Source organism: Pinus tabuliformis, chromosome 3_2 (genome assembly GCF_031772625.1).
Source record: "Pinus tabuliformis cultivar Carrire ecotype Pingquan chromosome 3_2, CPIR1, whole genome shotgun sequence".
Classification (NCBI taxonomy): Eukaryota; Viridiplantae; Streptophyta; class Pinopsida; order Pinales; family Pinaceae; genus Pinus; species Pinus tabuliformis.
The window spans coordinates 484,394,831-484,466,919 of record NC_142302.1 but is presented as its reverse complement, the minus strand read 5'-3'; the positions used below and the strand labels follow the sequence as shown (position 1 = coordinate 484,466,919).

Below are 72,089 nucleotides of genomic sequence, written 5' to 3'. Positions count from 1 at the left end.
GGAATAAGTGTCCCATCGACCGTGGTTATTACTTTTAAATTTATTACATGGAATTTTCAATAGGACTATTTCAGAACCCTCCCCCTTGCGGGACACCATCCTTGATGTTCAATCACACATATACCTCAGCACCCTGCTGAAAGAAAACATACTGCTCATGGATCTTTATAACACAGCTCGATGTAGTATTTACAATGAAAGATCTTCTCAAGAGAAATACATCATGACAACATGACAACATACCGCACAGTGAAGATTTATAACACAGCTCATTACGGTATTTACAATTATCATCCTACTGAGTGCCAACTCATATAACATCATAACATCATGATAACATAACCACATGATATCATAATAACATGACACACATATCACATAGTGGAGCTTTATAACATAGCTCGTTACAGTATTTACATCCATACACCGGTGTACATATAGCAACATCATCAAAATATAGATATCAAAACATATGCCAAATCATAAACTAAAGCATATATCAAAACATATACTAAACACCATGTCTAATCATATATCAAAACATCATATATCATATATCAAACCATCATAAAGCAAATATCAACAACCATAAAGCAAATACCAAACCACCATAAAGAAACTATCAAACCAACATAAGAAAATACCAAACCACCATAAGAAAATATCAAATCACCATAAGCAAATATCAAACCACCATATCAAGTTGCTTTGCCTCAATTGTCAAACAAGGAAGGATACATGGCCCGCATCTGATCTGCCATCTCCCATGTAGCTTCACCAAGCCCAAAGTGCTTCCAATGCGCTTTAACTTGCTCGATTGCTTGGTTACGTAGTATGAGCACCTTTTTATACATTATACATTGAGGCTCCAACTGGAATTCTCCATCTGGTTCCACATACAATACAGACCATTCAATCACATGATCAGCATCTTTAACATACTTCTTAAGTAATGGGACATAGAAAACACCATGGACTTTCATTGTAAAATGTAGTGCAAGTTGATAGGCTACTAGCCTAATTCTCTCAATAATACTGAAGGGTCCACAAAACCGTGGTGCCAGCTTGGCACATGATCCAATCTGCAAGAATATCTTCTTCGATTTCATGCGCAAGTACATATGTTCTCCAACCTAGAACTCCTTGAACAACTGGTTCCTACCTGCATAACTCTTTTGCGTATCCTGTGTTGCCTTTTGTTGGGTGTGGAGCCTGATTATATTCTGTATTTAGAGGTCTTTGTTTTAGCCAAATGTATACCCAAGGAATATTGTACACCCCTCCACGTGGGGGGTTAGTCCCCCTCGGTTGAGGGGGTCTCGGGGCAGCACCCCCGAAGCTAAAAATAAATGTAAAATTTCCTTGTAAAATATTGTAATTTCATAGTCAATCTGGATCATTCATTAGGCAGGTTATTTGTTGGTAGAAGTTATATTTAATTTAGGGTATTTTTCCCTATAAGGAAACCCCTCACTATATATGAGGGAATTGTATTGCAGTTGTGTATATGTGTACTTTGAGCGAGGAAGAGAGAGGAGATAGTGTGAGAACGAAGAGGGAATTACAACGGATCTATAGTAGGTTGTATCTCTTCATTTTGCTAGATAATATAAAAGGAAGGACTGGTTGTTTCTCCGTGGACGTAGCCCAAATTGGGTGAACCACGTATATCTATGTCTCTCTTGTTTTATGTGTTTTATGTGTTTATGTTTCTGCAATATTTTGTGTTCCATTTTTTTTTAATATATAATTTTCTAAAAACTGGTATCAAAGTCGAAGGTCTATTTGGCTAATAAACTCGCAGGAGAGAAGGGTTCTTGGTTCGAGTGGGAGAAATGGTGGAAGATGGTAGGTTTAGGGTCGAAAAATATAACAGCCAAAACTACCAGCTATGGAAGATGCAGATGGAAGATTATTTGTATCAAAAAGGTTTGTACCTACCATTAAGAGAAAAGAAAAATAAGTCGAAGAGTATGACAGACACAGAATGGGATATTCTTAACATAAAGGCACTTGGAATAATACGACTATGCCTAGCAGTGTCGGTAACCTTTAATATTTCAAATGAAATGACAACAGAGGGTTTAATGTTGGCATTGGCCAAATTATATGAAAAACCCTCAGCCTCAAATAAGGTATTTCTTATGAAGCGTTTATTTAATATGAAGATGTCAAAAGGTGGATCTGTTCCTGATCATTTAAATGAATTTAATACGGTTACCAGTCTATTAAGTTCAGTAGAGGTAACTTTTGACGATGAAGTTAGGGCTCTGTTATGTCTGTTCTCATTTCCAAAAAGTTGAAATGGTTTAGTTATGGCCATTAGTAACTATGTCTCTGGAACTAGTGCTTTAAAGTTTGATGATGTTGTTGGTGCAATCCTTAGAGAGGAAATGCAACGGAAAAAATATGGTGAGACATAACGTAATGTTTGGCTACTGATCCAGGTGAATGTTGGTGGCCACTTGCCTATCCCACTTGGACCCCCACCATGTTTTTTTTAAGTTTTTCAATTTCCTAAATTGTAGCACAGTTTACTATTTTCAGCGGTTTTTCGAGTCCTAAACTTCTAGAGCCGTTTTGAGGTCCTAAACGACGTTTTTTGGAAAAATGGGAGGCAACATGGGTTGTGGTTCATCATTGGCCACTCAAAATTTGTATTCCTCAGATAGATATTTCTAATGAGGTATTGTGCGCGTCAAATGAAGATCGTATGCCAAAGTTACGACCCCGGGAAGTTGATGTACCAACTTACCCAAACGGGGCCCACAGTTTGGCACTTCATCTCCTAGGGTTAGGTTTTTGGATGTTTAGGTTTTTTCATTGTTTCTCAATAATAAATAGGTCTTTGAGCCTCATTGTAACTCAGTTGAGAGGCATGTAGCCGCCATATCTCTTCTCAGAGATAAGATACCATCGTCTGAACTAGTCTTACTTCCATTCTATTTGTAAGCATGTTTCAGTATTTCATATTAATGAAATGAGGTGTTATTTCTATTGCATCTATATATTTATGGTTATGTCTATAATTTGTAGCATTCATGTTTAAATCCGAATCAATAGTATCATATCGTTCTGTTCTTTCTCTATTTTTCTTTGCATGTCCCCAATGAGGTCGGGATATAAGGAATTAGGGCTTGAACTGGTTGAACCTTTGCAAGACCAACCTCGCAAATGTCAACGTCCTCCCATGGAGGATGAAAAAAATATGAGGGGGCATGAAATCCTATCAAAATATTGCTCGAAGAAGCCCTCGAGCAACAAAGGAACATGATGATGGACAACTTTGCCCAGATCCTTCAGTGGCTACCCATGGGCGATGCATCTACTTCCAGTAGCTACTTTGGAAGTGTCACACCCTTTAAGGTAGAATTTAACTTTGACATTCCCATATTTGAGGGTAAAATAGATGCGGATGTCGTAGATAAATGGTTAAATCTGATAGAAGAATATTTTTCTGTTCATGATTTTTCCAGCCGGGAAAAGATCACTTTTGCACTTCTCAAAGTCGCCCCCCACGTCAAGGACTAGTGGGAAACCTACTACGAGCAGAAGGATGAAAATAAGGCCTCACTATTTTCAGCCACACCCACTTGGAATTCATTTTGGGATGCCATTAAGGAGTAGTACTACCCTATCGGAAGCTATGAGGATAAATACATAAGTGGACCATGCTGCGGCAAGGAAGAGACCAAGACATGCCGGAGTTTACCAATATTTTTCATATCCTTCGCACAAAGTTGGGTATCAAGGATTCTGAGTGGAATTTGGTACTCAAATACCACAGCTGCCTACACCAATACATCTAGGACAAGATGGAGTTCCTGGACATCTCCTTGCTTGGCACGCTACCAAGATGGAGCAAAAGTTTAAACAAAAGAAGCAAGACTTTCGATCTGTGAATCTGAAGAAAAAATGACAAATCCAAGGTAGGGTGACCCAAGACAACCCATCGAAGCTGCAAAAAAATAACACCACCATGAAGTCAAAGGGCACAGGAAAGTGGTGTGAGTTCCATAAGAGCCCCACTCACAACACAAGTGAGTGTCATGCCAAGTAGTTGTTGGTGGCCGAGTTGAAGGCTTCAGAATCAGATGCATGTTCCGACCCTCAGTCAGAACCTGACAAGAGGAACGACAAAGGGAAACAAATTATTGATTGGGAGCCCATTGCCACTATTTCCACCGCCAAGATCCAGAAGAATGAACCCAAAGATCCAGAGGAGGGGAGGGTCTTTTCCACTCACAAAATGTGGGTGAAGGGTTCATCGCTACAATTCATTGTTGGCAGTGGTAGCCAAAAGAACCTCATTTCAACAGAGGTCGTGAAGCGGTTGAGCCTACCGACCATACCACGTCCACAGTCGTACAGTATCAGGTGGCTTCACCAAGGACGAGATCTTAGAGTTAGCCAGCAATATCACCTTCCTTACAGCATCAAGCCCTTCACAAATGAGGTATTGTGTGATGTTTCTCCTCTCGACGTTTGTGATGTATTACTAGGACAACTATACTTGTGGAAGCGACATGTTGTATATGAGTCTAGACCTCGCTCTGTGATTATTTATTTTGGGTAATACGTTATACAGGATACTAGAGGTAGCCCCACCTACCACCATCTCTTTCATATCTGCTAAGAAATGCAGTAAGATCATCTCCCATACTAGGAAATTCATTTTCTTTCTGATTTGCTCTCAAAGTAAGGGGAAGATCATAGCCACATCCATGGCCCCTAGGAATGGTTCCTCCATGCAATAGAAGCAAGTGGATACGGTCATGAAAGAATATAGGACATCTTCTCCTCACCCATAGGGGTACCATTGCACTGTCAGGGCAAGCATTCATTCGATCTGACTCCTGGAGAACCTCTACCCAATGGACCAATATACCGTTGCTCCATTATGGAAAATTCCAAGGGCAAGCAGCAACATGATCAACATCGAGTGTCACACAAGTTTCATGTGGGCGACAAAGTTTGGTTGCATTTGCAGAAAGAGAACCTTACCAGAGCCCATTAGAAGCTCAAACCACTCCGATATGGTCCTTACACCATTACCAAAGATGTCAGAGACAATGCTTTGAAGCACAAAATTCCCTCATTCCTTGGCTTCCACCATTGTTCAATGTGGAACACCTTCGACCATGCTTCCCACCATTACTGGACACCTCAAATATTGCAGAACAACTCACCAGGGATCAAGTTCAACAGAAGTTTCCCCATCTCATGGAGGCACTCAACACAATGGGGACCATTGCTTCCTAAGGGGGGAGGAATGATCTAGGTGGATGTTGGTGGCCACCCGCCTATCTCACTTGGACCCCCACCATTGTTTCTTTCAGTTTTTCAATTTCCTAAATTGTAGCACAGTTTACTATTTTCAGTAGTTTTTCGAGTCTTGAACTTCTGCAGTCATTTTGAGGCCCTAAATGACGTTTTTTGGGGAAAACAGGGGCCAACGTGGATTTAGGATCAATGTTGGACACTTGAAAGTTATGGCTCTCAGATAGATCTTTCTAATGAGGTATTGTGAGCATCAAACAAAGATCGTATGCAAAACTTACGACCTCGGGAAGTTGATGTACCAACTTACCCAAACGGGGCCCATAGTTTGGCACTTCATCTCATAGGGTTAGGTTTTTGGATGTTTAGGGTTTTACATTGTTTCTCAATAATAAATAGGCCTTTGAGCCACATTTTAACTCAGTTGAGAGGCATGTAGTGGCTACATCTCTTCTCAGAGATAAGCTACCATCGTCCGAGCTAGTCTTACTTCCATTTTGTTTATAAGCATATTTCAGTATTTCATATTAATGAAATGAAGTGTTATTTCTGTTGCATCTCTTTATTTATGGTTATTTCTGTAATTTTTTACGTTCCTTTTTAAATCCGGATCAACTGCAGAGACTAGGGGAAGAAAAATGGAAAGAGGAAAGAGCTCAGGATATCACAATAAGTTAAGGAAAGGCAAATCCAAGTCCAGATTGGGGATAGTGTGCTGGAAATCCGAGAAGAAAGGACACCTAAAGAAATACTCCAAGTCTTGGAAGGGAAAACAAGGAGACGTTCAGTAAGAAAACAATCATGAAGCGAATGTGACAAGTGATGTGTTGCAAGATTCTTTGATTCTTTATTTAGAAAATATTATTGATGCCTAGATGGTAGATTCATGGGCCTCATTCCATGCCACACCTAATAGGAAAATATTTCATGATTATGTTCAAGGAGATTTTGGACAGGTTCATTTGGGTGATGATAAACCTTGTAAAATCATTGGAATGGGTAAAGTTTTTATAAAACAACAGAATGGAAACCAATGGCTATTGAAGGAGATAAGGAATGTTCCAAATCTGAAGAAAAATCTAATTCCAACAGGGCAGTTGGGAGGTGAAGGTTGTGTAACTACTTTTACAGATAAAACTTGGAAGGCCACTAAAGGAGCCCTGGTAATAGCAAAAGGAGAAAAGGTTGGTACATTGTATTTACGCAATGGAATTTCTAATTCTTTTAATGATTTAACACATCATTATGGCATCATAGGCTCAGGCACATGAGTGAGAAGGGGATGCAGATTCTTCACTCAAGAAAATTGTTGCGAGGTTTGAAGCGTGTTGATTTGGAATTTTGTGAGAATTGTATTTATGGAAAATAGAAGAGAGTCAGATTCCTAAGAGTTAGGAAAGAAAATAAGAGCGAAAAATTAGAGCTTGTGCATACAGATGTATGGGGACTTGCTTAGGTGTCATCTCTTGGTGGCTCTCGTTATTATGTTACTTTTATTGATGATGCAACCAGAAAAAACTGGATTTATTGTATTCAAAATATATCTGATGTATTTGATACTTTCAAGAAATGGAAAGATTTGGTTGAAAATCAAACAGGAAAAAGGTTGAAGTGTATCAGATTAGACAATGGAGGTGAATATTGCAGCAAATAATTTGATAAGTACTGTTCAGAGCATGAAATTCACAGAGAGAAGACAGTTTAGAGAACACCGTAAGAAAACAGTGTGTTAGAAAGGATGAACAGGACAATCATGGAGCGTGCAAGGTCCATGAGATTGCGTGCAGAATTGCCTTTACAATTTTGGGCAGATGTTTTAGATATTATTTTTTATTTAATAAACAGAGGGCCTTCGAGTTCCTTGGATGGAGGTATTCCAGAGAAGGCATGGATAGGTAAAAAGGTAAACTACTCATTTTTAAAGACTTTTGGTTGTGAAGCCTTTGTCCACATTAATAAAGAAAATAGAACAAAGATTGAGGAAAAATCAAAGAAATGTACCTTTATTAGATATGGTGTTAATAATTTTGGTTATCGCTTATATGATTATGAAAAACACAAAATCATTAGGAGTAGAGATGTCATATTCAATGAAAAGGTTTTGTATAAGGATCAGATGTAGGAAAAAGAAAACAAAGAATACACAGTGCTTCATGAGATCATAAAAAGAAGAAAAAAGGTGCTTCGAAATCATAATGATCATCAACCAGAACCACAACAACAACAGACACCTTAAACACCTGAAAGTGGTGTTAGAAGATCTACCAAGATAAGTAGACCCACTGAACGATACTCTCCTTCATTATATTATGTATTGTTGATTGATTCTGGTGAACCAGAATGTTACGAAGAACCAGTGCAGGTAGAAACCAGGAATAAGTGGGTGCTATCCATGAAAGTAGAGATGGAATCCTTGGTACATAACCAGACTTGGGACTTATTTAGGTTTCCTGTAGGTAAAACATCATTGTAGAATAAATGGGTTTACAAGTTGAAGGAAGAATATGGAGGTAGAAAAATATATAAAGCTAGACTTGTGGTGAAGGGTTTTGCACACAAAAAAGGTATAGACTTTGATGAGATATTTTCTCCTATTTTTAAAATGACTTCGATCATAACTATTTTAAGTCTCGTAGCAACAAAATATTTTCATCTTGAGAAGTTAGATGTAAAGGCAGCCTTTCTCCATGGGGATTCGGAGGAAGAGATCTATATGCAGGAGCCACAAGGATATGAGGTCAAAGGGAAGGAGAAACTAGTGTGCAGGTTGAAGAAGAGCTTGTATGGCTTAAAACGGGCTCCAAGGGAGTGGTATCTAAAATTTGACAAGTTTATGCCTGAACAAGGTTATACTAGATGTCACTCTGATCATTGTGTTTATTTCAAAATGAAAAATGATCGCAGATATATTATATTATTATTGTATGTAAATGACATGCTTGTTGCATGATCTAACGTGCAGGAAATAAATGTGCTCAAAGGAAAATTGGAAAATTCATTTGCAATAAATGATTTGGGTGTTGCAAAACAAATCCTTGGTATCAGAATAACTAGAGACAGGAAAAATCACATATTAACATTGTCTTAGAGTGAGTACATACAAAAGGTGTTGGAAAGATTTAAAATGCAGAACGTAAAACCAATTATTACATCTTTGGCTATCCATTTCAAACTAAGTAAGGAGATGTGTCCCAAGACTCGGGAAGAGATAGATTATATGTCTAAAGTTATCTATGCATCAGCAATTGGAATCTTAATGTATGCAATGGTTTGCATAAGGCCTGATATTGCACATCTAGTGGGAGTTGTAAGCAAGTACATGAACAATCCAAGAAAAGAACGTTGGATGGAAATGAAGTGGATTCTCGAGTATTTTAGAGGTACCAAAGATCAAGCATTATGCTTTGGTGGTTCAAACATTTCTCTACAAGGATATGTTGATGCAAATATGGAAGGTGACAGAGATAACAGGAGGAGCACCATAGAGTATGTGTTTACTGTAGGTGGAACAACTCTCAATTGGGTTTCAAAATTTCATAGTGTTGTTGCACTCTCAACGACGAAAGCAAAGTATGTTGCTACTATAGAGGCTAGTAAAGAAATGATTTGGTTACAAATGTTTCTGAATGAAATAGGTAAGAAGTAGGAGTTGGGTAGGTTATATAGTGACATCCAAAGTGCCATTCATCTTGCAAATAACTCTGCATTTCATTCCAAGACTAAACATATACAGCTCAAGTACCATTTCATACGGTCAGTGTTGGAAGATGGACAGTTGAAGCTAGAAAAGATACACACTAGCCAAAATCCTGCAGATATGTTAACAAAATTTGTAACCAGGGATAAACTAAGATTCTCCTCGGTTTCAATTGGTCTACAAGTATGATGATGAAGATGAGAAACAATCAGGTCCAAAGTGGAGTCATTGTCCATCAAATGAAGCAGTGATGGAGTTGTTATCATCAGTCTCCAAGAGGGAGATTGTTGGGTGTGGAGCCTGGTTACCTTCTTTATTTAGAGGTATTAGTTTTAGCCAGATGTATACCCCAGGAAGACTGTACGCCCCTTCACGCAGGGGGATTAGTCCCCCCCCCCAACCGGCTGGGGGGGTTCGGGGGCAATGCCCCCGAAGCTAAAAATAGATGTAAAATTTCCTTGTAAAATATTGTAATTTCGTAGTCAATCTGGACTGTTCATTAGGTGGATGATCTAACAATAGAAGTTATGTTTAATTTAGGGTTTTTTTCCCTAGAAGGCAACCCCTCGCTATATATTGGGAATTTTATTGTGGCTATGTATATGCGTACTTTGAGCGAGGAAGAGAGAGGATATTGTGTGAGAGCGAAGAGGGAATTACAGCAAATCTGTTGTATGTTGTATCTCTTCATTTTGTTGGATAATATAAAAGGAAGGAATGGATGTTTCTCCATGGACATAGCCCAAATTTGGTGAACCACGTATATCTATGTCTCTCTTGTTTTATGTGTTTGTGTTTCTACAATATTTTATGTGTTCCATTTTTTTGTAATATATAATTTTCTAACACCTTTAGATTTTTCTTGATCACCTGCATTTCTTGTTCCATGTCTTCCAATATATATGGTCCAATCAATACCCTGCTAACCATATCACTCCAACTAACATGAGTGTTACAACTCCGCCCATACAATGCCTCAAAAGGACTCATCCTCAATGACTTGATAACCGTTTTTGTATGCAAACTCGACCAAATGGAGATACTCTTCCCATTTCCATTGTTGATGCATCACATATATCCTCAACATGTCCTCCAATATCCTTTTGACCCTCTTTGTCTACCCATCTGTCTGCGGATGATAAGTTGTGTTGAAGGCAAACTCTGTGCTCAAACCTGCAAATAACTCCTTCCAAAACTTAGAAGTGAACTCCGCATCCCTATCTGACACAATCTTCTTCAGGACACCATGTAGTCTAACCACATCTCTGATGAAAACATGTGCCACATCACTGGATTAGAACATAGACTTCACTGGAATGAAGTGTGAAACATTTTTCAACTTGTCCACAATGACCATGATGGAATCATGTTGCTTCACTGTCTTTGGCAACCTTGTGATGAATTCCATGGAAATGACCTCCCATTTCCATTCCAGAATCGTGATCAGCTATAGCAGTCCACCTGGATGCTTACACTCTATTGTCACTCACTGACAATCAAAACATCTAGCCACAAACTCTGCTACATCTCTCTTCAAGTTCGGCCAATAGTAAGATCTCTTCACTATTGTCAGTGTCTTCTGGTAACCTGGGTGACCTGAATACAGTTTCGCATGAAACTGCCTCAAGATCACCTTCTTGAGATCACTATCATTTGGCACATATATCCTGTCTTAGAACCTGACCAATCCATCTGTTGCAAGACAACATTCCAAGTCCTATGCACTTGCACATGTACCTATACCACTACCTGTACCATCACTTTTACTTGTACCTATAAATGTACCATGACATGTACCTGTATCATGACCTATACCTGTACCTGTACTATCACCCTGCTGCAATCTGTGCACAATCTCCATGTATCTAACATCCTATTGTCCGACCCCCAAGATTATGTCTTATAAATTTGTCCCATAAGAGCTCATAGTTGTTAAGCGATTCACATGTACCCACCTGCTAAGATCATCTACCACTTTGTTCTCTTTACCTTTGATGTATCTGATCTCAAATTCGAATTCGATGATTGTGGCCAACCACCAAGCCTGCCTACCATTCAAATTTGGTTGGTCAAATAGATACCGCAAACCACTGTGATCACTCATCAATGTGAACCTCCTACCCAGAAGATAGTGTCTCCACATCTTCAATGCATGTATAATTGCCTCCAACTCAAGATCATGCGTGGGATAGTTTTGTTTGTGCTCATTCAGTTTCCACAATTCATAGCATACTACCTATCCATCTTTCATAAGGACTACACCAAGTCCTCTCTTGCACGCATCTGTGCACAAACAAAATCTTTGTTTGGATCTGCAATCTTTAACACTGGTGCATGTGTTAACAACTGCTTGAGCTGCTCAAAACTAGCCTCACATTCCCCTATCAATTCAAACTTTTTACCTTTTATTTTCAAAGATGTGATAGGATAAGCAATCTGTGAAAATTTATTTATGAACCTCCTGTAGTAACATACCAAACCCATCAATGATCTCGCCTCATCCACATTCTTAGGAGCTACCCACTCCATGATGGCTCTTATCTTTTCTGGATCTACTGCAATGCCTTCCTTGAAGACAACATGCCCCAAGTAATGTACCTTCGTATAAAAGAAACTACATTTTCTAAGCTTAGCATATAAATGATTCTCTCTCAACAATTTCAACACTACTGTTAGATTTTTGGCATGCTCTTTTTTGTTTTTAGAATATACCAGTATATCATCAATGAACACAATAACGAACTTATCCAAATATGTACGCAATACATTATTCATCAAGAACATGAATGTAGTGGGAGCATTAGTTAAGTCAAATGGAAATACAACAAACTCATAATTCCCATACCTGGTCATGAATGCAGTCTTGTGAATGTCTTCTTCCTTGATGTGTACCTGGTGATATTCGGATCTCAAGTCAATCTTTGAGAACATTTTTTCTCCCTTCAGCTGATCAAACAAGTCATCAATCCTCGGAAAAGGGTACATGTTCTTGATAGTCACTTTGTTCAACTGCATGTAATCAATGCATAATCTAAGAGTACCATCTTTCTTCCTCACAAACAAGACCAGTGTGCCCCATGGTGATACACTTGGCCTAATGTATCCTTTTTCCAACATTTCCTTCAGTTGTAGATTCAGTTCTACCAACTCAGGTGTGCTCATCCTATAAGGTGCTTTCGATGTTGGAGCTGCCCCTGGCACTAACTCAATAGAAAATTCTACCTCCCTGTGAGGTGGAAAATTTGTAATTTTCTCAGGGAATACATCGTAAAACTACTGCAAGATTGGATACCTGTTCAACACATCTGCATCCTCAACCTCCTTACCCTTATCACAAGAAATGTGCACTATGAATAGCTTGCACCCTGTCCTGCGGCTACGCTTTGCTTGCATAGTTTTCATCATCCTAACTGATGTGGCCTTCTTCTTACCTTGTAAGACTCTTCGTTCTCCATTGTCATCAACACACTCAATAGCTTTGTCATAGCAGTCAACCTTGATTCTATGTAGATACAATCAATCCATGCCCAATAACATATTGTATGAACCCAACTGTAATGCATTTAAATGTGTTGTCATAGGCATACCATTTAAGTCAAATGTGAAATCTCTTACCCAATGATGCACTCACTTCTTTGTACCTATACCCAGTTGCACTAACCAAGACTCTACATGCAACTCCTTATTCAAACCACACTTATCCACCAAGTCAGGACAGACATAGCTATAATTAGATCCAGGGTCAATCAAAATAGAAATAACTTGATCACAAAGATTACCATCCATCTTGATGATAGATTCCTGATGCTCTGCTTGTTTGTTATCCAAGGCTGCATAGATACAGGGAATACTTTGACCAACGTCTCCAATAGTTTGTGCCTCCTGTGCACTGTATATCTGAGGTCTACCACCCTGATTCTACAGACAATCTCTTCTGCGATGATCTTTGCCACAAGTCCAACACTCTATAGGCTTCCATCCTCCATCCTTATTCTTTTATTTAGATCGATGTCCCTATTCTCTATCTAATGCATTGAACCTCTTAGGTGATGCAACATTCTCCTTGTTATTTGTACCCTGTGTCATTTCTCGCTTTTTATCCCATTTTCCTTTGTTCTTTACATTACCTCTCCAGCTTGACTTAGTCTCATTGTTGTGCCTTGATTGTTCATAGCAATTCTTCAGATTTCGAATGGCCTCCTCCAATGATCTAGGCTCATCGAATTCAATCCTATCTCTGAATGCAATCGGTTTTCCACTAATGAATCTCTAAATCTTAGCCTTCTCCTCCTTGAAGTATAGGCACATACCTCAACAGTTACAAGAACTTATTGGTGTATTCATCATCTGTCATGGATCACATCTTTAGTCCATAGAATTCTTTTGCCTTGTCATCAAAGTATCTCTCTCACAAATACTTTTTCTTGAATAGTCGCTCAAATTCACTCCAAGTCAGATCTTCCTCATTTATGTCCCTCACATTCTGTTAATCAAGGTTGTCATTGATTTCAATATGACATTATTGGTATGGAAAATATTCTTGTGATGCATAACATGATGATGTCCTCGCTCATGATGACAAGTCCCTCTTGTTTGATAAGGATGTCATTAATAAATATGTCAAGCTATTAATGATTCCATTATGATGTCAAGCCACTAAGAATATGTCTTGTCCTAGATGCTTGAACTAACCATGAAGACACCATAACCTCATGTATCCTTTCTCTTGATGAAGAAGCCCTAGAAAGCATGATGATGTTCTTACTCTTGAAGAAGAAGCCTAGAACCAGGATGATGTCCTTACCCTTGATATTGAAGGACTACACATGAATGACTTACTTGATAATATGAACTTGATGTTATGAATGATGGTTGGAGACCACTCTTGAAGTCCTAATAAAATTACCATAACCCTCATTCTAGTCCCATTGACCTTATACATGAAAAATCCAAATAACTCCAAGGACTATACTAAAAATTCCAAACAGTCATAAAGAAAATTATTTTTTTGACCTCTTAAAGACATCATTTTACAATGATTCCTTGACTATCTTGTAGAGGAATTCTTCCTCTTTCCAACGAGCTATTATTTGTCTTCTAACTCTTTCTAGATTGGGAGAAATTGAATTTTTAAGTTAAGAAAATTATTACTTCTAGTGAGCGTACTTGTGTAGGCTCATACCCCTTCACCCAATAGACGTGTCTATTCGTCATAAGTCAAAACCTGTATAAATATGATGTCCAACACTCCATTTTCATCATCAATTTGGTTCAAATTTCAGAGAACATTTTTGGGACCGAGGAAGAAGATAGATGCACAGTTTGAAGAGTGTTTTTATTTCTGTTTTGGATCAAGTAAAGAAGAAAAAACTTGCAGATATGTGGAAGGAATCAAACGAGGATACATAAAGCACTCATCTCAGCTCTGACCTGTGGTTTAGACCTATTCCTAGAATTTCGGACCTATGCCTAAAGTTTCAGACATGTTCCTAAAATTTTAGACTTGTGCCATCTAAATGATTGGACCTATGGCAGAGGATCTATGACATGTAAACCTTGAAACAGTGACAAATTCAGACTTGTTTGAAGTGACAAATCACCTTGTGCTTGTAAGAAGACTTATGGCAGCTTTTTAAGCATTGTTTGAAGCAAATTAGTGATAGGTCTGAAGGAGCCTTTTGGTTGTTTTTGGCATCATTTGAGGACATCGTTGGAGCAGAAACAAAAGTATCGAAGAGAAGATTTAAAGGAGTTCTTGATCCTTTAGTATGGTTGTTGAAGAAGACATTTTGGAGCAGCATAGTGACATATTTTGAAACAATCCTACAATCATTTTAGAGCGGCCTAACGACATCTTTTGGAGCATCCCACTAACATCTTTAGAGCAGAATAAAGACAATTTTTTGGAGCAATATAAAGACATTTGTTGAAGACATCTTACAGCAGTGTTGAATTCATATTATGGACCTATTTTAAAGGCATCGTGTGAAGAAATCATTGAAGAATTTTTGTGTTGACTTGAATACTGTGTTGGAGCAGATTTGTTGAAGATTTATTGCGCTGATATAGAGCAGGCATCTTTGTCTACATTTGGAACACTATTGGATATAGTCTTGAAATCATTATTGGAGTTAATTTGGAAGAAACTTGGAGCATTATTAAAGGGTGTTTTGGAAGCACTATCGAAGATATCCTTCGAGTCAATCTCTTGGACTTTTGAGCATTCTTAAATACTTGGAGACACCCTTGGAGACCTGATGCACTAGCAATCATGAAGTGACCTTGGAGAAATTGTTTGGGTATGATGAAGAGCAGTGGTGACACCTTCTAAGAGAACAAGGTTTTCATTAATGACTAGATGTGGAGACTAAAGTGAAGGCATTGTTGAAGATTGATAGGGCTCGGTGAAGAAGACATTGGGAGCCGTGAAGTACAACTAAAAACATCTTGATGAAGTAAATCAAGGTTTGGAGCCCAAGAGGTTGGAGCCTCGAAAATATAAGGTTGGTGCCTTGGAAGGTAGGGTTGGAGCCTTAGAGGATCAGAGTCCTCAAGAAACCAGGTCAGAGCCTGAACCAGATATAGGGTTGGAGCCCTTGAGTTTGATGCCTCAAAATTGACAAGGTTGGTGCCTTGGAAAGTCCAAGTCGGTGCTTGGCACATTACAAGTTGGAGCCTGGGGAATTGAAGATCAGTGTATTCATCTAGGGTTGGAGCCCTACATATATTGTACTTGATTTATTGTAAAGAAGAAATTAATAAAAGAATTTATTCTTATTTTTCATTTTGTATTCTAAATATAAGTGATCTAACTGGTAAAAGTAACAATTGAAAACGAATACTGATTCAGCCCCCCGCCTAGTATTTCCAACACATTCTTCACATCTTCCCACTAGATGTATGCTTTACCTTTAAGACTGAAAGTAGCCACTCTAGCTTTCATGTTCTCTTAGTACTCATGCAACCTAAAGAACTTCTTCATACCGAGTAACCAAGCCTCTCCATAATGTGATCTCTTTACCTCTCCATAGAAAGCAGGTGGCTTTGATTTTTTAAACTCGTTCGGCAAGTATCCCCTATCGCTCCTCCTATAAGGGTGATAACGGTGACGATTATAGTGCTTATCTAAATCATAACTATAATCATACCTATGTCTATCCCTTCTCCTCTCCAGATTGTCCAACAATATGCCATCTCGAATTATGTCATCTATATCTGATTGGTGACCTCCATGTGATCTACTTCCATATGTCCCATTCATTTTTTTCCCCTGCTCATGACTAATCCAAAGTGTCCCCTATCACTGCAAATCCAAAAATATTTGAAGTATGACTACATTTACCTCTGCTAGCTTTTCCTGTGATTGTATGATTCTGCCATTATCTACCTTACAACTCTTTATCTCTTCCTTTAAGCTTCTCAATGTCACTACCAAATCGGAAGAGTTCCCAACACCATATTGCTCTTCATATTCATAGGGAGAGTCTCTGTAGTCAACCATCTTGCTAGCCATTTCATGTTTCTTCCTGCAAGGTATATCATGTCAGCTAAACCAAAACACAATAAACCAACATACCTTAGTATAGCTCGAGGAGGATACCTTTTCTGCAAGATCAACATATCAGCATGATACATGCATAACATAATCATAAAAATATATAAAAATGGTACATAAGAAATAACCATACAATTGTCACTCTAGCTAGGGTCCAGTCATCAATGCATGACATTAACACAACACACACTACAACCTCATGCATGACAACATCCACTCCATCACGGTACACTTGACCACATGAAAACATGAAAATGCATAAGTATTACATAACCCTACATACCATGACCTTATGCATGACGACATAAACCGTACCATTTTATGTGGACCATGCACAACCACAATGTAGACAATACACCAGCCTACATGTGGATAGCACTCAAGCACAAGTACGAACCATTCCCACACATAACGCATATAATCAAGCATAAATGAACAACACTCATATGTAGCATCATGTAACCCAATACAAAAGAATGATACATATGACCAAACATACAAGAATGTAACCAAGCAACCACGTGATACATGTAAGCAATATATAACAACACATAACTAGTCATATACTGATAGTGATGCATCCCACAAAATCACATTAAGTTCCACATGACTACATCACCACAACAATGATCAACACCATGCAATTGTAACAACATATGGAATGCAAGTGAGATACATACATGCAACCGACTAGCACGCATGCCCAACACATAACCCATCCAGTCTGAGGGGTGAACCATGCTCTAATACCACTCTATAACACACTCCTCCCACATCTACCCAAGAAACCAGCTAACCGGGGTAAACATGCGACGAGAGGTCACTATGATATGATTCGACCTCCTAAGTCACATTAAGGAAGTGGAACCAACAAAAACACATCATATAGACATCCAATATCATCAATAGAACTCTCAGAGGACAAGTTAGCCACTCAGACAACTTGTCCCTAGATCCCACTGTTGTTTTAGGTCTCTTGGGCCATAGTCACTCTCATGCTATGGGTAGGGAAGTGACCAACAACCTAAAGTTTCTCTCACAGGCCTGCCTACCTGCGATTGTGGACCAGAATTGTCAGTGCTTTGCCAGCTACCCCGATATTTAAGCCACTTTTCCAAGCTCAAAGCCTAGGTCACTACCCAGAATTGATCCATCTCTTCAAATCAGTAAAATAACATGGAAATGACAATACCAAATAAACTACTTGTTCAAGACCTTGACTGAACCCCTACTAGTCATGATAGGAATTTCGTCAAACATATTGCAAATGTGTAATCTATAGGTGTAATTCACACTTCTGAGCATAGGTTTCTCATACTTAGCTCAGAATCGCTAAGAACCATTGATGCCGCAATGCATCAACTACCATTCCATCCATTAGGTCATAGAAACATTGATCATTCAATTATAAGTAAAAACATGATGAGAGCCACACATGGTTGTTGTCATAAAACACATAAATAACCAGCATAATAGCAGCAGAAAATACTCATGAAAGTACAGCCATATAGACCACATATAATCCATCAAAATGCTCATTGAAATACAAGGAGAAATAACCTTTCATTAATGATGCAAAATCCAAACTCAAGATGGGACTTCCACGTTCCACCCGACTGTAGAATGGCTGAGCCAAATCTCTCTTCATCCATTCACCCCTGTAGAAATTCCCACCGTAGATTAACCTGATAATGCAATATACTAAAGCAAAATACTTAATCTACTTCTACAATCAAACTTGCGGAAGCTTAATCGATTTGAGCAAGATCAAACAAAACACATATAACAGAGAATAAGAATCAATACACATGAAACACAGAAGAATACTTTAGGGAAAGTCTCGGTTAAAAACCCCACTATCTATATTATCATTAAAATGGAAATATCTCAGGATTACACAAAGATTTAGCTCTCACAGTTGTCTATCTCTCAATACAATCCCTCACTCTGCTCATAGACAGACTAGACAACTCATATGTCTTCTCCTCTGTCCTCCAAGCCTCCTATTTCCTTGTGTTGTTTTCCTTGGGTATTCCAGTTGTAACCTTGTGTGACACTGATCTCACACACTGCTCCAACACACTATAAAATACTTGCAACTGATAGTACATTGTCCCTGCCTTTAATATCAACTGGGCATTTGTCTGAACTGACATGCATGAGTTATTTATGAGAGAATATTCGGTTATCTGGAGTACACTAGTTTCATGCATGCATGCATTAACTGACTGAACTCACAATTAGTTCCTCATTTTGTTTGGAAGTAATTTAACTAGACTTAACTAAGTTAACTAAGCTAACTAATTACAACTCATCCTTACCTCCTTCATTAAGGGATAACTTCCTCAATCAAAGGGATAACTGTTGCATGACTTCACAAAGACTTCTAGCTTGAATTTCTCCAACTAATTAACTCAAGATGAATTAATTGATTATTTTTCAAACAGCTGGTAAGACTAAATTCGAATTTTAATTCAAGGAAAAATTAAATTTGGAATATTCTTGTTGCCACATTTCAACAACCCCCGTGCCATATTCCAAGCATGAATGTGGGATCTCATAGAACACGTCAATCAAAACTCATCCAAGGCTTCCAGAGGCCATCCACCTCAACCCATCAAATAGTGATTCCACCTCACAGTCAGACATCACAAAACCATCATTATATTGGTCTCCATCCAAGCCTTCCAGGGCTTCCAGAGCATTTGTCCAACCAAGGCTTCCAAAACTAGTAACTCAACCCACAACTTATACATGGCATCCAAAGCGTTTTTCCAACCAAGGCTTCCAAGACTAGTAACTGAACCCACAACTTATACAGGACTTCCAGAGAGTTTGTCCAACCAAGGCTTCCAGGACTAAAAACTCAACCCAAGTTGTTACATGGCTTCCAGATCTTTTGTTCAACCGGTGTTTCCAGGACTAATAGCTCAACCCAAGCTAAGGAAACATGAGAACCAACCAGAAACAAACAATGAAATCAAACCCACAATCACCATGGCTATCCAGGAAATGGCAAGGCTAGGAAATACACTATCGATCTAGGCAATCCTCCATGTCAATGAAAGATCACAACCAAGAAACCACATGCATGTGTCATGCATGCCAAAACTAGTGAAGAAATCATACATGCAACTCAGTACCTGCAAGAAAATATAATGTAGTTGCTGATCCTGATGCCTCCTTGCGCTTTCATGCCTTTCCTTTGCTTTCTTGCTCAAAGAATCCAAGTATGTCACACCCTCCAAGAGTGCTGCAAGAAAACTCTAAGTATACAAGAGTATGGGAGAGAGAATAATGAGAGAGAGTTCCAACACTGAACTGATAAAAGGTTACCAACTGACCCTCAGAAGCCTTTTTATGGATGAGGCCTATATTTTCTTCATTTTCCTTTATTTTCCTTTATTTTCCTTTGCTTTCCTCCTCACAAACAACATGTGACCTTTCACCTCCATTTTCTCCTAATTTCCATTATTTTCATAAATTGTTGGACACCTAATCCTAATGGGTTAGCGTGGAAGTTGAATGGACAAAGCAGTCCAAGAGACCTTGGGATCTGAATCCCAAGAGTCACAATATGTACTATAAATGTAAATCAGTTGTTAATAAAAATTGTACTGAATGATTTATCTTTCCATCTGTCTCGCTGTCCATGTGAGTTTAACATGGTATCAGAGCCGCTTGTTTTTCTGTGGCCTGTTATGTGCATGTCAGTCCTGCACCTCTGCCCATAATTCTGTGTCTGAGCTCCCGTGAATAGTGCTGGCCTTGTCTTCATTACCTGTAACGCTCCATTAATTGTGCCTGCTTGTTCTTCTGAATACAGAGCGTCATTACACACACCTGCGCCTCACTGTCTGACAATTTCACCAGCGCTGCATACGCTCTCTGCTCTCTATCCTGACATATCTGCTCCCTGGAATTTCACCAGCGCTGCATACGCTCTCTGCTCTCTATCCTGACATATCTGCTCCCTGGAATTTCACCAGCGCTGCATACGCTCTCTTCTCTCTCGCTTACGATTTGCTTCTCATTTGAATGCTAGATGTGCACCTGTTGAAGCTTTGGCTGCTATGGAAGACGCAGCAGAAGATGTGCCCAAACGAGCCAGCTGCAGTATTGGAGAAAGAACGAACATGTTTACATGTTAAAATACAATCGGCTCGGTGCTTGCTACGCTGAGCGTTGGCTTACGAGACTGTTGTATGGTGTGGTGTACTCGTCCGCGGCTACAGTAGCTTGATGTTTGCTACAATCTGAAGAGCCTGCTCCCTTTGGTAGTTTAGGGAATCTCCAACGCATCGATCTGCGGAGGTGCCAAAAGTTAAAGAGGCTCTCTGGGCACTGTGTGAAGAGCGCACCACTGACGCATCCATTTCCTGAAGACAAACTCCAAAGAATTTGGCTCCAGTTTGCTGCGGCTTGCACCCTCCTTTGTACTCTTCATCGTCGTGATGTTGAGTGTTTCTTAATGTTTGGGACAAATCGAGGTTGCAATCAGATTGTGCTAAATGCATTGTATATAGATTTAGTTTTTTATTGAGTATTTTTCATTCTAACGCAAGGGAGATAACGCATTGTGAAGTTGATTTCTATTCATTTAAAAGCAGTCCTCTCATCCTTCGGTGATTTAAGCAAGGGAGATAACGCATTGCGCTGTTGTTTTTTAAATGACGGTTCTGGTAATGTAATGTATGAAATTTCACTGCATGAAACAACCACTATAGAACATGGTTCAAATTGGGACGATGCCAGTGATTCGGCCTTCAATTTTTGTCTACCGGATCGCCTGTTGGATCTCTTTGTCTCATTGCTTGCACTATGCTTTCAAGAAGGCGGTTCGCTTCGTTCAAAATGATGTGGATAACAGGTTCTCTGATTGAAAACCCTATGTTGAAAAGCCTCTATAAAATATGTACTTGTAAATACTAGGTATTGATATTGGCTGTATGCTTTCTTTTGACAAGATGGTCATTGTTATAATGATGCGGAAATCATGCCGCCCTCCATCTGGGAATATTATAATGCAGAGTAGTCAGCTTACAACCTTCAAGAAAGATCCTTTTAACCTGCCGGTGGGGAGATCTATTCCCTGTAGCTATTGGAAATTTGAAAATTGAAATTGATCAAATTCTTCTAACCCCATACAAGGGTATGTGTATATTTGGGGAGCTTACGCAGGCCACCATTCTCTTGATTTCGCTGACAGAATCCAGGTGCTCTAAAGCCCAAATGGAGAGGTGTTCATAACCTAAGCATGATCTTTGCCTATCAATTGTTTTTCAGGACAGCCCCGTGTTTGAAGAAGACCATCATTTCCATCAAAAGATTGTGTACTTCTTTCTGTAGGCCTGATCTGCGACAAATCCTGATCAAATATTCATAGTTACTTGAATCTAAATTGGGATCAGTTCCACTCTACTGGATAAGGAATAAATGTGCTTCATCAAAACCTCTAGCTTCGAAGATACAGTCGAGAAGATAACCATAGCCGTTATCAATCATGCTCCGAAGCACTTCAACTGCCTCTGCGAATCGTTTTCGATAACAAAGATTGCTTAAAATGAGATTATAGGTGACTGAATCAGGAGGACAGCCTTTCATTTTCATCATTTCAAATACAAGCTTTACCTTATCCAGCTGGTCGTTCAGGCAGAAAAGTGTTATAAGTGGACGAAAAGTCACTGCTCTGGGAGCACAATCAGAACTTGACATCTTATCCAATATCCCTAAAGCTGCATTGGCGCGATTTTTTTCACAGAGAGCCGCAATAAGCATTTCATAAGCGTTTCGTCTGGGAGAAAGTTCTAACTTCTCAATGATTTGAGTGAGATTCTTCAGCATATCTGAATCATCATGCCAGACGGTCGCAAAGGAAAATGTTTTCGCAGAATAACTGCAAGGTGCAGATGACATCTCTGCCAAAATCATCTGCAGGGTTTCAAAATCCTTAGAGCGGCCAAGAAGATTCACAAGCTCGTCATAGGTTGAAGTGTTATGCTTGAACCCTGGTTGCAGTTTGAGTGAATAAATGCCCACACTTTTAAAACTTCAATCCTGTTGTTGTATTATTTTCTTTCCAGATCCATCTCTATTTCCACTCCACTCTTTGCTGCGCGATCTTATCCTTATCTCTAGTGACCCATTCGTGTATTGTTCGGTAGAGTGGTCTGGGTTAAACTTTGGCTGCCATGTGAAGAGTTTTGCTGTTGACAGAGAAAACCTATTGATTTTGTAAATTTGAAGGGAAGGAAGAAGCTTTTGTTCTGCTTGGGCTAATTTTTAGAGAGAGATTTGCTGAACTTTTGCATCTAGATATATTTTTTCTGTTTAGTAAAGATATCAAGAAATGACTCAAATTACTGAAATATTAGAGTTCTTAAAAACTCTCATACATTCCTCAGATCATGATACAGTGAAGATAAGCAAAGTTTCTCTGGTTGATATTAGAACCTGTCTGTATAATGTACAAGAAGATATTGAGTTTTTGCAGCTTGAGACAAAGCTACAGCAGGAAGAATTACAGCAGTGGAGTCATCATTCTGAACCTGTTTCTGTTCAGAAGATTGAAACAGATTCCCATAAACAGCAAAACAATAATGTTACAGTTCATTCAGATTTAATACCCCATAAAGCAGCAGTCGTACATGCAGATGCAGAAATTCAGTCTGCACTTCCCAAGCCCATCATCAGACCTTGGGAACAGCTTGTCCACAACAAGCACAGAACTGGTCTTGGATATGACAAGGACTTGTCCTTTCATATTCCAGACTACGCAAAGCCCATTCAGTTTCAGAGTGCTGGATTCATTGATGATAGTTCACCTGCTCCTCATGACAGCTCACCTCCAGCTGTTCCAGACTCTGCCCCTCTTCTACAGCAACAACAACAACAACAACAAAAAAAACAACAGATCGTGAAATGCCAACACTGTGATCGAGTTGGCCATCTGAAAGATCACTGTTTTGATCTTCATCCATGTGAGCACTGTCATAAAACCAGCCATTCTTCACACAGATGCTTCAGAAACAAACGTCCTGCAAGAACAAAGATTCATCTTGGATGGATCGCTTCTTGGCAATGGGCATCAACAGCCAAGAAGATATTCCAAACACATGTCAAAACTTGTTCCAGAGTATTGAACAGTCTTGCAGTTGAGTTTTCTCCATCTTCTCACCTTGTATCTGACAGGGGGGGAAATGATGGTCATCTACAAGCTTCAAAGTCACATCAAGCGAGCCTGAGCCACAACCTGCCACACCAGTTTCAGAGTTGCAGCCAGAGACAAAGATGCCTGAACATGCCTTCAGTTGGCAATCTGAGACACTTCCTCTAGCAGAGGACTCCAGCTTCTTGCCAGTTTTGGAAGAGTTCCAGGTATTACAGAGTTGTTGGTCATCCTTAAACCATCACAGATTGAGAACACTTCCTCTAGAAAAAGACACCAGCTTCTTTCCAGTTTTGGAAGAGTTCCAGGAATTGCATTAAGCATTCCAGCGTTGTTGGTCATCCTTAAACCATCACAGATTGAGAACACTTCCTCTAGCAGAAAACTTCAGTTTCTTGCCAGTTTTGGAAGAGTTCCGGGAACTGCACTAAGCGTTCCAGTGTTGGTGGTCATCCTTAAACCACCGCCCTTTATACCAACATTTCATAGAGCACATTCAGCCTAGTGCTGCCATGCATCTTTTGCACATTTTGTATTACAGCTCTCTTCTTGGACTCATACATAACCCTTCGGATTAAGGGGGGGAATGTTGGACACCTAATCCTAATGGGTTAGCGTGGAAGTTGAATGGACAAAGCAGTCCAAGAGACCTTGGGATCTGAATCCCAAGAGTCACAATATGTACTATAAATGTAAATCAGTTGTTAATAAAAATTGTACTGAATGATTTATCTTTCCATCTGTCTCGCTGTCCATGTGAGTTTAACATAAATAAATGTGCCAAAAATACATTTTTGCCTCTTTAATGCCTTTGCCAATTTCCTTAGCCATAAACAACCAAATGAACACCCACCAACATGTCTTGCCCACCATTAAGCTTGGAATAAGTGTCCCATTGACCGTGGTTATTGTTTTTAACTTTTATTATGTGGAAATTTCACCAGGGTTGGTACACCTAGAATACAAGAACTACCAACCAACCAAGTCTAAATAAGGCAAACAATTCAACAATACACAACCAGTTCTAATTATAGAAGAATCTTCTAGATATTTCTCCATTCTTCCAACATCAAGGACATTAGAAGAAACCATAGGATCATCAACCCAATTTGCTCGAATCGTTGTGAAGGGTCGAGAATTAGGATTTTCCTTTAGGACCAAATATGGAACTCCACTGGATGGATTTGGAGCTCGAGGCTAAGCTCTTAGGCCCACCATTGTATCCACACCTTTTATCATTAGAATCTCCATCAATCCATACTATTCTTTTGCAATATTCTATTTACTCTAATGCTTTTTTTTAATGTTTGGGTTGACAGCATGGCACACTCTTTATATGTCTATGTGCCCCGAAAATCTTGAGATGTGCACCCAGATTTTGGCAACAAGGTTTATGTTATTTTATAGTTTTTATTTTGCTGTAATAAGGATATGAGTGGTTAGGGTACTAAAGAAAACCAGAAAGGTAAAACATCAACTTTGCATCCTAAAAATCCAAGAAAGTATCAATGTACTATAATAATAATGTTGTCCCTTGTCATCACAATCTCGCAACACCAGTGCATCACACATGTTGTGGTGCATTGAAATAGCATTCTTTTTCTTCTATATCATATCAGTATATATCTTATTTGTCCATACAAAATGATAGTCGTTACATGTAAAAAAGGCACAAAAATGAAAATTGAATTAGTATTTTATATTTTGCGGAAAAACTTATCAAAATCCAGTTGTCAAAGCAGTGGTGGGGACAATCATCATTGGATGTTATCCACGAATGTAGGTTGGCTCATCATTTCTATTCAAGGAAAACTTGAATTACCTATTGGTGGTCCATAAAGGGACAACCTTTCACACCTTTCAGAAGTCTCTAAGTCTTGGACCGTTAACCTATTTCCTTACCTTTGAGGAAGATGAACTCTTAGCCAAGTAGAATAAATTTTAAAGCATGCTCCAAGCCCAACTATCATACATTAAGTACATAAAATATTGATTTTGAATTATAAATTGTAAATTTATGCTTAATATTGTTATAACGGTGGTGTTTTATTTGAATTTAAATAAACGTTTTTTCCTTAGATGATGTAAATATATTTGTTATAAAGTTGGTGTTTTATTTGAATTTAAATAAAAGATTTTTCCTTAAATGATGTAAATATATTTGTTAAGATGGTTTAGTTTAAGTGTTTAGAAAAAGAAACTAATAATATTTTCAGCTAGCTTTAAATTTTGTTTTTAATATGCATGATTCTTCATAAAATGACTCTTTATTTGAATTTAAATAAACATTTTTTCCTTAAATGATGTAAATATATTTGTTAGGATGGTTTAGTTTAAGTGTTTAGAAAAAGAAACTAATATTATTTTCACTTAGCGTTAAATTTTGTTTTTAATATGCATGATTCTTCATAAAATGACTCTCTTATTTGATTATTTATGAGTAATAAGATATGTCTCTTTATAGATCAAGTTAGATGATAACAACAACCCCTCTCCAAATCATGGCGGAGCTGTGTTGCTGAAACTCCCCGCTCTGCATCTACTGCGCGCGAGATCCTGCTGAGGTTCTGGTCTGCATTGCAAGCCGAGGTCGTCTTGCCTTGGTTGGGTCTTCCAAGGCTGTCTGATCTCATGGAGGCACTGGGTACTCCTCAGGGGCCTCCCATCTCTCCCCCTCCGCCCTCTGCCTCTAATGCATTCAAATCCTTGCTAGCTTCCTTGCCTAAGAAGAAGAAAGTGGAAGCTACAAAGTTCGTGAAGAAACTGGATGATATCCCTGAGATTTCTCTCCCGCCAGAAGGGCCAATCCAAGTTGCCCTGTCTCTTGCAGATTTTGCCCTCGTCGGCCAGTTCACAGGGCTCTAGCTCTCCCCAAAATCCACAGAGAACTGGGTCACCAAGAACTGGGCACCCTTGATAAAAGACAAGGTAACCTCTTACTTTCTCGGGAGAGGCTACTTTTTGTTTGAGTTCACTGCAAAAGAGGACAAGGATCTGATTTTCTGAAATAGACCTTACTTCATGGATCCTGAAGGACTGTATTTGAATAAATGGATGCCAAATTTCGATCCAGCAGTGGTTGTGCCCTCAGTGGTCCCAATGTGGGTGAGACTGCCTAACCTTCCAATGCACTGTTGGAATTGGGATTCTCTGAAGCACATAGGCAACACCCTAGGCAAATTTATAGACAGGACTAACAACAAAGATCAGTATGACTGCGCCAGAATTTGTGTGGAGGTAGATCTAGAGGTCGGGCCACCGGAAGCCATCAAAATAACAGTAGGTCCCTGGACTCATGTGCAGAAACTTGATTATGAGCAGCTACCTTCAAATGCCGGAAATGCCACGTATATGATCATTTTGCCATAGACTGTCCGTCTAACGGTGTGGAAGAAAAAGGGAAAGAAGAGGGCTGGAACCAGGTAAAACCCACCAAAATCTCTCATAAGAAGATTGCAAATGCAAATGCTAAAGCCCCGCAGACGGTTCCTGCTCAGAGACCAACCATGGAAGTTCAAGGGAACAAATTCGAGCTCCTAGGATCTGAAATCATGACCTCCCAAGAGGTAGAGATCCCAAAGGAAATTTCTCCCTCCAAATCTTCCCCCTCCATCAAAGGTGGAAGTGCAGCAAAGAGATCCAAAGGAAAGATCTTAGAAGAGGAGGAGGAAACCCAAGAATCTAAGGAATCAGAAGAAGAAGGAGAAATAGGTGACTCCAATCCTCTACCGGAAGATCCACAAGAGGACGCAAGTATGCAAGGGGAAAAAGAGAACAAGAAACCTACAAGGACAAGCTTCAGGGCAGCCAACCAACTCTAGAGAAGCTATTGGCAAAAACCTCGAAGACAACGAGGAACCAACATCAGGGCTCCAAGGGAGCCCATCACAACAAAAATAAATGATGAAGATAGTCTCCTGGAATTGTAGGGGTATGGGCACTAGAGCTAAGGAAGAAGCAATGAAAAGTTTAATGAGATTGGAAGCCCCGGATATCCTCCTCATCTAGGAGACCAAAATGGAGGATGCAGCTTTCCTCCAAGCAAGTAAAAAAAATTGGAATAAAAGTGGAGCGCAAGAAATTTTTGCCTATGTAGCCTCGAGAGGGCTTGGGTCACTCTGGAATTCTAATAAGTTCTCATTAATCTCTGAGACTTTGAATACTCATTGGATTTTCTTAAAAATGCAGCAGTTAGAAACCAAGGAGATCATTTGTCTATTCAATGTGTATTTTCCTAACAATGCAGGTGAGAAAACAAAATTGTTGGGACTCCATAAAAAGCCTAGCAGATCTAAAGAATCTGGAAAATATCATCATAGTCGGAGATCTCAATCTCATCCTTCTCTCGTCAGAAAAAAGAGGAGGTAGCATTGTAAGGGATCCGCCAAGAGAATGGGCGGAGGATCTCATGCAAGACTGGGACCTGCTAGACATCAAGCCTGTTACTGGTAAGTTTACTCGGTTAAATAAGAGAGCTGGTCCTAGACATATAGCAGCAAGACTTGATAGATTTTTTGTTCAAAGCTCCTTCCTGCTTCTTGGGCTAGAGGCTAAAATGCACATCCTACACAGCAGTGTATCGGATCACAAGCCCATAAGTCTTGTGCTGCTGGCTCCCAAGGACCTGGGTCCTATCCCTTTCAAATTCAGTTCTCTTTGGACTAAAGAGCCAAAATTCATGCAGAAGGTCAGAGACTGTTGGAAAGACCCAGACAAGGGTTCCCCATTTTTTGTTTGGGGGGGAAAAACTTAGATGAGTAAAAGCAATGTTGAAAAAATGGGCCAAGACCTTGCCCAATCCTACAGCTGAAAGGAAAAAAAGTCAAAAATCCCTAGAAATGTAGCATCTCCATCTAGAAGCAACTGAAATCACCAAAGAAGATCTGGACAAGGAGACGCGGCTTCAGCAGAAATTCTGGAGGCTCAAATCCAGGAGTCTTTGGCTCAAAGCATGTGATAGAAACTCCTCCTTTTTTCATAAGCAAGCCCAAGCCAGGAAATGTTGTAACTCCATCTCTGAAATCAAAGAACAAAGCTGCACATTAAAGGATTTTTCCAGCATCAAAAAGGCAGCTTCCGAACATTTCAAGAAGTTGTATAGTAAGGACGTGGAGGCTGGCCAAAGCTCTAAACTCCTAGATGTTGTTCCTCGTCTTATCACTACCAGAATGAATCAACTGCTTGAAACCAAAATCAACAAAAATGAAGTTAGCAACACCCTCTTTGCAATGGACCACGACAAAGCCCCGGGACCGGACGGCTTTACAACCAGATTTCTTCAGACTTGTTAGCAGATTGTGGAGGAGTTCTTTAAAATGATTCAAAAGTCTCAAGATTGCCAGAGAATTGGAGGTTGCACAAATTCAACATTTCTTGCCCTCATCCCCAAGGAAAAAGGAGCAAACTCATTCAATAGATTCCGTCCAATTTCCTTATGTAACATTGGATACAAAGTGATAACCAAGGTTATAGCGAATAGGCTAAGAAGCATTCTCCCTAAAATCATCTCAGAGAACCAAGGAGGATTCATTCATGGCAGACAGCTAGTGGACAACTTCATTATGGTCCAAGAGGCGATCCAATCCAGTCTACATCAAAAATAAAAAGGTATGGTCATCAAACTAGATCTAGAAAATGAATTTGATGGAGTAAGGCATAGATTCTTGATAGATGTTCTGCACAAGTTGGGTTTTGGTCAAAATATTATAAACTGGATCCGAGCTTGCATCTCGGAGCCCTGGATTGTTCCCTTGGTAAATGGTAGGGCTGTTGATTTCTTCAAAGCCTCTAGAGGGCTGAGGCAGGGGTGTCCCCTCTCACCCCTCCTCTTTGTGCTGCAGGTTTCTATCCTCAACTTTTATCCAGATAAGAAACAACAAGATCAAGAAATAGCTGGCCTGAGCATAGCAAGAGGGGTAAAAAACATCAACCACACCCTTTTCGCTGACGATACCTTGCTGCTAGGGGCTGCAACTTCACTTTCAGCTGCTAGATTTAAAGAAGTGTTGGAAGATTTCTGTGAAGCCTCGGGCAGCAAATTAAATAATGGAAAATGTCATATCTACAGCTGGAATACCCCTCCCTCTTCCGCAAACTCCATTGCCAGATGTCTAGGCTTTGCAGCCGCTTCAAATTGGACCTATTTCAAATATCTTGGCCTCCCCATCTTCCTCAAGAGGGCCTTGAGCAAAGACTGGACCCCTCAGATCGAGAAATTCAAATCAAAAATGCAGGCCTGGGGATCCTCCTGGCTCAATATTGCTAGAAAATCAATGCTTATCAAAGCAGTTCTCAATAACCTTCCTTTATTCCAATTCTCTGTCCTCTTGGCACCAGTGGGTATCCTCAAGAAGATGGAGGAGCTAATTAGAAAATTTTTCTGGAAAGGAGGCAAGAAAAATGAAAAGAAGATCCCTCTAGTTAACTGGGGAATAGTCACCAAGCCGCTTCAGGAGGGAGGGCTGAATTTCAAATATCTCTGTGCTCAAAACTTAGCCATGGGAGCAAAGCTGATTTGGAGAATCATAGCTCCCAATCCAGGTTGGGTGCATTTAGCTTTATGGAAAAAATACTTCAGAGGTCAGAGACTCCGATGCTTGGATCGGCCCAAATCCCATCTCAAAACCCCCTTCAATATGCTCAGTAACAAAGCAGCCTCGCTAGTAAATGCTCACGCCTTCTGGATACCTGGGAATGGTCAATACATCAACCTATGGGATGACTACATCATGAATAGGCCCCCGCTACCTGAATTGAACTCCATGATCGAACTGAGGAATTGGATGAAGGATGCCAATATCAAATCGTTGTGGGATATTTCAAGTTGGAGCGGTAACTGCTGGTCTGGTTGGAAACAGCTCCCGGTTCCACTCGCACTACATAATGACTACGCAGCTTTCTTTAACATTCTGCATGGGTTGGCTCCTATCCACGCTCGGAGGAAGGACGTCCGAGGCTGGGGTCAGCATCGGGAAGGTTTCACGGTTGCATTGGGCTACTCCAAGTGCGTGGAAAGACCCCACATTCCTCCTAACCCTGCTCCTTGGATGGGCACCTGGAATTTCCCCTCTATTCCAAAAATTGATCATTTCTATTGGCTGCTCTGCCACAGAAAAATCCTTACAGATGACAGGTTACAGAAGAGGGGCTTTCTCAGTCCTTCAAGATGCACGTTATGCAAAGAAAACCCGAAAACCGCCCCTCATATCATGATAAAGTGTAGATTCGCAGGCCTTAGAGCTTCTTGGAACCTGGAACTTTAACTTCATCTTCCCCTATTCTGTCCGGACCTGTTTGCTAGATGGCTAGCCAGATACCCAAGTCCAACTCCTGAAAATAAAATAATCATAGCAGCTTGGACTGCCCTTCCTAAATTCATCAGTTGGAAAATCTGGTTAGAGAGGAATAGAAGGATATTCAAAAATAAAGAACAGGATTTCAAACTCGTTGCAAATACAGTAAAATGCCAGTTCAACGAATGTCTGAGAGACAAAAGGGATGATACAAATCTATGCCAGCAAGATATCAAGTTGGGAGCTGCACTCAATCTCCAAGTCCAAAAATCGACCACCATACCTATCTTTCCCAAAGATTGGCAAATCAGAAAAAATGAAGAAGAATTTCAGTCCTGGATTTCCAAGCAAACACTTCCTTCTCTCTTCTTTGACGAGGCAGCCAAGGGAAATCCAGGAATTGTTAGCGCATAAACTCAAAACAAACTTCTATTCAAAGATATGCTTGGGGACTGGGTCACTCCTCAAGCATGCAAGTTGAAGCGATGGCCCTTCTTCAAGGGATCAAACTACTTAAAGAGTTGGGCCACAAGGAGGCAAATGTCTTTGGCGACTCGTAGGTCATTATCAAAACAATGGCGACATATTCTACTCCAGCATATCTACGTCTTGCAAGGACGATTACAAGGATCAAAGACATGACAAAGCCCCTGAATTTGAAATTCTTCCATGTATTGAGAGTAAACAACAAAGTGGCAGACATTGAGGCAAACAAGGCAGCCCAGTTATCTGCTAGGATTATTCTTGAATACAAAGAAACCTCATGGGATCCAATCCCCTAATCTTCCATGTTTTATTGCATTTTATTGAAGCGGTTTGTATGCATTCATAAGCTCGGGAAAGCAACAGCAATAGATCACATTATAAAATGTAAAAAGAGGAGATTCATAAGCATATGTGCTATGATCCTCTTGTTGGAGAGGCGCTCAGAAAGAAGCTCCACTGTCTGTAATCTGAATTGTGGCTTTTTGCCAAAAATCTAATGAAATTCCATAATCGATTCTGTTAAAAAAAAAATGAGATATGTCTCTTTATGATGTCATTGTAAATATGAGATCCGGGTCTTTCTACAGTCAAAGATATGTTAATATTATTTTTTATAATTTTGTGGAGTTCAAAGTGAAGGTTTGACTAGTGAATGAATATTCATATCAATTTGGAAAACATTTTATATATGCATGCATAGAATTTTCACATCACATTAAATATATGTAAATATTGTTTTTGAAAATTATGTAGAGTTTAAATGGATAGGCATATAATTGTGGGAAATATTTATTCTATGCATCATATAATATGACTTTTCATAGTACACTCAAGATATGTAAATATTGTTATTGAAAATTAATATAAAGGTGAAATATGGTTATGAGAAGCTCAAGAATGGCTACAAGTGCAGGAGAAGAAGAAAGGAGACTTAGGAAAATGAATCCTATATTTCCTAGGAACTCCTACTTTTTCATCATGTGCCTTATTTAAATTTCATGAACCACCATTTCTTAGAAGCCAACTATTGAATAAATGTGGTGGTTGGTGAGGAAGTCTACCTCACATGGTTATGGAGGCATGGCATTGGGTACAACCATCATGGGAAATGTAAGGATCCTCCATCCTCATGGAGATTAGTGCCTCCACCTCCATTGAGAATTTTTTCCTCTCCTCTGTGCTCATGGGAATCATTGTCATCTCACCATTCATACTCTCACTTAAATTATTATAATCCTCATGGTTAATGCAAATATGAAAACTTAAAAATGGCCAAATTGACTATGGGATAGTAATTCATGGACTTGGGAAAAGATATGTATGGATTTAGGTATAGATGTTGAGTTTTCTATTAACTTATATTTCCATTATTAATTGATGCCCATTGGTTATGTTACATTATAAAGTTTATTAAGAGTTAGTTTGTCCTCCACCATGGATGTCAAATCATGGGAATGATAATTATCATAATGAAAGGTAGTCACCCAATGAAGTAGTGGATTAATAATCAACACACTTGGCAATTGGTTCAATGTGAGGTTCATGCAAGTGGGTTCATGGTTTTATTCACGTTGGAATTTTTCCATATAGACATGGTTTGGTGACCTCTCTCTCAATTAATAGTCATAGCGCTCATTACAATCATATTGGTCTACTTCTCATGGTGAAGAATGGGGAGAGCATCTAGGAAGTTGGAAACTTTAAGGGATTTCTAATAAGAGAAAAATCATTTCTTTGGTATTAAACCTTATCCTAAATGGTTACAAGGATACAGTATTTATTCGTATCTTTCTTTCTACTATAGTTTTTCTATGATATGTCTCTCACTAGGTTGTTCTCATAGTCTTGGTTCCTGCATGGGTTAAGAGTATGAATTTCTTATTTTGTTAGTGTGTGTTAGCAGCCTTCTCTACTAAAGAAAACATTTCTTCCATTTCCCATCTACTTTTCATTTTGGGGGTGTATGGGTTTTAATCCTCTCTTTAGTATTTTACTTTGTTCCTATGATCTCTCAATACTTTACAGCTCCTTTGTGGTGGATATATACATTTAATGAGTACATATTATCCTATAAATATGTGACTCTATTCCTTATTACTCCCTCTCCTTCTATCTTGACCATGTCTCTCTTCCCTTATTCCTCAATGTTGAGAGTTATCCTCTTTGCAAGATATCAAGGCCAATGTGGCAATAGGAACCCTCCCTATCTAAAATCCCAATAGTTGGAAAAGCAGTCTACAATGACCTATATGGAAAATATTCCAACAATAAGCAAATACATAAAGTATAATGGGAAGCAAGGGTGGAGCTAAGATTTCTTTTGGATGTTGAAGTGGAGGAAGAGGTTGGCAGTTGGATAACTAAAACAAAGAATACTTGCACTAGAAAAACTAGATACATCCATACTATAGACATGTATTGGTAGATAAAAACAATAATGGGGTAAAGTACTAGTGTAAAGTTACAAAGCTCAATAGGAAATCTTACTCAGTATTGATGATGCGCAGATGTCGCTGAGGAAACACATTGAGAAGGTCTTAGTCCTCATTAAGAAGATAGATTATTTAGAATTCCCCAACTCTAAGGAGGATATAGAAGCACTTGATACTATGTATGTTTATACTACAACCATTTAAATCATTTCTCTTATTATTTTTGTCTTCAATACTAGAAGCAGCAATGTTACTATCTTAGGATATGATAAGACTTCGTTTCATGGTAGATTGCTAGAATTTTTTAGACTCTCTTATTTACATGTTTATATGACATTAGATGCATCATTTACTTGGCCAAAAGGAACCCTTTTGTGCTACTAGTGGGGTTCCCTCACTGGACTTTTCACAATCGAAGTGACCCAGGGTTTTTGAAGGTGTTGAATCCATATATGCATCGACATAACCCTATTTTTCTTCTACATTGTATTAGTATGTATCATATATCCTATACAAATGATGTCAGTTAACGGCATTCTACTGTTTGCAACTCAAGTATGCCTTGGAAGGAAGCTCGAATTTTATAGCCTGGAGGGATAGAATGGAGGTTGTGTTAGAGGATATGGCTTGAAGGAATTCATTGATCAAGAAATTCTTAAGCGATCAACGTTGGATGCACAGAATTTGGTCGAATGGAAGAAGTGTGTGGCGAAGGCGAGGCGGATAATCCTTGAGGGAGTTCGAGACCACATTGTCTCGAATCTCCATTGCAAAGAAACTTCGTATGCTATGTGGAAAGCATTGATGGACTTGTATCAAAACAGCAGTGACTGAAGGAAATTGGCACTCAAGGACAAACTTCATAAAATGAAAATGGCGAAAGGCGAGACTATTCCAAAATACTTGACCAAGCTCACTCAATGTCGTGATGAACTTGGAAGTGTTGGAATCACAGTTGTCAAAGGTGATATGGTGAGTCTTTCTCTTCTAGGACTCCCAAAAAGTTGGCATAGTTATCAGGACTCTACCAATGGTTGGGAGAAGCTTCTAGATTGGGAATGCTTGTGATCAGATTTGATGCAGGAGGAGATCAGGAGGAACACCCGGGATGGCTCTTCATCAAAGATTGGTGATGAAGAGAATTGTGCCTTAGAGATTAAGGCAAAGAAGGGGAAAGGCAAAGCTTCCCATTCCAAATCAAATTCTTATCATGGAGGTAAGAAGAAATACACGACGAAAGTTAAGTGCTTTCATTATCATGAGATGGGCCATTTTTCTACAAATTGTCCACTCAAGAAGTCCAAGAAGAAGTCCTCAGGAGGAGCGGCGGGTGAGGCTTTGGCCTCTCAATTCGAATTGGAATTTTCCCTCATTACATGCATGGTGTCATCAATGATGGGAAGTGTATGGTACTTAGATAGTGGAGCTTCGTTCCACATGAATGGAGACAAAGATTTATTCAGTGCCCTGGAGGAGAAAGATCTCCAGACGCACATCAAGATGGTTGAGGACGGGAAGTATAGTGTTATTGGATTGGGCACGATTACTTTTAAGAGGGAGCATGGGGCTCCACTCACCTTGAAGATTGTTATGTATGTGCTCGGGCTGAAGAAGAACTTGATATTTGTTTCCATGCTTGAGGATAGAGGCTATGGTTTGATCTTCTCGAAAGGAAAGGTGTTCCTTTGATACATAGCCATAGGTCAAGTAAAGAAGATAGGGTTCGAATGAAGAATCTCTATAAGTTGGAGGTAGAGGAGTGTGGTTCTTTGAGAAAAAAAGCAGAAAGGGTGCAGAGCCGAGACGTTAGCGAGTAGTGGCATAGGCAACTGGGTCACTTACATCATAGGGCTTTGAAGATATTGCAGCAGATCTCTACCAATCTTCCCAAAGGTATGCTTGAGCAAGTTGATACATGCAAGGGGTGTACTTTCGGAAAGTACACCAAGTCTTCCTTTCACGACAGAGATAGTCTAGCAATGGCTATTCTAGAGCGTGTCCATTCAGATGTGTGTGGACCATTCTCGACAGCATCCACAACCAAACATAGGTATTATGTTATATTTGTTGATGACTTTTCTCGAAAGTGTTGGATATTTTTCATGTAGAAAAAGGATCAAACTTTCAAAAAGTTTTGTGAGTTTAAAGCATTGGTGGAGAAAGAGTCAGGAAAGAAGGTTAAATCTCTATGTAGTGATAACGGTGGTGAGTATGTCTCAAACGGGTTTAAGAACTTATGTGCAGCGGAAGGGATTAAACGGGAGTTTACGACACCCCATAACCCTCAGTAGAATGGAGTGACTGAGAGGAAGAACAGAGCATAGTAGGGGCAGCGAAGGCGATGTTGCATGATCAAGGTCTCCCACTACACTTATGGGTTTAGGCATGCAACACAACGTTTTATGTTCAGAACTATAGCCCACATCGGATACTTGAGATGAAGACACCAAGGGAGGCTTATTCCGGTAAGAGGCCAGATGTTGGTCACTTCAGGATTTTTAGGCCATTGGTATATTTCCATGTGACCAAAGATGTACGGAAGAATCTTGATCCGACAACAAAGTTAGGGATATTTGTGGGGTACACTAATACACCTCACAACTATCTGGTGTACTTGTTAGCCAGCGGGATTACAGTGGTTCGCAAGGATGTCAAATTCGATGAAGAGAAGGTCATGTGAGTTTCCCTTGAGAGGGAGCTTGAGCTACATGCGGATGAGGAGCTTTTAGATCCTAAGGTTGAGGAGCCTCAAATTGATGTGGAGCAGCCACATGCAGAGGATCTGGGAGTGGAGACATCCACTCAGGCAGAGTCTTCTAGAGAGGGAAGAAAGTGCACCAGAGAGGCTAACAGATTGTTGGATGATGCACGAGAGAATGTGGGAACACCCACTTCTCAGTGCAGGTAGAGGAGGTCACCTAATAGGTACACTAGATACATGGCTCTTATGGGCGAATGTTTTGTGGCAGAGCCATCTTCCTTTAAGGAAGCAGTGCAACAACCGGTTTGGGTTGAGGCCATGGTGGAGGAGTATGATTCCATAGTTCATAACAGTGTTTGGGATGTGGTTCCGAGACCGGAAGATAATTCAGTGGTGAGATCCCGTTGGCCTTACAAAGTAAAGCAAGTTGCAGATGGTAGTGTGGAGAAGCATAACCCAAATTTGTGGCCTGTGGATTTTCACAGGTAGAGGGGATTGACTATGATAAGACCTTTGCTCTTGTTGCAAGGTACTTGTCAATCAGATCTATATTGGAACTATCAGCACAGATGGCTTGGAAGATACATCAGATGGATGTAAAGACAACCTTCCTTAATGGCGTGATTCAGGAAGAGGTGTGCATAGAGCGACTTGAAGGTTTTGAGACCTTTGACCATGAGTCACATGTGTGCCGACTCAAGAGAGCGTTGTATGGGTTGAAGCAAGCACCCCGTGCTTGGTACACCAGGATAGATAGCTATGTCACCGAGTTGGGCTTCACAAAGAGTGAAGCGGATGTGAAACTGTACCACATAGTGGTGGAAGGTAAATTGTTGATCATTGTACTAATTTATGTTAATTATCTCATACTAACAGATGATGATCAGCTAATCAAATCTTGTAAGGAGGACCTTGCAAGAGAGTTTGAGATGAAGGACATGGGGCTCATGCATTACTTTCTTTGCAGGGAGGTATGACAGGGAGATGGGGAGTTTTTTGTGTCTCAGGGAAAGTATGCCAATGAGATACTCAGGAGATTCCACATGGAAAGCAGCGAACCCATGGAGACTCCTTTAGAAGGTAATTGGAGGAAGGAGGATGCTACTTCAAGGGAAGTAGTGGAAGCTACTGTTTACAGGAAGATTGTGGGTTCACTCATGTACTTGGTGAACACATTACCGTATATGTTCTATGCAGTTAACCAGCTTAGTCAAGCGATGGTTAGACCTACCAATCTATATTGGAAGGCGACAAAGCATGTGTTGAGATACCTCAGGGGCACTGTTCAGGATGGATTATGGTACAAACAGACAGAGTGAGTGAAGCTTCAAGGTTTCACCGATGCATATTGGGCAGGGAGTCCATTCGACAGGAAGAGCACATTAGGAGGGATCTTCAGTATTGGATCAATGGTAGTTTCTTGGTACAACAGGAAATGGATATTAGTTACACTTTGTTTAGCAGAGGCAAAATACATGGTTGCGAGTCAGGGATCATGTGAGGCCATCTGGATGAGGAAGATATTGGTTGTTTTGTTTGTTCAGTGGATGGATCCAACTGTGATTTACTGCGATAATCAGAGTTGTATCAAACTCTCTGAAAATCCAGTTTTCATGATCAGTCCAAGCATATTGATATCTAATATCATCGTCTCAAAGATTATGTATTGAGGTGGATTATGTTGTTAGAGTACATTCCCATGGAGGAGCAAGATGCTAACATTTTGACAAAGGCATTATCAAGATGTAAATTCAAGTTTCACAGAGATAGGATTGGGGTAGTTGATAACTTCTTTCTTGTTGAGAGGGAGTGTTGAGAAAACAAGAAATTCTAGTTTAATTTTTCCTTGAATTAAACTGAGAATTAAAATCGAATTATATTCTCATAGCAACTTGTAAATAGTTAATTAAGTTTAATTAACTTAATTAGCTTAGAAATTTCAAGTTGGAAGTCTTTCTGAAGTCATGTATATGTTCTCCCTAAATTTTTGGGGTCCAATATGAGTTTAAATTGAGTTGGAAATTAAATCACTCAATTTACTAAGTTAAATCCAATTAAAAGAGTTCCAAACTGTTTTAGGAACTAATAGAGAGTTAGCAATCAGTTGGTGCACTAGTGCATCCACAAGTGTCACTCTAGCTAACTGAAGATTCCCTCATCAGAAACTCATGCATGTTGATTATGAAAAAGATCTAGTTGAGACTAGAGTGCAAGGATAGTGCACTATCAATTGTATTATTTACCAGAGTGTAAATATCATTCATGCATCAGAGAGTGATCATATGTTTGGATTGCACAATTTTGGAAGCGTGAATTCCCTTTAAATACGGGATATTAACCCTAGGAATTATGCAAGAGATTAAGGGCTTGGAGAGCTACGGAATAAGCTAAATATTTGGCTTGAGCTAGCTTGTGAGCTAAGAGAGTCGAGCATACTTGTTCGGAATTTTTCTAGTGAGAACAAGTTTTGTATGTTCACTCATATTTTTGATATATGCAACACAGATAGCGGGGTTTTGAACAGTGGCTTTTCCAAAATACATCTTGTGTTATGAGCCATTGATTTATCTTCTTCTTGTTCTTATTGTTTTCAATCGATCTATTGGCTTCCGCTGCTTGAAAGTAAAAGTAGATTTTTGTCCTCTGCTTTAGTACATTGCATGAGCTTGTGAATATATAGGATTTTTTACAGTTTTTACGATATCCTTTTGTTTAAGAAAGAGAAAAAAAAAAACCAAAAAAAAATCTAAGTCCTTGAGCCCAAATGAAACAACTTCTTTAGTATTATTAGTGAAGTAAAATCACTTTTATCAGTCACAAAGTTTGTGCATTGATATGAAAGAATAGTTGGTGCACCAATAGGAAATTGAAGTAGTTTGTGCATTGATATGAAATAATAGTTGGTGCACCAATAGGAAATTGAAGTCAAAAAACCAAAATTTAGTCCTTGAACCCAAATGAAATCAAGTTCTTACTATTGTTAGTGAACTTAATTCACTTGTATTGGACACAAAGAAAACTTTTTCATTATTATGAATGTAAATTTGGTGTATTGATAGGAAAGCAATTTTTTCGTCGATGGGAAAGTAGAAAAGGGTCACTAATGCATGATAGCACTCCAAAGTTTAAATGCTTTGACCAATGTGGACCCATTGGCAATCACTTTTCACTTTTGTCAAAATACAAAGTTGAAAAGGAAAGTAATGCAAAATTTTAAAATATCATGCTAATAATACTTATCACTATAGTTTTTTACTTTGTCTTTCACTATTTACAAAATTATAGTTTCTTGAATCATGACATTAATGGGAGTTCATAGATCAACTAATGTGTTAGGAATGATTGTATTATTTATTTGTCAATTGATGACCAGGTTGCAAAGGTCATAATATTTCGATGTGAGAACCCCCCAATCATTAAATATGATAGCTTGCCTAGAACATGAATAGTTTTGGGATCCTTCCTTCTTATACTAGGCCTTCATAAACAAAGTTCCCTTACCACTTTCAAATCGATGGGCACATTTCGATGGCTTGGAATAGTAGTATTTTGACACACACATTCTTGAGTTCCCCCAAGAATTCAAACTTAGGATGAGTAATAGGTTTCTCTTGGCTTAGTCTCTCTAGATAAGGTGGGTTTTTGGATTCAGGGCATTCATGATCATTCAAAGGTTCAGGGGATGGTTCTTGTTCTAGTTTTTCATTCTGGACATCCTCATTCAAATGTTCAATATTAATAGAAGGATGCTTTTGGGTTAATTTATGCATAGACCAAAGATGAATGTCCTGCCAGTCTAGGGAAGAGATAGAATATGTAGGGTAGATGGCAAGTCCAACAGCCTATGTTGGTTGAGTTTCCCTCCCATTATTAAGGTTAGGAATACTTTGTGAATTTAATTGTGGATGAGGAGGGGTTGATGTAGATGCTTTAATCTATGAAGGAGGTATATGTTGCAAGGGTGGCTATACAACAGCCTATTGAGGGCCTCCATAAGCAAGGTTTGTCCACCCTTGTTTCTAAAGTTGGTTTTGGGAGTAGGAGCCATCCATTTTTGGCTGGCATACACCATGGTTGGGAAGTATGATGTACATAAGGGTTAGTCCAATAAGAATTAGAACTTCAATATTGGCCTTGAATCATACCTTGGGGTTTATGGTTCCATGGACTTTTTTGGGCCACAAAACATAATTGTTTTGGTTATTTTGCTTCATGATAAATAACCTTCAAACCAGACAGAGATGCGTAGATGATTTTGGTGTGTTCTTTGTTGCATATGGCATAAACCTCAATTTGATCCAAGGAATGTTCCTTTGGTGGGTGTTTTCTTTTGCACTTCAAGCAAAAGATGGATAGGCCTAATTGTATTTATTCCCTCTTCTTCTTCATCTATATTGTGTCTAACTATGAGCTAAAGGAACTGAGTATATTAGTCTTGAAATATTTGAACATTTTCCCAATCTCTGTTCTTATCACCCTGCTACTAGCGACCTTTGCAATTCTTGTTTGTATGTCTCTATATACTTTACCAGTCTTCTAAGTGCCCCTGGAATATATTTAACATAATTTGGTGATGGAATTGTAAAAATATTGAGATACATCTACACCTCCTATCATATTCAGGAGTTCAATGCAATCATCTTGAGTAATTCTTCTAGTAATAAGGCATGTAGTGTCTCAGGAGCCATGCTTATTTGTCTTTCTCTATGAAGATTGTACTTGAACCTTTCGACATAGTCTTCAAGGCTCTCTTCGTCTTGGGTCATTCTAAAGACCTCTTCCCTTCTTTCCTTATCCTTACAATCATCTTGGTATTTTTCTAGGAATTCCTTCTTCATCTAGTCCCATGTGTGGATGCTACCTTTATCGAGGCTAATGAACCAATATAGTGTTGCATTCTTGAATGTGGCAAGGAATAATTTTAACTTTTGAGCATCTAACATTTAGTCGTAGCTTCAAAAAAGTACATCAAATTTGAAAAGGAAGGTACCAGGATCTTCCTTATAAACATTGTGGAAGTTGGGCAGAGTTGTGTTGGCATTATGATTCAAGTGTTGTCCTTGATGGCAACTCACTCAGAGGTTGGTACAGTTGCTCAGAGGTTGGTACAGGTGATGGCAACTTAATCAGAAGACAGATCTTAGTACAGCAGGCCAAGAAAGTTCATACACGCAGGTTCATTAAGCCCAAGTCGCGTGTACACGCAGGTTGGCTTCAGTAAAAGAGCGTGTATGTGAAAACGTACCTTTGGTCCATGGCGGTTAGTCCTTGGAAGTTGTGCCTATGGTTTTGGACCATGGCGTCTCGACGGACGTGTTGATCCCTAGTTTTGAAGTTGATGGTATTGTGTTACTATGGTTTTGGACCGTGGTATTGTAAAGGGCCTAAGGCTATATAAGGAGAAGATCATTAGGCAAATGTAGGTAAGCAAGGTGCAAGAGTGTGTGAGTGATGAAGATCTGAGGAAGTGTGAGATCCAAGTGCTGGTTATGGGTTGGTGATCTGAACCAAGGTTTCACTCATGTGGAGGATGATGAATGATGGAACGAGATCTCAAGGCTTGGAATGATTATCTTCATATGGTTTGCCTGTGGATAGATCAGATCTACTGACGCATGTTTATTATTATGATCTGGGTATGTTTTGATGTCTGATATAGCTGCAGAGTTATAAGTTAGAATTTGCAGATCTGTACGCGGGTTGGATTTGGTAAAAGAGCGTATACACGCAGGTTGGGTTCATCCAAGTAGCGTATACAATGTGAAGTATGATATTTGAAGATGAAGTTGGATCTGGTTGTTGTTATGTTGTCTGGTTGTTGTTGACAGGGTTACAGTGATTCAGAATTGGGTGTTTCAGTGATTGATGATGCAGGTTGTTCTACAATGGTGATTGTTTCATGGATCCAGTATGAAAATGTATGAAACGTGGTCCGGGAAGATCGTAGGCCGGCACCTACGTACTGGTAAACATATCAGCCAGTACAAGAGCCAAGGGGGTTGTAGCTCCCTTCCAGGAGCAGCTGGAAAACGAGTGAAGGTTGTAGCCTTCTGTAGGGTTGGCACCTACGTACTAGTAAATGGATCGGCTAGTACAAGAGCTATGAAGGTTGTAGCCTTCTGTAGGGTTAGCACCTACGTACTAGTAAATGGATCGGCTAGTACAAGAGCTATGAGGGTTGTAGCCCTCTGCAGGTTGCAGCCTGCGTGCTGGTAAATGACTGCACCAGTGCATTGTAAAAGAAGTTTCTTATTAAAGAAGAAAGAGACGAATTGCAGCAGGTGGTTTTCACCCACATTGGGTTTCCACCTTATATCTTTGTGTTCATGTGTGTGGCTCTTGTGTGATGTTCTGTTCTGTTATTCTGCACCTGTTTACTGTTAATATGCTTAATAATGATCTGATGTATTTACTGAAAACTAAGCTAACTGAATCATAAGATTTCTGGATATACGCTAGTTTCTTTAGACACAGTAGCGTGTACACGCGGGTTCACTTAACTGAAGTAGCGTATATGTTTCTGAGCATGAAATTAGAAAAAGTTTGATTGATCTGATAATACTGATTCACCCCCCCCCCCCCCCCCCCCCCCCCCTCTCAGTATTATTTCCAACAAGTTGAGTGAGGAATGTTTTCATCATTGTTTCTTCATGTGACTCAAGGATGGGGAATTCAAAGATGGTCACTTACTCCTTGACTTTGTGGGCCATCTCTAGTTGGGGCTTGTCTTCTTCCCCTAAAGATGTTGTGGGAGAGTCTAGAAAAGGTAGCTCCTGAAAGTGGAAATGCTTACTGGCTAAATCCTTAGCAAACAGAGATTTCATTGGTGCGGAGGATGAATCTTGTGTGACCTTGGGCTTCTAGCTAGATACTTCAGCCTTCTTTTTGGTAGGAGAGATTGTTGTGGGAATAAAGTAATTTGGTTGGTCATGACCCTTCCCATCTTGAGATTGTCCTACACAATTAGTTTCTAGGGGTTTTTGGTAAATCTACCTTGTTGATCTATAATTCTAGGAATGAAAGAATAAAAGTATATTCTATCTGAGGTAAGTAGCTATAAAAGGAAATTATCATATGAATATGTGGGAAAAAGGAACATTTTCTACTAAAACAAACAATCAAAGACAAAAAAACAAGCAATAAAATAATGACTATACTATTGACACTTGATGGCACTATTAATAGTTCCCTGACAATGCTGCAAAAAATGATAGAACTTTCAATTACCTTTCTAACTATTCAAAAAGACAACCAAAAGATTGTACATTCACTTGTTAATTTGAGGTTTGTATAGAACTTGGTCCATAATTAATGTTAATTTTAATGAATGAATTGTAGCAATAAACCTATGTTATAGAGTTGTAGCAGTATGAATTATCATAGTTGCCGTAATAAACCTACAATGCAAAGTTTGCAATTATATGAAATATCAAAGTTACAACAATTGAAATCTATGTTGCAACAATATGAATATCAGCGTTATAGCAATTGAACTTCATAGCAACAAAGGAAATACCATAGATACAGCAATTGAACTTCAAAGTTGCAACAACAATGTTACAGTAATTTAATTTTAACCACCCCTCCCAAATTTACCCAGTTTTGTCAACCTGCTAGGGTAAACATGAGACAGAGATCTACTATGACATGGCCCGACCTCCTAGATCCAATTAAGGAATTGGGGCCAGCAACTGACCATAGACTGATATCCTACAGGACACTCAGGGGCCCAAAGACCACCCCAGGTGGCCAATCCCTTAGATGAGGCTCAATTTCTCACACTTTAACCCCCAACCGCATGCATGACAAGGCCTCCATGTGGTTATAGGCCTCCAACTGCATGCATAAGCCTCTAAGAGTGTGATTATGGCCCAAAACTTCCAGTTCAGGGCATGCAGTCCTGGGATTAGTGCCACATTTTCAAGCCTTCCTCCATAACACTGCCCAAAATTTACTATGACTTTCCAAAGTCATGTTTAACATGGAAACAAAGTTAAACATTCAATCTCAACTCAAAAATTGATCTAGATTGACCAAAACATACTAGGCATTTCATCAAACACATGGAAAACTGTAAGCCACAGGTCATGAATGCACATCTGATCATAAAAGTCTAAGATTCATATGAGAATCATCAAGAAGGCCTTATTTCCTCTCCACATAGCTACAACAACACTTATTAGTCCATACATTCATCAACCGATCAATAGCTAAACAATTCATGACAAGATCCATAAAAGATACACATCATATGAACAACGTATAACCAGAAAATAACCAACATATAAACCATGACAAACTAGCCATAATATCACCAACATATTGTCAACATATATACATGACTTACAATAGAAAAATAGTTCTTATTAACATATGAAATTACCAACCAGGTCAAGGAATTCCACGTACCACCCGACCATAGATTGGGCTGAACCAAATCTCTCTTTCAGCCAATTACCCCCACGCCATATTCCAAGCATGAATGTGGCATGTCATGGAATAAACCAATCAAAACCAAACTAGGGTTTTCAGAGGCCAAACCACCTCAACCCTCAACCAATGATTCCACCTCACGGTCAAACATCACTAACACAAACCAGATCGGTCTCTACCCAACTTGTCCAGAGCTCCAGGAACTAAGAATTCAACCCACAACCTTCCAAGGATCTAGAGTGTTTGTCCAACCTGGCTCCAAGACTAGTAACTCAACCCACCAAGGACTCCAAAGCATTTGTCCAACCTAGGCTCCAAAACTAGTAACTCAACCCAAGTTGTTCCAAGGCTTCCAGAGTGTTTGTTCCAACCCACAACCATAATGAGTTATGAGCACCAATCCAAGAAAGGTCAAGGCAAGGCTAAAACCATTGTCAATCCAAGCAATTCTCCATGCTAATGACATAACATAACAAGATAATCACATGCATATACCATGCATCCATAAATCAACAAGTAAATCACACATGCAACATGTTACCTGCAAAGCAATCCAATTATAGCTATTGATCCACTTGTTCCCTTGCACTTTCCTTATTTTCTTTCCCTTATTTCACCAAATCCAATGTATACCAAAGTGATCCAAGAAAACTCCAAGTGTGCAAGAGAATGAGAGAATAGAAGAGGGCTCCATGCTAAAACTGACAAAAAGTTAACCAACAAAAGTTGTGAACTATACTCATAAGTCTTTTTATCATTGAGGCCTCTATTTTCTTCATTTTCCTTCATTTTTCTTTCAATTTCCATCTCATGCAACTTTGTGACCTTTCACCTTCCTTTTCTCCTATTTCCATTATTTTCATAAATAAAATGTCAATTAATGCTACTTTTTCTTTTTCAATGTCTTTGCCAATTTCGATAGCCATTAATTAATCATCAGTTATCTCCATCACTATGTTTTTCCCAACATTTAGTTTGGAATACGTGTCCTATGACGTTGGTATTATTTATTTACATAAAAAATCAACTAATCGTTGTTACAAAACTCCAGAGTTGTAGAAAAGGAAATATCAAAGTTATAACTAAGTACTAATTAGAAGAATTGTTGGAAATAAAAGAAGTATATAATAAAATACTATATTTACTCTAAAAGGTATATACAACACCTGGCTAAGGTGGGGGGCCTACCTCCTTAAAAGAGGCATTGGTTTACAATAAAATTAAGGTGCTAAATAACACATCATTGATTGAATCAAAATGAAAAGGAACTTTATATTTCAAGAAAATGAAAATACAGTAAAGAACTTAATTATAACTATGATCAACCGAATAGCTAGCTTGCTAACTACCCAACTTGAGGAGAGCATGGGTTTTTATACATGATGTTCTATATCTAAATTAATCAAAGCAATTGATGGGAATCCGTGAGAATCGTGTTGTTCCATCATGTTACATCAACTTTCCAAAAGATAGCAAAAATCAGACACATGTTGACCTAGTCAACGGTATGAGAAATGTTGGTGTCGACATGCGAGAAAATTCTTTCTTGCAACAAATAGATACCACAGGATCGGGGTCCCAATTAGACCCTTATTCGTTTGGTGTGGTGGTCACCAATATACAGGTTTGGTTGCCTGTACCTAAACTAATGGAAACCTAATTATTGTATCTCCTATTTATGATTAGTCCATTGTTTATAAAATATGAAATTAAAGAAAATGAAAATCTTGCTCAAGATAATACTTAGAGAAATGATTCCTTAAATAGTCCAAGTCTCGAGTATTTTGCTAGTATTGGCTTACTGACGCCCAAATTTGTGTTAAAAATATCATTCATCACATTTCATAGGGTGACCTAATCTAAATGTCCACACAAGGGATGGAGTTGCTATTATGAAGGATCTATTCATATATGCACACGTGGGAAGCTTCTTAGAAGCCACACATGTGGATGAGGTCGGCCATTTGCATATCTATTCATGCATCGGTTTGGTTTGTCCACATATGGAGGTCGTTACAGACATTCATTGCTACTAAGAGGGCATAGATGTGGATAGACATCTATCTTACTTTTTTTAGCATAGACAATGGCCACTCCCTCAATCAAAATAAGCACCCAACCAAGTACTTGATTGTATTTTTTAATATTGTTATACCACACATGTGGATGAGGTTGGTCATTTGCATATCTATTCATGCATCGGTTTGGTTTGTCCACATATGGAGGTCGTTACAGACATTCATTGCTACTAAGAGGGCATAGATGTGGATAGACATCTACCTTACTTTTTTTAGCATAGACAATGGCCACTCCCTCGCTCAAAATAAGCACCCAACCAAGTACTTGGTTGTATTTTTTAATATTGTTATATCTAACTCCACTATTATACTATTTGTTAACTTGTCTATTAAAGTGACTTAGATGAGAGACCCATTGTATTTGTTTTCCTCGATATTTTATGGCATCTTCAACAAAATTGTGGATTTCAACAAAAAAAAATATTACTTTTAGTGAGCAAATTGTTGAAAATATTATTTTGTAGGTATTTCTAGGAGGATGAGAGGAGCTACAAAAAAATATAATACTTTATTGTAGAGGGTAACAGAGTTGAATACTTTATATAGGTTTACTCCATTTGTAATTGGGATATTTGGTGTGAGAAAAAAAACCCAACCTTTATAAAATAAAGGTGATCTTTCTTTATGTCTAAGCTTTGTGCATTCTCCATTTGTAATTGGGATCTTACAAAGGTGATAGAATAAAGGTGATATGTCCTTTTGTCTAAGCTTTGTGCACTTACATGTATGGCTTTGTTATATGCAACATTTTGTTCTAGGCACACCATCAAAAACACTATTTTGTAGGTTGGATGGCAGCTTTATGCACCATTTTGAATTTTCGTAGTCTTCTCTACTAATAAGTAAGTCTAAAGATTTAGTTTCATTTCACATTCTTAACCATTACCCATCATTAAGCAATTACACAAAAGATATCAACAATATGACATTTATGAGATAGTTGGATTAATAACAGAACCAAACAATGAACACAAAAGTTTGCCCTGGGAAAACCCAACAACCTTTACCTTAGAGAAATTCTCCAGTTCAACAAAAGACACATGTAGATATCTTGTCATTAAAAATGTTTGGTCAAACCTGGTCCAAAACCTCCTAGTCTCATATCACTGCCCAATAACTTCAATATGGTTAGTCATGCTCATGCACTAATCAATTCAATCCTACAACTTAGTTATACTACAAAAGTTTGGTCCTACAACCCAAGATTTCAGTGATTAACTCATAACTTGGCCTTGCTATGTCTCAAAATTTCAACCTTATTTGCCTCAAAAATCCGTCCATCTTCAACAAAGATTCATCCTTTTTCCTCGTCAAAATAGTACCTCGAAACTCATCTTTCATCAGGGATGTGCCTTAGATTTTGTCTTTTCTTTTTACTTTAGGCTTTCCTTTCTCCTACCTCAGGAAGTCCAAATTTGCTTGAACCAAACAAATCCAAATTGTGCTCTTGGAGGAGGTTGAATGCTTCATATAAATAGCCTTTTCATTGGGCCGAATGGGTGCCTCATAAGGTCGAGGCCGATCCAAAATTTGCAACCAAATTAGGACTATAGGGCATGCCACCTATGACTACTTACAACCCCTAATCTTTTACAAAACACCATTTGAAGTTGCATGCATGACCTTATAGCCCAAGCAAATAGACATTAGCCTTCCCTTTCAACTACCACCCCAAAAGCACAAAAATTATTTTTTGTTTTTTTTTTTGTTACTCTCTCACTTTCCCTGCATATTACATGAATTGAGCTTAGTCATCCATAGATTGGATTCCAACTTGTTTAAAGTGAGAAAGGAAAAGATGCTAAAATGACAATAGGTAGCTTCCCCAACTTGTCTTGGGATCTCACACTTGTAATTAGAACTTTTACACTAAATGAGAACCCCAAAGGTAACCTAAACACAACCATATTATCAATTAAAAAACTTATTATACAAAAATTGAGGGAGCCCACCTTGTAAACATCCTATTGATCCCATCACCAATTTGTCCTTGGGGTTTCACACTTGTAAATAGAAATTTTACACTAAATGAGAACCCCAAAGGTAACCTAAACACAACCATATTATCGGTTAAAAGACTTACTATACAAAAATTGAGGGAGCCCACCTTGTAAACATTCTATTGATCCCATCTACTTTATTTATATTTAACAAAGAGATCAATCAAAACCAACATATTAACAAATGATCAATATACCACATAATATTGTTATTTTTCTATATATTTTGTTCTATTTGATTTATATCTAAGAGATCAATCAAAACCGACAACATATTAACAAAGGATCAATATACTACATAATATTGCTATTTTTCTATTTATTTTGTTTGATATTTCATTTTATAGCAATTTACCTCTTAATGCTTTCAAACAACTAATCAAACATCCTACAACATAATACATCATTTACCATCATGAACAAGTTAAATGATCCTCAACAAAACTCAAAATAAGTAGCTAAATCTCTTGAATTTTCTTTTTCCCCCTCTAGATCCATTAAAACTTGAACTACTCCAATGTTAACCATATCCATAACTCTTCACCTTATCTTTAACATTTTCCTGTTTTTATCCCCATAATCAAATATCCTACAACATAATACATCATTTACCATCATGAACAAGTTAAATGATCCTCAACAAAACTCGAAATAAGCAGCTAGCGCTCTTGAATTTTCTTTTTTTTCCCTCTAGATCCATTAAAACTTGAACTACTCCAATGTTAACCATATCCATAACCCTTCACCTTATTTTTAACATTTTCTTGTTTTTATCCCCATAATTATACCTTAAGCACAAAGAAAATTTCTATCACAATTCAACACATGCTTCCCATCCTTATGATGTAGAACATGCTTCCCTATCACAATTCAACACATGCTTCCCATCCTTATGATGTAGAGATTCTACTAAAAAATCAAATTCACAATAAAAACAAACGATAAAAATATAAATTATAAGTTGATTAATAAATCAATTTTGAATTGATTTATTAATCCATTCAAAACTTATGCAAATTTCTATTTCTAATTAAAAAAACATTTTCATCAAAGTTGCATTATGATTTTACAATATCATTATACTTCATAAATAGCGATTTTACAACATCATTATACTTCTTAAATAGCTCTCATCAAAGTGTTATCATTCTAAATAAAAATAGAGATTCTCCAAACAGAAATACAAAATATATCATTTTATCAATATTAACTTTGCAACTTCACTGCATTTTATAGCTCTCATCAAAGCATATCATTCACAATAAATAGGAGATTCTCCGAAAAGAAATATGAAAGATATCATTTTATCAATATATCAATATAAGCCAACTAGAATGAGTATTGTAAATTATATGTAAAAATCCTACTGACTACCTTGTGATTCACTCGATGTTGTAGATTTCACTTGATATAGTAGATTTGGTTAGACCCGCTTCATAATAATAGATCTGATTTTCAAAACGAGAGAAAGTAGCTAGAAGTTTCTCACCGATCTATATGATATTCTATTGTGTAAGATTCAACTCGTCAATCAGATTAAAAAAAATAAACGACTTCCATTTGCAGAAGATAAGCCAACTCACACAAGATCTCTGGTTAGCCAAAAAAATTAATGAAAGAACAGGGGTGTGAGACTTCACTGTAACCAATCTGCTTCCAATCGAATTTCGTCAGTAACATGAGAAAACCTCTGCGTTAATTATAACAGCTAACTATCACCACGCAAATAGAATTTTGATTATCGAATAAGAAAAATATATTAACCAAACCGTGGGTCACAAAAAGCGTGCATACTTTCGATTTAGCCCAGATATATAAAGGCAGTACTTTCCTGTTTAAACATTCACATAAATATTCGTTAGCCCAAAACAATGTCCAGAATATTATACATGGAATAGTTTAGCATGTCCTGCATCAGGGATAGAAAACCACATTATAGATTAACCAACCTCAGACACAAGAACACCTTGCCTAGAAACCTATTCTATTTCTGCTATTTTTGCCATGTGCCGTCCATAAACATTCAACTCTAATAATGTTCTATTACTGCAAGGCAAGTAATGCAGTACATAGCATCCCCTGCTAACGTGTTAATGAATAAGTGTAGTCAATGTGTTGTAAATATGCCACAGGGGTACACCCTGGCCTTAGTGGCCTACTTTCAGCGACCTGCAATGCCAACAATAAATGAAATAAGTCTACAACTTCAAATCAATTAATATTCCAATTGCCAACAATAAATGAAATAAGTCTACAACTTCAAATCAATTAATATTCCAATTAATGGGAAATAGAATAACTTACTTAATACTGGGTATTTCTTGGAGGCTGCATATTGCTATCTGCTGCTCGAGGGGATGGTGGAGGCGGCAAAGTACTATCTGCTGCTCGAGGGGGTGGTGGAGGCGGCAAAGTACTATCTGCTGCTCGAGGGGGGGGTGGTGGAGGGCGCTGGTAATTCTGCCTTGCTTGCTGCTGCATTTCTCTTCGCCTCTCGAAGTTCCTTGATCGGTCAAAGTTTCGTGGTCTATCATTGGACCGTCTTTCGTTGCATCGTGCATTGTTCCTTACCCAATCTTCATGGTACTTCGGATCATATGGAACCGCTTGTCCATTAATGAAAGGTTCCCCTGAAACAGAAGCTCAGGAAATCAGAACAAACCAAAAGTGGCACCAAAGACAATGGCACAAAATTCAAAGCTGAACCAACAATCCCAGAACAAAAACTCGACTTTTACAATAAAAAAGCTAACCCTAAATGACGGGGACAACGTTTTCAGCAAAATCTTTAACATGCACTCCGAAAAAAGAATTTGTGATCCACATTCAACTTCAGGGGCACTTGCATTCAATAATAAAAGAAAAGCCAAACTATCTTAAAAACAGTTTTTTAAAAAGAAATTAGAAGTACCAACTAAATCATTCAAACAGTGAAACAAAAATTTCCAAACACGTTTTGAGTAAAGAATATCAACATTCTACAAATATCGAAGAAAGCCCAAGGGAAAAAGGTAGTGTGTCTTCAATGTTAACGACAATAACGAGCTCTGTGGTCAAGCAGGTAGACAAATGTGCAATTCAATAACATAAGCTATTAAAAAATGAAAGTATTTTCCATTAATCAGTCCATTTCGTACAATACTTAATCTCGAATTAAATATGATTTAACTCTGATTTGGAAACCCATAAATAAAATTGCAGTTAAATCAGGAGCCAAAATCCAATGACTAGACATGATTTCAACTGGCTCCTCTGCAAGAAAGAGAAATGGATTCAAGTTGATGCAAGTTAATGTTGAGATGTTTAAAATGGCCACTCTAGTTCATTGTATAGAGGTTATGCTTAAAGAAAATAGCAGACTGAAGTTGAAGTGCAAAACCGTTAAATTCTTGGACAACATTTGTTACATCTATATGAAATGTAGCCTAATCAAAAATATCTCACAGGCTGTAAGTACCTGGTTCTGACAACATTGAGAGTGGCAATTGGAGAACAAGGTAGATAGATTACAGATGATAGAGAAGCATGGTTCAACTTCATTAGACATTTAGTGCTCTACACTGGTGCTACAGGTGTATGCCACTAACTGCAGAGTTCCAAAACTCCAAAGTGAGACTACTGTACAAGATCAATAAGGTGAGATAGTGATTTACATTTGGGCACCTTAGGGGAACTCCTGCAAAAAGCACGGAAAGAAAGGTTAGCAGGCAAAAGTCCAAAGTCTGGGATTTGCTTGCGTTCTTTTGCTTTTGGATCTTTTGCTAGATCTCTTTCGTATGTGTTAATTATTTGGGTATGTAAGTGTTCTTATCAGTGTTGTTGGAACCACACTGCAATCGGCTGATCCAACCAGTTTTGGCACCATGCTAGTCCAATTTGGCGTTTCAGACTGGTTAAGCTTTGGTTCTATACCAAATTAGCACGGTACAGCATGGCTAGGTACCACCGAAAATCAATTTAATTAAATTAAAAATAAATAAATAAATGGCAAGTAAAATACCTAACCTTAGGGCCCTACTAAAGCTATTTAAAAAGGTCACAATCCCCCACCCCTCTATTTCACTCACACAATTCATTTGAGATATTTGGAATTCTTAAGCTAAGTTTCATGAAAAGTTTTGGAGAGCTGTTTGCAAAACTGTTTCAAAGTTACTCAAGAGAATCCTTCCGAAAAATCATATTTCAAATTTTCTGTCAACGCTTTTCAAACCACTAAGTGTGGTTCATCATCAGGACTTGGATGAATGTACTGATCCAACCATATCCAACCATGTAATTATACACTGTGGAGATGCAAAGCTGGTTAAAGAGCTGAGTTGAAGAGTTTTCAATGGATTTTCTTGGGCAGTTTTGAAGCTGTTTCAGGGGACTATTTTCAAAATTCTCGGGTTGTTTTTGCACAGTTTTTGGAGCTGATTGAAGGGGTCATTTTCAGAATTTCATGGGCTGTTAGGAGTTACTTTCATATGCCTTACAAATTCGTAGAAGAGTGTGTGAAAGCTGCTCTTCTTCTTCTCTTTACAATTGCTGTTTTTTTCCTGATAATTAAGAACTCCTAAGGTTTTATTTGAATATTTTTGTTTGTTGGTGTAAAAATTGCCATGGCTCCTAAAGACGAGGGATCCAGCATGGGTTCATTACCATTTGGATGACAAGGGGATAAAGATATATGACTATGGTGAGAAAAAAATTAAAAGGGGGTATCCATAAGATGAAACAACAGTTAGCACATGCAGGAAGACAAGTAGAACCTTGCCTAAAAGTCTTTGTTGATCTAAAAGCAGAGATACAAGGTCATGTTGAATCCTTCCAAGGAGATAAAGCCAAGGCCAAGAAAAGTAATATTATAGAGAGAAATCAAATTGATGATGACTATAACAATGAACTTAAAAATCAAATGCCTAGTTTTGAAGGATCCTCCAATTTTCCTATTGAACATAGAGATGGACATGTTCTTTACCCTAGTTCATTCAATTTGAAGAGGCCACATAGAAGTGCTTGACTCTCTTTGTACCCAGCACCACTTCTAGTGCTTAGCCCACCCTTGACGCCAATTGAACAAGATGAAGGTGGCTGATTGAAAATGCATTACTAGATGGGGGCATGATGCAGACATGCCTTTCAATGATACTAATTCTGCATATTATCAACCTAAGTTAGACATTGTAGCTTTGTGTGGTCCAAAGCTTCAAAGGCCATCATTTTCATGATATCAAGGAGTCACTTAATACAAAATGAAGTCCAAAAAATAGATATATACTTGATCAAGTTCTCGTCAGGGACTCAAGAATTTCAAGCCCTAGGAGGCTTATGCCTGATTCCGAAAGTGGGAAAAAGGACAGAGATTCCTTGGGATTTCCCGGGTGTTGTGAAACTTTCAATCCCTGCTGGTTATACTAGTTCAGAAAAGGGTGTTGGGACTGTTACATGAAGTAATAAATAACAAAATAAATAAATAATTCAACTTAACTTCGGGACGAAGTTCCTTAAAGTGGGGAAGTATGTAATGTCCCTTAATAATAAATAATAAATAATATAATATTAAATAAATAATATAAATAAACAAGAAAAATAGTAATAGTAAATAAATAATAAATAATAATAAAATAAATTAATTACATGCTCTAAATAAATATAAATAAGAATAAACAGAAAAATAGTAAAAATCAGTAAAGCTATCAAAAAGTAAAAACAAGAGAAATAAAACAAGAAGCAGTAAAGTTGCATGTTGACACATGGAGTGTGTGCATATGGTTCCCCTTCCCATGTTTGCTTTATTTAATAGATGGGGAGGAAGATGAGAGGTATTCCATCATTCCATGATTCCATTATCCCTTCTCTGGGAGAATAGTGTTAGGAGACAAAGGATACCCTGGCAGTAGTACGTTGATTGAGGGCTCAGGGGTGGCTAGTTGTAGCAAGATTTTGTGCAATTGAGCCTACGGTTGGGTGGAGAGTCGTCCCCAAGACTTTGTTGCAGTTAGCAGAATTCAACCAGCATTCAACTAGCGTTCCACAAGTAAGTTGTCTCTACTCACATTTTTTTTGGAATTTAATGTTAACTAGTTGATAAATTGCGTGTTGATTATAAATCGCTTGATTAATCTAATTAATTACATCATGTTATTTCGGGGTTGTTACAAATCTATCAAGTGCCTATACATAATTGGATCCATTCACTTTGAATTTTACATTGTCACCTTCTTGAAATTAATGATCATGGGTGTGGTCATAGGTTTGCAATCCTCCATCCAAAACATCTTCAAGATTTGAACTACATACTTACCCTTCCCAAGGGAAAACTCCCCTAGTCTCTACCAAACGTCCAACCCCAATATATAATACATAAAGCCTATATTCTTCATCTCGAACTAAACTACCATGTCTACTTTGTACTATGTAATCAACTTCTCATCACCTATCAAAAACAAGTCATGTAAGCAACACCAAAATAAGTAGATCAACCAAAACAAATATATAATATAATTTATAATCTTGTTTGCTTTTGGTGAGACCCATACGCTATATATACCCATCAATCCTAGAATACCATGCCCCTAATCCCCGCTTCAGTCCATATAAGTCTTTTTTAACCCTACACACGGAACTCATTCCCATTTACCTCAAATCCCTAAGCTTGCTCTATGTACACTTCTTCCTCAATGATCCCATTAAGTAAAGTTGTCTTCACATCCATTTGATGTATGCTCCATCCCATATATGAAACCAAAGACACTCCTCATAGACCACTCCCTATCTTTCGGTAAACCCTCTTGCTACAAACCTCATTTTGAACTTCTCAATATTATCATCTGTCTACAGCACTCTTGATCTTATATAACCTATAACTCACAACAAACTTCCCTTTCGATCTTGGCACTATGTCCCAAACATCATTCTTCACAATGGAAGTGTACTCATCCACCATGGCATCCCACCATACCTATTGGTCTACTACATCCTAAAAATTAGGAAGGCTTGAAATCTAAAATGTTGTTCATCAATGCTATATAGTATGGAAACTTCTTCAAAGGTTGTCTCCTCTGAAAATGCTCCTAGAAGCCTCAACGTGCTCCTAAGCATCCCTCAATATCTAATTGAAGAATTAAGGTCTCTTGACAAAAGTAGAAGGGGCTCATGTCTTCCCCCGTAATGCCCAAGAAATCACTAGTAACCCTAACTCAAGCTTGAAAGCATGTTGCTACTCATCCATCATTGGAATAGCTCACAAGACTTCCTCAAACTTTACATATTGGCTCACTGTTGACTTCCTCTGCTATGGAACATAAACCATGTAAGCCTTTGAAGTTTCATTGTAACCCACAAAAGGACACTTCATGTTGGAGGTCTCCAACTTGGTCTTCTTCTCTATCAGTACATGGATATAAATTACGCAACCAAAGATGTAGAAATGACTCAACTCTAGCTTCATATTAGTGAATGCCTCCATCAGTGTCTTGTCTTCAAAAAGATCTTGTAAGGGCACTGAATCTTGATGTAGATTGTTGTGTTGCATAACTCATCCCAAAGAAACATCGCCAAGTCCTAGACATATATCATGGCTTTAACAACCACTATAACGAATCAATTATTCTGCTATGCAACTCCATTTTGTTGTGGGTTGTACAAAACTATCAACTACCCCTTGATCCCCACCTCCTTGCAAAAACCCTCAAACTCCTTGGTCCAATCTCTTGCATTGTCCAATATGATCTTCTTCGTTGTCTAGTGTCAACTAGAACTTTGAACTTCTAAAACCTGCTAAAGGCCTCATTCTTGGTCTTTAAGAAGTAGATCAAAGTCTTGCGAGAGAAATTATCAATAACGGAAACATAATACATTGTCCTTGTTATTGACACATATGACATCATACCATAAACATCTGAATGTACTAGGTCTAGAATCCACTTAGACCTATGCTCATTGCCTGGGGAAGCTACCTTGGCATGCTTGTTGTAGAAATTAATGTGTAGATTCAAAACTGCTCATGAAATTTACTAATTCACCAGACTTGAAGCTACTCTACTCATTTGTGGAAGTTAATTCACCATCTAAAACAAGAATCATTGACATGCAAAAGGAAACATCACACATACATAGAGATTTATCTAGGGGAAAGCAACTACTCAAAACCCCTTACTATCTGTATTGCATTAATCAGAGAATAGAGAAGAAATACAATGTTTGCTCAAGCCTAAGCACACCCTACACTAGTATAGTCTATCTCTTTGCCTAACTAACTGAACCTGGCCCAACATCCCAAGATCCTATTTCCTTGTGTTGTTCCCTTGGGAAATTGTCCCTATTATTTAGGAATTTGGCACCAAGGAATTGCGCAATTACCATAGGGAAATCCTCTGACTGCATGCACCACATGTACAACTTGGATTAGTTTACAACTGATAGTACACTGCCCTTGAACTCCAATCTCAACTGGGTAACTCAAATTCTCTATGTGTAACTTTTATTTTGGGTTGATTGATCAGTTAACTGGATGATCACTCAGTGTTGAAAAAGTTACACACACACAACTTGACTTCCACTAGTTCTTTTGACAATGAGAACTAGTTAAACTGACAATGACTATTAACTTAAATAGATTGCTACAAATTAGCAATCAATAATGTAGAACTGAACTCAAGTGTCTCCAACTCAAATTTATTGAGTTAACTAAGTGATAAAAGCCATGTCAACTCAGTTAACTACCTCCAAGTATTCTGCTGAAATTGAAATTCGAATTTTAATCTAATTTGACCAAGGCAAAGTCAAAATTAGAAACTAGATTTTCTTATTGCATTTTCAACCCTTGTCAAGCATGCACCCTCTACATTCACCATGTTGCTCAGTATTGAACTCTGGAAGACTCACTCAAAATAGGCAACACCCAATGAAGCAGGTGCCCTTTCTTCTTATGCCACAACTCACACAAGTTGTCGCATTTATGTACCAAACGCTCAAATAGGTTCACCCTCCAACCGACACAAATTAGCTTCTCTAACCCCCCTTACCTGAGTTGTATATATGCTAAAATCCTTTGGCCTACTGAGGACTTGCCAATTCTTTAACTCCATTGCAAATCCCTTATCCTCCATGAGTTAAACTAAACATAAATTCTTCCTAAGACATGGAACAAACAAGACATCGTTAAAATCTAAATAAGTACCTGACTAAAGTCGAAAGGGGTACCAACTCCTCTTATTGGGCGTTAGAACCATCACCAAGCTCACCCTATACTCCTGAATCTTGTTTCTTTGAACTAGAAAACAACAGTTGGGTCGATGCCATACATCAAAATGCCCAATTTTCCACATACAACACATCCCTTGAAAACACACTAGTAGAAAGGCAAGAAATAATCAAGAAATCCTTCTTGAAGTTGGCAGCACACTCATTCATTTGATTTTCTGCAAAGACTACTACCTAATACCAACTTATGCTTTGTTTCCCTTTATCCTCCTTATTCAAACACTGTGATGCGTAATGACTATGTTTATGACAACTAAAGTACTTGATTTTACTCTAGTCCCTTTTGCCTAGCTATGACGTTGACTCCTCACTCTTTCCCTTACCCTTACTAGGTCCTTTACCTCTACCCACATCTAACTAACCACGTAGAGCTAGTTCTTGTCACTACCATTATTACTGGCCTTTGACTCCATTCGAGTCTCTCCTCTTGGATACAATCATCTCAAAGTCTTTCAAAGTCAAGAAGGTTTCGCGAGCGCAAATCCCTTTGACAAATGGTTCCCAAAAGCTGGGAAAACATTTAGTGTCATGTTCACTAGCTCGGCACTTGCAACCTTCTTCCCAACCACTGCAAGTTGATCATAAATCTATGTGATTTTCGTAGAGTGACCAATGATTGTGTCTAATTTGGTCATCTCTACATATTTGGCTTTATTTTTCAATATCATACTAACCAAGACATCCAACATCTCCTTCATCTTATTATCCTTAAATACATGAGGGACCAAATGGCCCTTTATAAAATCCAAGATCATTCGCTTAGACTTCATTTCCTTTTTGTTGTGAGCTACCAAGTCCCGTGGATCCATAAATAGAATCATGATGTTCTTGACAAAATCCTAGAGATCATTTTCAAGGAACCATCCAATTTGTCCTTAAACTAGAGGCTCATTTCTACCATCTTTGAGATCTTTTGCACAAACACACAAATCATATATAACTTTGAAATTCTCTAACCACTTGTCCCTGTAATATTTTATTGCCATGAAATCCTGAGAATCTAAATCAATCAAGCTATGATGCCATGTGAGAATTTCAAGAACTAGGCGACTAATGTCTTTCTGATATCAATCAAAGTAGAATGTTGATTTTAATTAATGTTGAATTAACCTTCAAACCATAGCATCAATCACACAATAGCTAAAAATTAAACAAATGCATAAAAATTAATTCACACACATGCAAGTAGTTACTGCCCAAAAAAATAGAGCAACAAGATTATCAAAATCACATTGAACTTGAGCTTCTACAAGTTGTTTGAAAGAAGCTCCACACACAACCCAAAAAAACAAAGCTACATGATTATCAAAGTCACCTTGAATTTGAGCTTTTACAACTTGTTTGAAAGGTACAACTGCTGAAAAATAGCAACATCAATTCTCTTTTGTACATCGTTGTTGTACCGGTTACATGACTATTGTACAACATTGTTGTACAAATTTCATACTACTACACGGATTCATACAATAATGTTCATACAATTGTATGGATGTCTATATGAGACTGCATGCTGCTAGAAAAACCTCTTTCCTCATTGTGCCCTCTCTCCCTCTCTATCGCTCAATTTGCTCAACTACTCAAGTGTGCATTAGAAGCCTCTACCTACTTTTAGCCAAGAATCTATTTTTAATATAGTCATGAAGGAAATAAAATTTTAGACTTGTTTGCTATATATCAGACTAACTTCTTTAATTTAATTGAATTACAAAATAGATACTTTTTCCAAAACTAAAGCTACTTTTCGAAAATATCTCAAACTACTTCCTGCATGTTCACATTGAAATTTGAATATGTGAGGAAGTTCTTGTCCGCGCTATAACTCTCAACATGACTAAAATAGGATGCACAATCATTTTGATGGATGAACTTAGAGAATATCTCACACTCACCTTGAATTTGAGCTTCTACAAGTTGTTTAAGAGGTACAACTAATGAAAAATAGCAACATCAATTCTCTATTGTACACCATTGTTGTACAGGTTGCATGACTGTTGTACAACATTGTTGTACAAATTTCATACTACTACACGGATTCATAAAATAATGTTCATAAAATTGTTTGGATGTCTATATGAGACTGCATGCTACTGGAAAAACCTCTTTCCTCATTGTGCACTCTCTCCCTCTCTATCGCTCAATTTGCTCAACTACTCAAGTGTGCATTAGAAGCCTCTACCTACTTTTAGTCAAGAATCTATTTTTAATATAGTCATGAAGGAAATAAAATTTTAGACTTGATTGTTATATATAAGACTAACTTTTTTAATTTAAGTGAATTACAAAATAGATACTTTTTCCAAAACTAGAACTACTTTTCGAAAATATCTCAAACTACTTCCCACATGTTCACATTGAAATTTGAATATGTGAGGAAGTTCTTGTCCTCACTATAACTCTCAACATGACTAAAATAAGATGCACAATCATTTCGATGGATGAACTTAGATAAGATCTCACACCATTATCAATTTCCTAATTGCTTGCCCAAAAGAAATCATGTTTCTTAAATTTGTGGATGCATCTAATCAAGTGAATGATGCACAATTATAATTTCATATTTTGGATTTAGTAGTTGTGGGGGTGGGGTGGGGAATGTTGTATAGGTCATCAGAGGCAACACATCCAATTGTGTTGCAAAAAAAAGGATGTTGGTGGAAAAACACCCAACCATTTCTTGGACTCCATGTGAAGCCCATTGTTTGGACCTCATGCTTGATGGTATCAAAAAATTGAGAGGATGAAGTGTGTGAACCAAGCAAAATCCATAACTAAGTATATCTACAAACACACATGGGTTTTGAACCTTATGAGGAAAAACACCAAGGGTAGAGAACTTATCCGAACATCAAGTTGTAACAAACTTTCTTTTGTCACAATCCATGGTTCCAAAAAAGGCCAACTTGATGTTCTCTTGTAATGAGTGGAATGAATCTGAGTGGAGCAAAAAGGCCGAAAGGAAAGAGGCAATTGACAAAGTGTGAAAAGAGAAAGGAAAAAGACAGCATTATTCAATTAACCTCTTATGAAAGTGTTGCAAATGGTGGATGATGATAAACCCACAATGAGTTTTATTTATGAGGCCATGGATCAAGCCAAAGAGACAATAAAGTCAACATAAGCTTATAGAAGACAGAAGTATCTTCCTCTATGGAAAATCACTAATGATAGATGGAACAACTCTATAGATCTTTACATGTAGCTAGCAATTACATAAACCCAAGGTATGTAATTTCAAAGATTTTAAGTTCTAGTATTCATTACACAAGCTTACCCAGAGATTCAAATTCAATTAATGAATATCTTTTATCTTCTAAACCTTGAAGGTACCATTATTTAACTAAAAATATATTAAAGCAAATGGGGAGGTATAAAAATGGATTACACAGATACATTGAGTGCATGATCCCTAATCCAAAGATACCAAATAAGACACATAGTAAGCTCTTACATTCGTGAGAGTATCAATACCTTTGGCTTGTTTATGGCTACAAAAAGTAGATCAAAGAATCCACAAGTAAGAAATGTCAAAGTCAAAACATATTATTACTTGCAGAAGTTGAGTCAAAGTTTCAAAGTCATTTGCTAAAACTTATTTTTATTTTTCCTCCAACTCTTACTGCAACCTATTGGTGAGAACAGTGACATGGCCAATGCCCTAATTTGCAAAAGTTTGCAGTTTCAATATTGAGCCACAAATGCAATGCTTCTGGGTGTGAATGCAACTGGAGCATTTTTTAGCCTATACACACCAAGAAGAAAAAGAGTTTGGAAAGAAAATGGTTAAATGGTATGCTTTTTGTTTAGTACAACCTTTAGTTGAAGCGCAATCAATTGTTGAACAACACCCCTGTATCAGGCAACATAGCCTTAGATGACTTTGATGCCTCATTAGTGTGGGTTGTGGAGAGCCATGCACCAACATTTGACAATGAAAACCCTTCTTGGATGGACTAGGACCCACTTCCACAACCAAAGGAACAGGTACCACTATCTTCAAGGCCAGAGGAGGCAAGCCAAAATCCCATTGTCGAGTCTAATCAATAATTCTACCTAGTACCATATAATCCGATTGTAAAGTCTAGAGTCTTGACTAGTTACTCATTAATACTTTGCTTATTTTTGGACTCTAGAGGCCATGCAGAGCCTCTTTGTTGATGTATTTTGGTTTAGACATGTATTTCACTCAATGCTATTTTGATTACATGCATTGTTACTTGCTATATAAATGAGGAAAATTTCATAGTGTATAATGGTTCATATTCATATGGATGCATATAAATATATGTCTTTCTTCCAAATTTGAATATTTTATGTACTTTTTGATCGAAAAATTTTATATACCAAAATTTTTACATTTTTTTTCTAGTTCCAATCTCATTCACATTTTTGGGATAAATCGATCTCGTTCTAATAACATCGGTTCTTATTCAAATAAATGGTAGGTAACGATTGATAGTTCTCTTTGTTTATGCCCTTTTTTTCTTATTTAACCTTTGGGTATTCTTGATTTGAATTGTAATCATTTACTATAATGTTTAGAAAATATTTCCTCATAGTAAATTTGGGCTTTTTGTGTTATTTTCATCATAGTTAAAAAGTTATCTTGCCATCAAAATCAACTAGAAGCATATTACAAAAACTCAAAAGTTCAATTCGAGTTAAAAAGCACACAAAACATCCAAATAATTTGGACAAAAAGTTGCAATGAATAACTAACATTTACAATAAACACACATTTTTTTATGAGAAATTGTCAACAATGTATTTGATGGTTTTAAGTAAAGTTGGTGATAATCACCCAAACAAGGTTGAAATCCTATAAGAAGTGGTTCGTATTTTATGTGCCATATTGCCTATTCAAGCCAATTGATTCAAGAGGTTGGCGCTAGATGCAAGTCAAAAGCAATATTGATGGAACAGGTACTTCCCACCCACAACCTCCCCACTAAAGAGATCTTCCTTGATATTGTACACAAGCATGAATTGATTATAATATTCTCATATTGCAGAAGGGTGTGCTTTTTGCATTGTGATAAAAGAAAGAATCTTGTCCAAACAAGAACTTTGATGAGAACTTATTTGTTAGTGAATCACAAAATAAGATCATGTCATGCAACTATATTGTCTGTTGGAATAAGATTTAGTTTGGTGGCACTACTATGGTCTCACTAAGACAAGGATAGAGCCCCATGACTCATTGTTCTTCATTGATGGAAATAGATACTTCCCACCCACAAATTCATCACTAAATGCATCTTCCTTGATATTGTATGCAAGCTTGAAATCGATTATAATATTCTCATATTAGGGAAAAGTGTGTTTTTTGCATCATCGTGATAAAAGAAAGCAGCTTGTCGAAAAAAGAACTTTGATGAAAACATATTTGTTAGTGAATTGCAAAATAAGATCAACATATCATGCAAATATATTGTTTATTAGAACCAGGCCTGGTCTAGTGGCACTATTGGGGTTTCACTGGGATAGGGATAGAGCCCCGTGACTTCATTGATCTGGAATCATCTATCCTCAGTGGCTACTTGGTACTCTAATTCAAAAGCACCATTAAAAGGAAGTAATATATTGAGTATAGGCTTAGGTCTAAAGTGGATATGGTTTAAGGATGAAAGCATCAAGACAAAGAGCCTCCTACATATAGGGCCAAGCATCTTTGGCCAAGGTACCTAAAGAATCAGCCAATTGTTTGTATCCCATCAAAAAGATAATGGAATCATCCTTGGATCTCGTAATAAAATTGGCAACAAAAGATTATATGATCTTCAATCTCTATCTCATGGAGATGGCACAGTTGACCTATCCTATCCAAGCAGCTGATTTTGTTGTCAGTCTCGAATCATAATCTATGAGACCCAACTCTGAATTGGCCCAAGGATATCTGAAGAGCTTAAAGGAGTGTGCATCCAATGGAAATATGTATAAGGGGGTTGAATAATACGTCCATATCTCAAAACCATTAAGTGTTCACCATAAAATGCCATCTTTGGACATAACCTACCATGAGGGTTGATCCAAATGACCCTCACAAACTGCTTATAGATGTCCTCTTTGATGACCATGTTTAGCTTTTATCAAGTAGGTAGGAGGTGACCAAGTGCATCCAAGGAATATCTGAAAAGGTGGAGGCAATCCATCATAATGCCAACATATGCTAAGAGATGTGAGACACCAACATACTAGAATCGAGAATGGACTAGAGAACTCACGGATACAATGAGTTCCGATGAAAAGTAAGCCAAGTAAGGGTATTGATCCCGCCCCTTTGTTGTATTACCAAAACTCTAAATCCAGTGCAAGAGTGAGATGAGGCCAAAGATTTTTTCAATCCAAAGGGAATAAGCTTCAAACTCTGCAAGGATGATGGGCTAGAGGTCTAACTGCTTGCACCTAATGATGCAACAAATGAGCATGATCTCTACTCCCTATTGAAGACCAATCTAACTCTAGTAACCCAATAACCCATATGTCTTGGAAGTGATTCCAAAAACAGTCTCTTAAGCAAGCAAATGGAACCATATCCTTTGATGACTTGAGTCTAGAGTGCATTAGAATGAAAGGAGGGCTTGTGAAGAGTACCCCCAAGTAGGTGGACATACAAGTGATCTCAATCTCCTCTCCTCTAAAAAAGAAATGGTTTTACCCAAGTTGATTGTCAACTATCAAAGGTCACAAAAGAGGACCAAGGCATCCCACTGTATCTGCAACCCCTTAAAGAATGAGGCTAGAAGGATCACATCATCAATGAAATGTAGGAAATATATAAAAACACAATGGAGTAGGCATCCATCTCCCTCCTAAATGTCATGCAAAAATAACTCTACCTTGTCAATGTAGATATCAAACAATGTGGGGGATAGATGACAACATTATTTGACCCCAATGGTACTCATGATAAAATCTGATAATCTGTTTGTTGTGCGAAGACGACCAAGAACTAATCACAAAGGTTCGTTAAGGCGCATGATAGTTGTCAACAAGGTACCAAAGATACCAATATCTCTGAGTCTTTAGAATAAAGCCTTGCAGAGAACAGAGTTAAAAGCTTTTTGAAAGCCCACAAATCAGTAATAAACTTTTGAAGAGTGAGGTTGTGCCTCCTCAATAATGGGATGGAGTGTAAGGATGTGATCAATGATTTGGTACTCATGTTGTTATCCAGTCTGTCCTCTCGTTGAGTTTCTCCCTCCCAAGGTCCCCTGAAGGCATAAAGTCGAGGGTCGTAGCATAAAGTTTATAGAATGTATCACCTACCATGATTGTCTTGTAGTTGTTGGGAACCATACTAGAACCCAATTTTTGAATTGGGTGTATAATGTGATGTGACCAAGATTGTGATAAACACTCACAGACTACATATGGTTGAACAAGTCGAATAAGTGGTTGCCCATAGCATGAAGACCTTATTTGAAGACCAAGCATTGTCAATTGGGTTGATCTCAAGTGACTAGGAGGAACAATTGTTATCCTCAACTAAGTTCAATTCTCGCAAGTAAGATGTTGAGCTCATATGTAGTATATTGTTGTAGCTTTTTTATTGAATGGCCTTGAGCCCTGAAGAATATCTTAACCTTTCCTATATGCTAGAGGGTAGGATACTTAGTTACATGAAAATAAACTAAGTAGCATACACAAGAATAATGATCTGGCCTACAAGAGCATGAACGAATGAAATGCCTTTATATCAACAAAGATATTCATGTATAAGGGAAAAAGAAGGAAGGAAAATAGTACGACCTTGAAAAAATACTTCCATCCAATAATTCAAAGTGATTTTGATGTTGAACCACTAATATATTTTCTGAAAAAAGAACACCAAGTTTAAAGATGAAAATAACCTTGAGAATTTTGAGACATCTGAATATGAGGTGATTATGTGAGAGTACTCGTAATGTTTCGCACAACTTGTGTGCATATGTTCATGGGTAAAATATAATAGGCAATAATAGGAATTTCTACCAAGCTATAACTAATGAAAAAAATGGCAACACTAACAAAAACAAAACAAAACAATTTTCTAAATAAGTAATCATGGCTTACACAAAAGTAAGGTTAGTCAATAAAGGTACATGTGTGTTGAGCTCAACTCTCTAGGCACTCATTAAAGCATCAACTATTGTACAAAGAACTTGATCACAAATTCATTGAGCAATGTGGACTACAAAATAGACCATTATGAAATATAACTTACTCAAGCATATCAAGTTAGGAAACATTACAGAGTGATTTACATGAAAAATAAAACGAGAGACATAACTCGCATATTTCTAGTTTCATAAAACATATAGAATTACAAATTAGTTCAATTATTTTTGGAAAGTTTTTGCAAATAATTTTTGGAATGATTTTGCAAATGGCATGTCAAGTGATAGCATTGAATGTAGTGGTTCCTTGGAATGTGGTCTAGTGGTTGAGATAGAAAATTCCCTTATAACTCACTAGAATTAAAGCTTTGATTATGTGTACAAATTAGCCAAGATTAAGTCAATTGGGTTTATCTCAGATGGTTGGGATTTATTGCTACAATGCAGAGTTGAACATGGAAATGATATAACTAACAATGAATGTGCTCAACTAGAGTGGAGGTGTAAGAAAGGAAATGATCATATCTTCACAAGAATTGATTAGGAGATAACAAGGAGACTTGAAGTTGAAGAATTAACAATGTGTTGAATGGTCTAGTCAAACAACGAGTTCATAGTTTAACTATAGGTCATAATAGCTAAGAGGAAGTGAAGTGAATTTGACAGCCCCATATTAAAGTGAGCTTTATCAACCCAAGGAATTGGAATTCACTGCACCTCGTAGATAAAGAAAATATTTGACCTGGCCCCAAAAAAAATTGTAGGAACAAAAAAAAGCCTCCATATACTTTCAAAAGGTAGATATGTTAAAAAGAAAACATCGAAGATATCTCCACCATACAGAGAAATTTCCAAAGTGATTACAGATTTTGCAAACCAAATATCAACGGGGACTAAAATCTCTAAACTAACTGAGATTTTATAGAGAAACATATGTATTACAAACCAACTGCGGATGCAGAATTTTCCGAGAAAAAAGAGTACTTTCCCCATAGCCTAAACTTAAGATCAAATTATTGGCACTCACACGTGAATAGATAGAGTACTTTCACCATAGCCTAAACTTAAGATCAAATTGTTGGCACTCACACGTGAATAGATATTTCCTTTAAATTCTTTGTATCGATGATCATGCCAGCATATTTCGCATTGTTGGGAAAATGGCTCCCATATCACAAGAGTAGCAGTTTCATAAAGATTATTTTTAAAAACTATACTTGCTGGTGAATAAATCAGGAACATGTCTCTATGCATCTTGACAAGTAGCATGCATGTTTCAACCTAAGGAAATCAATGGGCTGCCAAATGAATTACATCCCACGACCTGAAAAACAACTCACAAGACTCCGCTGGAACTACGAAACAAAATATAAAAAAGATAAAAATCACCCTTACCTCCATAGTCCTTAGTTCGGGGGTCCAAGTAAGAATCAGGGAGCACCCAGCGTACATTAGGCAGGGCTGCAAATTTACAGGAAAACCTTAGTAAAACCCCAGGTACCATTATCAGAAAAGAAATTATGATAGGCCTACAAAATTCATAGAGATGATTGAGAACTACTACATACGCTTAATCTTGTAAGACAGCTCTTCCGATACGAGGCAGCCAAATGCAAAGTAGTGTTTTGTAGATACAGAATAAATCTTCATCCTGGCTTCCTCCTCGCTACAAATATCAAGAGAAAACCAAAACCATTTCATTAATCAAAACCCTCAAATACAAAAACCTGAGCCAACTAACGTCTCAATAAGAAAAATCAAACAGGTGTAAAAGAACAAAAAAAAGAAAACCAAAAAACACACAGGAATGGATTCGAACCCCTCCCCTCACCTTCCTACAACCTGAGCGAGAGTCTTTATATAGCTATCAATAATTTCATCCCTGGTGGGGTTGTCTTTAGGGGGCTCCATAACAATGAGCCAATGCTCGTAATCGCAGCCATCTAGCAGAATCGTCTCCTTTGGGGGCCGGTTGCTCCAATTGGGAGAAGGATCCGTCATCGACGAATTAGTGGGTATAGCAGAAAAATATTTCAGAGGAACTCGAACAGGAGCTTGCGGGATAGAAACCGCTCCAAGAAATCGCGTGCCGCGGAACTCGATGAGGGATGTTTCTCTGCCATGGAAGGCAGTCTGAGGCGACCCAGCCCTTGTTGTAAAGGGCGCCGCTTTGCTGCTAGCAGAAGGACTGAGCTTGCTCGAAATGAAACGAAGAGTCCTACCCGCATTCATCGTCTTTTCCGGTAAACTGTCTGAGAAGCAAAAGATTAAGATGAATGAAGAATATGGCAGAGACAATCACAGAACCTGAGAAATCAAAACAAAACCCTACGTTTCTAGGGTAAGGGTTTATAAAATGACAGTAGGTACCCGCTGTTCACTAGATAGACCATGTCCAACCCAACCAGAGGCTCCCTGAATTTAGTGTAACGTCTAAACTGTAAGTTCATTTTCTTTATTTAAATTTTTTTTTTAATAAAAATATTGTTGGTTGTGATAAGGTTGTTAGTGTAAACACCCTTGGAAGAAGGTTTTGGTGGGTTTTTTTATTTTTATTATGTTGAGAGGTGTTATAGAGTTCTTTCCTTACTTGTGATAAGGTTATTGGTTTAAGGTTTCGGTGCACGTGAGTGGTGTTTTATTTGCTGGGGGCGAGTGATATTTGTTTGTTATGATAAGGTTATTAGTTTTTGTTTCGTGGGGAAGATAGTATCGATGAAAGTGTCAGTGTTTCTTTTTTATTATTTTGTTGAATTTTTGTAATTTTAATTAAAGTTTTGGAAAAATGTTGAATATTCGTAATTTTTTGTAAATTCAAAATTAATTTTCTAATTGAAATTTTATTTTTAATTTTCTATTAGTTGAACGAGCTTTGATGTGACATAATTTTCCTAGTGGAGAGCGATTTATTTTCGGTGTTTGTCAGTGTTTGACAAATCATTTTCAAATAAAAAGGTTAATTTTGTGAGTGGTCATTCTGCTAGTGAGTTCTTTGACATTGACATTGACATAGTGCTCTGAGTAGGTCCTTAACGTAGGCGAGGGGGAAGGGGGACGGGAGGGCAGAGGAGATCGGGGCATTTTGTCCGTGAGTGCTCTAAAATTATTATGCTTGACAAATCTCCATAATTGTGTGAAGTACGGAGGTGCAGAGGAAGCTTTCTTCCTCCGCACCTCTACACTCTACACAATGTATCAACATTTCCCCTCCCCCCACCGACACCCCCTTGTTTCTTCCTCTGAGCATGTGACAACCTCTGTCTACAATAATGTCAAGTCAAAAACCTTGCTTTTAGGATATGTACATAATCTTTAGAGTGAAGATTTTAAAGCAATAAATCCCCCCAAGAGAAGTCCATATACACAAGTTAAGCCACTTTTAGAGCATATCAAAGCAACCATTTGTATGTTAGACACATGTTTCTCTTGGCATCATTCAGATAGAAATGGTTCCTGAAGAGTCAAGAACGTGATTGTGACAAACTAGAGATCCATGAGAAACTTGATCGCAAAGAGATATAGGCATGTAAGTGAGAAAGCAAATGAACATTCCATATTTCACTATACTCGTCTGCATAACATAAATATATAAATTTTCAGCAACTAATGCATTATTGCGTTTGTGACCAATGATGAGAGGATTCTTCAATGAATGTTCTAGGTACAGTACCATCCCAACCGGACGAATTTTTTGCCCCATTTTTGAGTTTTGCAAATCTGTTTGTTCATCTGAAAATAGAAGAAAAAGCAGTATGCAAATGATATCATTCAAACTTGTTTAGCAAGGAATCTTGAACGTCATGTGGCAAGAATTGCCATTATGAATGTTTATGAAGGGTTACCAACAAGATTAGAACGAAAGAAATTAAGGAGTATTTCCATGGCAGTCAATCGCTACGAGGTGAGGGATGTGGATGTGGTTTTGCTTTGCGTAACTTTGATTGGATTAATTTGTTTTGCAATTTTGAACAAGGCCCAAATGGGGTTCATTAATCTTGTTGTTTTAAACTCCTTTTCACACAAATTTGCAGACCTTTTAAAAATCCTAGGATCATGCATCCCAAGATCATGCACTAAAACTACATATTACCATGTAAGCACGCAATTCCTTAGAATCCTTATACAGTCCTACGTGTTATGGTATTTATAAGGTCACTCTACTCTAATTTGTTTGTATAAATGTGTAGAATTATAATAGTACTGCAATGTTCCTTGATAAGATGGAGCTTGAATTAAGACTATCGAAGGCTGCGAACCTAGACAGAATGGTTATAATCACATTATTGAACGTAGCATGGACACATGATCTATCTCTTCTTGCAAAGTTTCTGAGAGGGCAATGGAACTGAACATTTGTTGAAGAATCTTCTCATTATTACTCGCAAATTTTTTTGTCTTACACTCTTCAACAACAACTGCTTTGTTGTGCAGAGTATGGATCTTTGCACTTTGCAAAATGACAGCCACCTTCGCACTCTGCACAATGATCCTCATTTGTGTTATGGAAGTGTTGCTAAAACACAACAACAATTTGAACAAAGCAACAATTTGATGGGTCGATGCTACATTCAATGATAAGCCTTTATCAATCGCAACCCATATTCATGAGAGGAGGACAAATAAATTTTAATTTCAAGCATCACTAGAAGTAACTAAACAGAAAACCATGGCAAGGCAAGGCATGACTATTATATTTGTTTTCCTTGTTTGGCGAGGTTTGGGATGGGGGACTGGTTTGGTTAATCTCACTTCTCTATCGGATATCTGTTAATTTTTCAGTGTTTTGTTCACAAAGAATGACAACACAAATTTTGCATTTCTTTTAGTCAGAAAGCAGCTTGTGGATGGTGTGACTAGTTAGGTGAGCAGTTCACACTCACAAGTTTGTTTCCAATTTTCAGGATTATTGTTTTTCCAATTTTGCAGGTCCTTTTGATGTTTTGTAGCAATTGTTTTGTAGATGGTTGGTTTTTTAACAACTCCTTATATTTGCAGGTGGCTCGTTCTGTAACACTTTGGTTGTGGAGTGCTTTCTTGAAGTATTAAGGGGGTTGTAACTGCACCCCTCCCACATTTACCCGCTTTTACAAGCTCTTTGGGGTAAAAATGAGTTAGGGTGTTACTATGACATAACCCAACCTCCAAGTTCAAGTTATGGAAGTGGGGTTGACGAACCAAAAACTTATCGATATCCCTTGGAAGCACTAGATCACCCAGAAATCAATTCACAACCTTTGATGACTAGATCATGAATTGGAACTGTGTTTTCTCAATCCTAAACCCCAGTCACACCCACAACACAAGATGCATGCAATTGTGAGCCTCCAACCACACACATAGGCATGCTTTCATGTGGTTATGACCCAAATCTTCCAGTTCAGTGCCAGCGATTTTGAGATCAAAACCATTTTTCCAAGCTAGCCTCTAGACCACTATCGAAAACAGCCTGTAACTTTTCAGAATCCCAAGTTACATGACGACAATGCCAATCATTAAAACTAGAAGCTAGAACTTGACCTACACTGCCTAGTACACATTAGACATTTCATCAAACACATGAGTTACAGTTCATGAATGCATATCTAGTCTTAAATCTTTGAACATCATTTGAGAATCACCTAGAAG

At 38.0% G+C, this 72,089-nt stretch overlaps 1 protein-coding gene across 2 annotated transcripts; it reads right to left on the bottom strand.

Moving 5' to 3' along the window:
• Nucleotides 1-50,922: 50,922 nt before the first annotated feature.
• LOC149181411 (multiple organellar RNA editing factor 7, mitochondrial-like) lies at nucleotides 50,923-68,987 on the bottom strand. 2 transcript variants are annotated; one of them, XM_089416610.1, is made up of 6 exons: nucleotides 68,835-68,987; nucleotides 68,296-68,716; nucleotides 68,033-68,130; nucleotides 67,860-67,925; nucleotides 51,427-51,752; nucleotides 50,923-51,291 (listed from the first exon to the last, which is right to left on the bottom strand). In XM_089416610.1, exons 2-5 carry the CDS (start codon nucleotides 68,694-68,696, stop codon nucleotides 51,427-51,429), a joined length of 891 nt encoding a protein of 296 aa, XP_089272736.1. In that variant the 5' UTR covers nucleotides 68,697-68,716; nucleotides 68,835-68,987; the 3' UTR covers nucleotides 50,923-51,291. The 2 variants fall into 2 exon arrangements, with proteins under 2 accessions (XP_089272736.1, XP_089272735.1); XM_089416609.1 differs by having other exon boundaries at nucleotides 68,296-68,910.
• Nucleotides 68,988-72,089: the final 3,102 nt, after the last annotated feature.

Bases quoted from the DNA above. Each gene is read 5' to 3' on its own strand.
- LOC149181411 (XM_089416610.1), bottom strand. From the start codon at position 68,696: ATGAATGCGGGTAGGACTCTTCGTTTCATTTCGAGCAAGCTCAGTCCT. The intron at 68,131-68,295 runs GTGAGGGGAGGG...TGATATTTGTAG, and splicing joins CTCGCTCAGGTTGTAGGAAG to CGAGGAGGAAGCCAGGATGA. The intron at 51,753-67,859 runs GTAAGGGTGATT...CTTCTGTTTCAG, and splicing joins CCGAACTAAGGACTATGGAG to GGGAACCTTTCATTAATGGA.